General features: G+C 35.2%; 1 protein-coding gene, 1 long non-coding RNA gene, 1 other non-coding gene and 1 pseudogene across 3 annotated transcripts; 2 read left to right on the top strand and 2 right to left on the bottom strand.

Annotated features, from left to right (window-relative positions):
- The first annotated feature begins 27,929 nt into the window (after positions 1-27,929).
- Positions 27,930-42,166, top strand: LOC120177274 (annotated as a pseudogene).
- On the bottom strand, positions 28,414-28,520 carry LOC120177382. Its single transcript, XR_005521404.1, has one exon. It is a non-coding gene; the product is annotated as a small nucleolar RNA R71 (small nucleolar RNA).
- Positions 42,167-42,216: 50 nt separating the features above from the next.
- Positions 42,217-47,072, bottom strand: LOC120177160. Its single transcript, XR_005521384.1, has 3 exons — positions 47,060-47,072; positions 46,249-46,257; positions 42,217-42,332 (listed from the first exon to the last, which is right to left on the bottom strand). It is a non-coding gene; the product is annotated as an uncharacterized LOC120177160 (long non-coding RNA).
- LOC120177159 (U-box domain-containing protein 3-like) lies at positions 43,504-45,843 on the top strand. Its single transcript, XM_039183384.1, has 2 exons — positions 43,504-43,841; positions 44,716-45,843. The coding sequence occupies exons 1-2, from the start codon at positions 43,519-43,521 to the stop codon at positions 45,539-45,541; spliced, it is 1,149 nt and encodes a 382-aa protein (XP_039039315.1). The 5' UTR covers positions 43,504-43,518; the 3' UTR covers positions 45,542-45,843.
- Positions 47,073-72,089: the final 25,017 nt, after the last annotated feature.

The following is a 72,089-nucleotide window of genomic DNA, read 5'->3' on the forward strand; positions in this document are numbered from 1 at the left end:
ATTAGCAACGCGAATTTCCCAAATTCGCAACTCAGTTTCTGCAATCATAACGCGATTTCCAAATTCACAACACGGGATTTCAATTCGCAACTTGATTTCTGAATTCGTAACACAAGTTTCCTTTTCGCAACAAGATTTTCTAAATCCCAACACGAATTTTGTTTTCGCAACTCAATTTTTGAATTAGCAACACAAATTTTAATTTCGCAACAGCTTTTATTTTCGCAACAAAAATGTTTTGGGTATTTAAACTACGTAGCAGCAGCAACTCATAACCTAAATCTCTAAATTGTAACTCATTCCATCTCCATCTATCACTCTCTCCGGCGACATTCGTTCCTATATCCAACGATATCCTTCCCCATCTCTAATGTTTTTTACATAATTTTATTTCTATATAATTTTTCAATGATTTCTCTCCCAAATTATCAACTATCAACTTAATAAAGGTATGTTTTTCTCTAAGTTAGTGATGATATCTAGGTTATAGCTCGTTTGTTTAGTAAATTAATTTACAATTTGTAGAATGAAATCATCTAATGTTGATCATATTTGGATAGATTTGTGTTTGGATAGATTTGTGTTTTGGAGGGTCATAGGAGAATGTTCATGGTGTTTTACAATATATGCCTTTACTCATGAATCTTCAATTAAAAATGCCATTAAAAAAGTTAACTTATGAAACTCTAATGTTACGTGTTGCAAAGAAATTGAATTTAGAGCCCCAAAGTGGAATTAGGCTATCTTATCAGAGAAAAGGTAAAGTTTATTTGTTAAACGACAATGAAGATGTTGAACGATTCATTGCCTACATTAGTGTTTTGCAAGAAGATAATGTTACATTGTATGTTGTTGAACCTAGAAGTAGTGAAGTTGGGTCAGTAGCGGGTAGTAATCAACTAAGTTCTTCAACCCCAGTTTATGGTGCTCACAATGTACAACGTTGTTATCAACCTCAAAATGTAATGGTTCCACCACAAATTCATCACCAAGAGAATTTTGTTTTACCACATTTCCAATACCAAACACAATAACAAACACAATATCAAAACCCATAACCTTTCCCTAATCCAAATTCCAATCAACTTTCAACGCCAAATTCCGGTTTTCGTATTGACCAGTTAGACGATGATGAGCCAACAGAAAAAATGGCGAGTACTAGTCAGTATTCGAAATTTGATCTTGGTCAATACCCGGACTTTGATCTTGGTCAATACTCGGATTTTGATGATGTTTCAGAAAAAGAAATAGACCATGCGTGTAATGATTTTGATATTGGTCAATACCCAAATTTTGATGATGAAACAGCTGCTGCCGAGGAAGATGTTGTTGATGATAATGAAGAGGAAGTTACGACTCTGAATGAACATGTTGAACATCCATTCTATAATTCATATAACCCTGAAAAAGAAGAAGAAGAAGAAGAAGAAGACCCCGAAGAAAAGAAAAAGAAGAAAATACCACGGGAGTATAACTGGAATATGCCAGAATTACTACAGATACTAGAAGAAGAGTTGGTAAAGATAGCAGTTGATTATTACACAAAAGTTATTTGTATCAAGAAAGATGATTGTTTTAATACAAAGGAAGACTTGAAGATAGCTTTGTATATGAAATGTGTGGAAGATTGCTATCAACTAAAAGTTAACAAATCAAGCAAAGATCGTTTCGAAACAAGGTGTATGATTGACAAAAACTGTACGTGGCGTATGATTGCAAACAAGATAAAAGATTATGAAATGTTTCAAGTTAGGACTTTTATTGATAAGCATACATGTTCAAGAACCCAAGTTTTTCCTCACCATAAATAGGAAAACAAAAAGGTGTTTAGTGGTTTTCTGGCTGAGTTATTGTTTTTGAATGACAGAGTATATCGGGGACATGAAATTATGATGGACATGAATGTTCAGTACAAGATTAGTATCTCATATTCTCAAGCTTGGAGAGCCAAATGTTATGCCTTGGAATTGTTGAGGGGGTCCCCAGAAGCATCGTTTGCCCAACTGCCGGCTTATTGTCACAATTTAAAGCTAAAAAATCCTGGGTCGGTAACTCATATAAAAACAGATAGAGATGAACGCTTTGAGTTGTTGTTTATCGCCATTGGTGCTGCGATTAGTAAATCAATATAATTTTGTTGACTCATTTTTGTTAGTTACATTCATTTCACATTTAAATGATTATGTTTCTTGTGTATATTATTTTGTAGATTCGTTCGTTTATTACTTGCATGAACCTAGTTATTATAGTTCACGAAGCACATCTGAAAGGTTGATACCTTGGAGTAAACTTATTAGTAGTAGCCATGGATTCTAACAATGGGATACTGCCAATAGCTTACGGGGTTGGCAAATCTAAAACCTCTTATTCATGGACATGGTTTATGGGGCATCTTAAGGATTACATAGGTCCTATTAGCAATCTGATAATCATATCCGATAGGGAAAACTCAATTGACAACGCAGTTAGAAGGTGTTTCCCCGATGCTTTTCATGGACTTTGTGGTGTTCATTTGTATAGAAATCTAAATTCAAGGTCTGCTGGTATAAAAAATCACAAATGGACATACTGGAAGGCTGTAAAAGCTTATCGGGAAGTGGATTTTAATAAGCATATAAATTGTTTAAGACGTGTTTTGCCTTAATGTGCTCAAACACTAGAAGATGTCGGGTTTGAAAGATGGTCAAGAGTACATCAACTTGGAGCAAGATATGGTTTCATGACGTCTAATAGTGCATAATCAATCAACGCTCTAAGTCTTCATTCCCAAAAATACCCATTACTATGTTAATGGAGTTTTTTCGAGCCTCTATTCAATAGTGGTACTACAAGAAAAGAAACCATGCATGTATTATTTCTTTAAATTCGTAACTTATCATATTTAATATATTTTACTAAGTATTATTTATTTAAATTTACAGGAACATTGGAACATCGTGTTACACCATGGACTGAAAAAAAGATAACGAAACGTGTTGTGAAGTCAACGTCATGGAGAGTTGAACCATGTTCAAACACTTTGTTTGAAGTATTGGATAATAACTTAAATGGGCTTGTAGATCTAAATGCAAAGACATGTAGTTGTATGAAATGGCAAACATCTGGTTATCCGTGTGGCCATGTTATAAATGTTTCTCTTCATCTAAACCAAGATGATTCAAGCGCATACGCTATGGATTGCTACACTACAGAAGTATATCGACAGACTTATGCCGAGATTGTCTACCCTATTCCACATCCTTCTGAGTGGTACATACCAGATGACTTACAAACAGTTTTGCCACCAGGCATGGACAGTAGACTACCTGGCCGACCAAAAAATCACGATCGTATACCGTCTAAGGGTAAAGATAAGAGGATATCAACATGTAGTCGGTGCAAGGAAAGTGGTCATACAAGGTTGACCTGTGGATCACCAGTGCCATCACAATCATCTTTTCCTCTACCAGAATATGGATCCTCATCAAAATCAAAATCTCATATGGTGCCAAGTAAAAGGAAATCAAAATCGCAATATAAATCAAAATCCTAATCACAACTGGATTCACCTTTTGGGACTTATTAACTTAGGTGATTTTTAAATGCAAACGCTGTATTATGTGTATTTTTATGTGTGAATGCATACATTTTCAGTTAGACAAGCATTAGTAACATGAGTTTGAACATTGTTATGATATGTTCTATTGAGTTTGAACATGTATTTTATGTGTGATTTTTAAATGCAAACGTTGTATTATGTGTATTTTATGTGTGAATGCATACATTTTCAGTTAGACATGCATTAATAACTTGAGTTTGAACATTTTCAGTTGAACATGCATTAGTAACTTGAGTCAAATTCACGTTGTGATTGTTGCGATAGTCAAATTCGCTACGTGAAAGTGCTATTCACGTTGCGATTGTTGCGAAAGTCAAATTCGCGTTGCGATTGTTGAAAAAGACAAATTCGTAACGCAAAAATTACAACGCGAATTTGACTATCGCAACGCGAATTTGACTTTCGCGTTGTGAATTTTACTATCGCAATGCGAAAATCTCAATGCGAATTTGACTTTCGCGTTGCGAAAGTGTACCTTCAACAGGTTTTTTTTTGCCTTTAACATAATGCATATTGAAAATTAAACAACAAATCAATTAAACAACATTGTAAATGTGTTGCTATATATATGTAAAACATTTGTTCACAGTATATCTAAATGCTCCTAACAATAGGGAGCTTACATCCAAATACATCAATTTGTTCACGCAACTCACTTTAGTAACCTACAGAAACTTTATGGCCATGAGATTTTCTACACATCTAAAACGAACAAACAACAAATTATTGAATTCTAGGTACTTAACTAAACATTTTCAAACCAACAAAGAGTATATATGTTAACAACACTTGCTCAAACTTACCAATAACAAATGGTTGTTTATGCACACATTCAGCACGCTGATGCAGGTAGGCAACGTCTCGAATATATCGCTCTAGCCATAAAATATCGAAACCACAACCCTACTGCACCACTATCTCTATTTGTGGAAGGTAGAAACTGTTTACCTACTATCGTCAAAAGTTCCAAGAACATGCATACAAGAGGACCACAATCCCATCTGGCTCCCACCGTTTGTTATGGCACTGTCTCGTCTCTCATCATTATAACTTTGAACTTTTTTGGCTTCTTGTTTCCAGAATTAATCCAATAATCAATCACATCCAAGTATTTATCCAAATGAGCGCTCCATCCCTTACAAATAATATCTTTCAAATCAGACAATGGTTTGTAATTCAACATGCTGTCATATACTATCGTATTCAGGGATGGGAGCTGAATCTCGACGAGAAGCCAATGACGACGTTCCATAATAGGGATAAACACCTACAATCATAAATAATAATACAATTGCGCACATCAAATAAAATTTATGAACACCTTTAAAATATTCAAAAATAAATACTAACCTTATCGACCTCCCACCACCCAAGATAAATGATAGCTTTTCCATTATCCAACGCATATGAAGCGTCTCTCTGATCCTTCAAGTGAGCTACGTGAAAAGACGAAGGCATAATAGTCCATTACGTCTTTTTTATTTTTTTTCAATTTCCTTATAATCAGAAGACGTGACACCCATGCATCAATATGTTGTTTTATAAAAACAATACATATATTAGTGAATTTAATAAATTTAAAAAAATAATCAAAATGCAATATAAGAAGAATATAAGACTTACCCCCCATTCGAAATAGCCATTCTCTTCAACCCCTAATAAAACACCCCACCAAGACCGATCAAGAAACAAATGCATACTATTGTCGATTTTGCATATGTCAGTGTAACACCCTTGGCTCCGCTCATGTAGATAAAAATCAAATGCGGTCTTAGCCTAAAGGGTATTATCCATAATTGTGTCTGGTAGTGTTCTCCTCTCCTGCTGAGGAATGGTACTGGCTGGTAACTCATACGAAAGCCAAATCTTATGCATCATATCGGGCACGTGAGGGGGTTTATCAATATGTCGACATAGTATGCCATGTGAATCGGGCTCTTGAACGGTGGGAGGGATCTCTTGAATGGTGGGAGGGTCCTATTGAACGATGAGAGGGTCCTTTTGAACGGTGGGAAGGGCCTCTTGAACGATGAGATGAGCCTCTTGAACAATAGGAGGGGCCTCTTGAACGATGACAGATGAATCGGGCTTCTTCTTATGGAGTCTTGAACTATCGGGGTGAAAGGAGACGTAATGGCACGTGCACGACGTCTGATGCGTGAACTCTGTCGTGCAAGAAAAACCTGACATAAAACATCTACCTTATCGGGCCGCTAAAAATAAATTAATACATAAATCAGTAAATAAATAAATAATGCCGAAAAAAGGTTATTTGCATTTTTAGTATAGTATTAAACAAACTTACCTCATTGCGTAGAGTATGAACCTCATTCTGCAACGATGAAATAATCTCAAGTAGAGCGGCTACCTCATCACGTAAAGTAGATACCTCACCACGTAAAGCACCATTGTCATCACGTAAAACATCTACCTCACCAAGTAAAGACCGTACCTCATCACGCCATGCACCATTATCGTCACGTAAAGTACTGACCTCATCACGCAAAGCACTGACCTCATCACGTAACTCCCCTAACTCATGCCATGGAGGTGGAGAACGGGGAGATAAATGTTGTGGCATCTTTGTCGGTCACCTATCATGAGGTGATGGTGGAGAAGAGGCTCGATGATGTGATGGAATAGGTGATGGCTCTCGGTGTAGAGGTGTATAATCGGCTCGATCAGGTGATGGCTCTCGAATTGGGGGGTGCTCATTATCTGTCCCATCAAAAAATGCTTACTAGCTTGCCACCAATCAGTGGCAAGCTCAGCCTCTATGGGTGTCAGCCTCTGTAATGGATAGTTTGCCTCCTAACAATATAAAAGCTTAAACAAATTCAAACGCCAACTAGTAATAACTTGTTTATATATGGTAGTATTTGTGTTAACTTACATCATTCATCCTCGTATATGGTAGTAAATCTTCCCAATCTAGCAGCCGGATCCTCCTCCAGGTAATAGCCCTAGGAATATCATTTGATTTTTTGATTGCATATGTCTGCATGCTGGGAAAAGCCTCAAATATCCAAATCTACAAACAATATAATACACAAACATTAATTTTTTTAGAAATTGTTAAATTTAATTATAATTTTGGAAACATTATATAGAAATTCTTACCTTAAAGGCCCAAATAAAGCCTACCAAAGTGTATTTGGAACCATGGCCACGCAAAATACGACGGTCCTCAAAGGCAGACGACAACTTTTTCCAAGTAGCTTTTCATAGATATGAACCCCAGGGAAACACATTCCATATATTTAGGTCCTCTACCAATAATTTTAGTTCCTCAGAAATAGGTTGTCTGGCCTCTTTGCCTAAAACGTTGGCATTCAAAAGTAAAAAAAGGCATACTCGGACAACATCAAGGTCATCCATTCGAGTAAAACCATCTTTAAGAATTAATCTTTTCAAGTCGTCGACATGTAAACTGGGCTTTGCCTTTGCCAGCTCAGGAAAAACCCAAGATAACAATGATGGGCGGGCGATATGACTAGTGTACCGACCTACTTCATCATGTCCGAAACATAGACCAGTGATTAAGCAAAACTCCTCCAGCCCAAAACAAATATATGCCGGTGGAAAATAAAATCATATCTCTTCATCACCACGTTGTATCCTCTCGGGTAGATCGTTAGTCATGGTCTGAAGAAACAAATGGGTCAACATAACATCTCCACCTGGATGTTGTACTTTCAGCCATGGCCCGAAGCAAGTATCCTCAAATAATTTTCCTTATACAGGTGTAAGTGTCGACGCTATTGTAGTGGCTAGGCTTAATTTATTCCTTAGAGTCAATGAAGCCGAAAAAAATTTCTAACAAAAACAATAAACATACCAAGTTAGATATACCAAAAACTATAAATTATACACTATACACAAACATGATATTAAATAGTGAAAACAAAGCCAAATATGTTTCAAACTAGCACGGTATTCACCCAAGTCATTATTCTATCATAGTTTTTTGGTTGAAGTAATGCAATTCATTCAAGTTTCAATTTGCAGAAGAAGAGTAGTTTCTGATACTTAAATTTGCAACGCGAAAATGAAAATCGCAACGCGAAACTAAAATCGCGTTGCGATTTTCATTTTCGTGTTGCGAATTTAAGTTTCAAAAACTATTCTTTTGCAAATTGAAACTTCAATGAATTGCATTACTTCAACCAAAAGATAAAACAAAGACAAATACTAACTTCACAGGGTTAAAGACTAAACAGTTTAGCAGTATTGGCAGCAACCGAATGAATTTACTAAGCAATCTAAGTGAAATGGTTAATCGATATATTAAAATTACCAGTAAATTTATCAACAATTTAAATATGAAAAATCTAATAATAATACAAAATTTTCAAAATAAAAATAATTAAAAAAACTAACCCTCAGTGGTTGATTTTTCATTTGTGGCCTTGAATGGTTATGAGGGTGGCTCTGAGAGATGGAGATAGAGGTGGGTCGCCGGAGATGGGGACGGATATCGCCGTAGAGAGTGAGAGATGGAGATGGGATTGAGTTGTGATTTATGGTTTTAGGTTATGAGTTACAATTATATTGTTTACATTTGTGTTGCAAAATTAATATTGTGTTTCGAATTCGAAAATAAAATTTGCGTTGCGAAAATAAACGTGCTTTGCGAATTTGACTTCTGTGTTGCGAATTTGACTATGTGTTGTGAATTACAAATTCTGTGTTGCGAATTACAAATTCGCGTTGCGATTTACATATTCACGTTGCGAATTTGAAAAATTGCGTTGTGAAAAAGAAATTCGCATTGCGGAAAAGAAATTTGTGTTGCGAATTTTAAAACCGAGTTGCGAAATTGGAGTTCGCGTTGCAAATTTGTTGGTCATTTTCACAAATCCAAAAAAAGTTGGTTAAAATCGTATATTATAAGGCATTTTCGGTCACTGGAGTTATTTTCTCTTTATTTTTTTAGTGACTAAGTCCAGCTTTATAAACTCCCCTATCTGCTACAAATGCTCTTAAAAAAATCCAAGTTCCATATCTGCAGAGGAACGTATCTTAATGCCAACCAAGTTTTGACTCTTTTTTTCCCTCATAGCCAACCAAATACTCTAATTTATTGAACCAATGTTTCAATAATTCTCCTATATTGTTCCAGCATCTTCGTAGCTCTGATTCATTATAGAATTATATCATGAAAATTAAACCAAATAATGGGCTAACTTCTGCATTGAACTTGCTGGATCTTAATGTCTCTTGCACGCTTTATGAATTTAACATGCCTTTTATTTGGCCAACTAAACACAGCTTTCTCCATTCCATATCCTTTTATAGTATATATATATTACTTTTCATTCTGTTCTTCTACTGTGCTTCTTGAATCATCCTCCACAATCTCTATGTTCACGATATTTTTTGAGACACATCAAAGCACATTCTCAACCCTTTCAGCTCCTTCCCGGTACATGATCCCTACATTCGCTTCACATACCAACACTTCTTTGAAAAAATGATGGTCTCTTGCAGCTGGTTTGAAAACTCGATTCTTTGCAGCCTACCTTGATGCCACCTTACCTCACGATGAGGTTTTTTTCGACTTTCCTCATTGTTTCTATCCATTGAAACACTTATAACAAAGTCATCCATAAGTCTACCTGTAATAGCTTAAAATTTTGGGCTAATAGTTTCAGGTTTACCCTAGAGGCTTATGGACCCCGTGAATTTCATAATTTAATAAGTTAAGCTTAATTAGGTTAGAATTGGGCTCATTTAGCCAAAAAAAAAGACTTTTTGAATAGTAAAAAGATGAGGAATGATTAAATGTGTAATTTCACCTTTTTAAAAGAATGAAAACTTTTTATCTATTTCATCTCATTCTTCACTTAATTTCTTCATTCCTTCTCATTTTTCTTCTCTCATTTTCCTCTACAAGTTCCATAGCACAAAGGTAAGTATTGAGCCTCTTTCATAATTCAATTCCATTCATTTTCCTTCCAACAACATCATTTTAATGAATTAAAGTCTTGGGTCCTTTCTAGCTAAAGAAAAAGTGGGGGTTTTCATCCAAATCACAAATAAAAGGACTGGGACTAAGCAAGGAGTTTCATTTCAAGATTTAAACATCAAGTTAGTGTATTTCTAATCCTTTGGAGTGTCAAGGCTTTCATAACCATGAAGATTTGTTAAGATTTTTATATTTGAGCATTTTACGATTTTATACTTGATTCATGCCATAGATGATGAATTTGTTGTAAAATATGTGTTTTATGATACATTAAGACTCTAAGTAACTTTCTAAAGCTTTAATACATGATGAGAAACCAAACTAAGACATTTGAGATTATTTTTGGGTGTTTCCCAAGCTTAAATAAGACATTTATAGGTTCAAGGATCGATACTAGATTATTTGGGATAAAAATTAAGGATGTCCAAATAGGAGATTCAAACTTTTGGCGATAGTATCGATACTGCCCCTACAATATCGATACTTGTCCATGAATTGTGACTACTAAATATGATTGCGAAAATATGTGCAAGTATACACAGTCGAACAAGTAATACAGTAATGAGTGAGTATCGTATCCACAGGGATTGGACGAAATTTATAAGTTCAATCAAAGCAATTGTCTACTTTACCTAAGTATAGTTAGTGATGATATGTACAAATGAGAATGTTGTTGCAAAATGAAATGGATGTTGGTGGGAATGAAATGATGGTGTAATGTAATATGGTAGAAAATGGAGATGTCGTGGCAATGTGGCTGGAAACGTCTTGGCAAAACTAAATTGAATGTAGTGGAATCAATTGAAAATGCAAAGGAAAAATGAAATGTAAACACTGGATTTGATTAAAATAATTTAGAATCCTCACACAACAAGCTACTACGGGAATGAATAATAGGAGTCACTTCGGAAACTTAAGTCTAACTTCTCAGGATGGTCTTACTTCTATGCCTTATTTGCCTGACAAAGTTTATTAATGGTGCCCTATGTTATCTCTAGTCAAGGGACTCGACAGGTTGAGGATGCCATGGCAATACCTCTTGGTGTTAGTAGGTGCAGGGATCCTATTGGTTCAGATAACAGAATATGTCACGCTAATACCATTCAGTGTCAGCACTAGTATCTAACCTCTCAACCGAGCACTACTCCTTTTAATCGATTGAAATCCTAGCCTTATGTCTAAGGTTGGATTAGGTCTAGTTACTATTTAGAACCCCTTGCTTATGCGGATCCTCCTTAGTTTCTCTTGAACACTAAGGATGTGCTACTTAGTCATTCTCTCGAACACTAAGCGTTCTCCTAAGGAATGACTACTTTCATAGCTCCTACAACCTTAAGGCATTAAACATCATAAGCAAAACAAATAACATCATACAAAAACAACCATCCATTAAAATAAAACATAAGTATTAATAAAGAACTCCCACCAAATAAGACTATTCATGGTGGGGTTATAATATTCCAAGAAACAAGGCATGAAATTAATCCGTTCTATATAACCCAACTAAGATAAATTAAAGTAAACAGAAAATGGATGGAGGAAAAGCCTTCAACGTGCACTGTAGGTGTTTAGTGGGAATAAACCTAGGAATTTGTGTTAAAATTCCTAGGATACCCTGAGCTAGTCTCCTTCACGTGAGGGGGTGTGGAAGAGCTGGCAGTAGTCCCCTCTTGGGCAGCTTGCAACTAGGAGTATGTATCGACAGGATCAACTGACCCAGGCGACAGGTGTTCTCTCCTAGTTGACTACCAGTTGAGGGCATATGAAGACAATGATAACTGGCTCTTGAAAATATCATTTTTCATATTTTCCGCTTCCAAAATGTAGTCCGAGTTGGCATTTACATTCTTCTCAGCAGTCCCAGCATGTCATGTCAATTCTCCTCGCTTATCCTTGCTCCAAATCCTGCACATTATCAGACAAAACACCTTCCCCTAACGCAACACCATTTATAAAATAAAATGCCACAAAAAAATATATTTCTACCACATGCAACTATATACTCCTAAATGCATCTATATGATCCTATATGAGCTCTTAGACAAACAACAACTTAATTGACAAGGCCCTAAATATGTCCTTTTTACAGAGTTATCGCACCCCCAAACTTAAGTTGTTGTTTGTCCTCAAGAAATGGATGGTATTAAGCAAAATAAAAATTCCATGGCAAGTTTAGTTTCAAGCTAGTCATATGGGATAGAATTTTAGCCCTCAGCACAGTTTGGCTTCAACATGCGAGACTAATTTGAGAAATCAAGTATTGTTCCCTTGGGTAAGATCCTTTGTGTGAGTTTGTATGTATACTTGTATAAAGTCCATACTTAACAAATCTAGAAAATTTCTAAGCAAGCTCTCTTGTTTTTTCCATGACATTTACAAGTTTACTCTCACATTATTTTCTTCTTCTTTTTTCTTTTTTTAACTGCTATGAGGGGAGTCATCCATCACACATACCATCCCACACTCTAGGTGAAAGGGAGCATACCTTCCACCCCCGAGCTAGTCAGCTAGAGTCATCCCGTGACTACTTTCATTCACTCATATGACGTGGCTGCTATTTATTTAAATGTAGTTTCAGGCAATATCGTGGCATAGCGGAGTTTCCTTAACAAAGAAACTATTCCATGGTGACATTAGTCCACCATATTCTAGCTTATCCCCTTAACAAAGAAACTATTCCATCTAATTTCTCCACATCAGAACAGTGGAGCCCGTCTAACATAATCTTAACATCGTTCAACCAAAGATCCGCAATAATCGGATCTTCCTCAGCTTCACCCTTAAACTCAGGTGCTCCTAAACCTTTCAATTCTTTAGCTATATTCATTTGAGGAACTGAGGGCTCAGAGGGTTGAAAACGTGACAAAACAGCATATAACGTCCCAAAAATAACCCTCGATCTCTCACTGGTACTTCTGGAGGTGTTCGCTATTCACCATGCCTGGCCAGGGCAGGTGAATTGCTACTACTCTCAGGTCTATTACTTCTCCTTTCACTGCGAGGACTCTCACGATCATACATCTAATACATAACAATATAACTTTATTAGAAGATAATATACTCATGACTCTATCAAATAAGAAACTTTCACTTTTTATTGGCATGTACACCTTTTCAAAATACTTTTGACTTCGGTTTAAGCCTAGAATCGGCTAAACCTTAGCTCTGATACCATTAAATGTAACAACCCCAACCTGTACCCGACCTAGATATGAGTCCGAGATGTCACATTGACCAGTCAAAGCATATAGTAATTCTTTTACATAAACCTGTTTAAAACCTTAACAGACTCTATCAGAGCGTTCATATATATAATGACTTAGTTACATGCCAACATACTAAATTATAGGACAAGACATACTTTACAAAATATTTCTGATCTGAACTTTGCGTGGAGATATGCTGCTTTACGGATCCGAAGCTTGATCTTCTGACTTATCCATCCACACCTACGTGTAAGACACTTACACGCTAAGTCATAGACTTAGTGAGACATGTAAATATATAAAGTAAACTAACATATGCATGAACATCTTATGTAATACACATTATACTTATACATCTATTGAACTCATCACTAACATGTTTATCCTTACTTATTTCCTTGTCATTAATTTCATTCCATTAAATAAGCATATATTGAACATAAACATATAATATAACTTCAACACACAATACATGAATAATTACTATGATCATATCATACATAACCATATAACATCTCATATCACCATTACACATATGCACTTGTTACCATTACTATCATATGATCCTAACTTATTACTTATACATATCACATATACCATTTCATGAGAAACACACATATCATTATATCAAATTATGTTTCTTTTCAAAGCCTATGCACACTTTTGAGAACTTAAGGTATGTGAGTACATAGAGGTTGTGCACAATGCTGTCACCACAGCTCGTATAAATCCCACTAGGGGCGCGTAGAATTTGTCTCGTATGACCACTATGTCCCGAAGGACCACTGTGTCCCTAAGGACCATTATGTCCCGAAGGACCACTATGTCCCGAAGGACCATTATGTCCCGAAGGACCACTATGTCCCGAAGGACCATTATGTCCCGAAGGACCATTATGTCCCGAAAGACCACTATGTCCCGAATGACCACGTAGACCCTCGACTCTTGGCATGCCAACTATACCTATAGCTCTCGTATTATATAACATGGGCATTATTATTCATCTTTTTACATATTCACGTAGGCACATAGTTCACTTTCACATAACATATTTCCATGTAATTCACATTCACTTATCACACAGCTTTTCACTTTTTCTTGTATTCCTTTTCACATAGTTCATAGCCATGATTCTTATCTCACAACACATGTTCACATATACATGTTATCATACAACCCCTTCATTCAATTATGACATCTAATATATCTTATTATACTAACATGTATTCATATCATTCATTTCACATACATAACCTATCATATAACCTTCTAATAGAGACACATATAAGTCATATTATTTTCACATATATTTTATCATATATCTCATGATCACATGACCTATTATCATACATACATGTATTTACATAGTTCACACATAAAGATGCATTCAACAATTAGACATATGCATTTACTCATATACCATACATCTAACACCATATCACTACATGTTTATGCTTTAGTACTTATATTATATAATATCATAATTAAACTCATCGCAAGTCTTAATTCCTTACCATAACGTACACTTACTATCATGTACTCACCTGGTCTCAATGAACACTCTTAAGCTCTTGTTTTCTTTGCGTATCTTACTCTGCAGACCTATCCAAACTTTGTTTTCGATCGATGTCTACACAATCATATATTTATACTATCAGTATTCCATTGATATACTATAATCTATAATTTCTTAGACTGAAAGAAAGATTTATTTCATTTCCTATTGAAGTGCATCGGTACAATATACCATGTATCGATGCATCCCTTAACATGTGCATCGATGCACTACCCATGCATCGGTGCACCAATCACCTTCGATGTTTTCATTTTAAGGGGGTGCATCGATGCACTCCTTATGTATCGATGCACTAAGGGCATTCGATGTTTATTTATTTGAGAGTGCATCGGTACACATTGAATGTGCATCGATGCACTCAGCCCAGAAATTACATCTTGAGAACAAAAATGTCTTGTTTTGACCCCAAACTCTACTTATTAATCCCTCATTGTACCTTCAAACTTATCTATACATATATAAACCTTCTTATAACACTTTACCATCTCCCATAATCCACCATAATTCTTGAATCAAATAATTTCATTAAATTTTCCTTGTGTTCTAAATTCAATTCTATCACCTCTAACTTCTTAATTAACCCTTTGACAAGTCAAAATCATTCTTAGAACTTCAAAAATCTTTTTATAACAAAAGTTGATTTCTTAACTCTTAATATAAATGCCTTTCTAATTCTTTCTTCTTTGTGTTTTATACTTATATAAGCTTTCCTTAAGCTTATATAACCCCCAAAGACTCAAATCCAACTTAAGAATTCAAGAAATCAACCAGTAAATCAAACTTACCTTTAAAAATAGAAGCCAACGTGAAGAAGGAAGAAGAAGAGATAAGATTTCCTGATAACTCTCCCCATCCCCACGTGTTATCTTCCTAAATAAGGAAGATAAAAATATCATCCACTCCAAATTACCATAATACCCTTATAATCCTTTCATATTTACCTTTTTTTATCCGATAATGAAATATTCCTATTAAAATTCTTGAACTTTCAATTTTTCCTAAATTGATCCCCAAATTTCAAAAATTCTCATTTTAATCACTGGCCCGGATTTCGAGATGTTACACTAAACCATGTATTTTGATAAAAATAAAATATTTAATTAAAATTACCCGGTTTTTATGATGTTCTGATCACACCTTCAAATGATTGGTGATGACTCCTCATATTTCAAAATCTTTTCATAGAAGACCCCTAAATCGTACTGGTTTTTTTTTCACCTGGGAGAAAAACAGTGATGACACTAAAAAAAACTTAAAATTAAAATAGCTTTGTCATGGTTTTAATTAAATAATTTGATTATTTTGTGATTTGATTCTTATTTCTTGTTTTCTCCTTCGCATTGAGTTTATTTGTTATCAAATTTGAATTACATATTTATCAACCACCGTAGAATACATATATATCTTTAATTTCTCTTTTTGACAATATTTTTTCTCTATTTGCTATTTAGCCCATCAACTTAACATGATTTATCTGTTTCTTCAATTCTTCTATTGTGTTAAGTCCATTTTTAATCAAATTTAAACCACATGCTCTTCTTAACATCCTTGATCTCAACTACAATAAAAGAAGTAAATTAAACTAGGTTTCCTTCTCAAGTAAATTATCTTGACATCCTTACCTTGTGAAGAGTCATAAAACAACAAATTACGCTGCATTTGAGAGTTGAAAAACTAAAAAAAAAAAATTTGAGAAGAATTTCCTCAACTCATCTAAGGTTCAAACAACAATACTAAAAGTAATACTGAAAGTTCAATATATTATATTTAGACAAGTTATTCATTTCTCTTAATGATGTTAGATTATAATTTGTTTGTCCATATTAATCTCTTAATTTGTTTATTTTTGGCCCAAACAAACAAAACATTTCAACTCCCTTTGTATATTCATGCTCAACTAGCCTACTTTGAGCACGTTTAACTCACAATATGCAAAGGGTTTAGTGGTGTCTTTTATATCCAAACGAAGCTCACATATCATACTTTAAATTGAAAGTATAATATTAGAATTATGGATGCTAGAGAAGCTATTTGTAAAGGTCAAAAGTTAGCTACTCGACAATATTATACCCAAATATTTTTAGCACATAAAATTTTAATTCAAACCATCTTTATTGATTTAAATTTCACATTGTATATAGAATATTTCCAAATTCTAGCGGACCGCTCCTCCTTTTCTCTACAGGATTGTTTATTTCGTTTATTTTTTATTTTTGGTTATACACCACCATATAGTATTGATATTAATTGTCGTCGTCGAATTTTCTTTGTTCTTTATTTTTATTGTGTATTTTTATCCTTTCATTTCTATCAATTTTGTTTTTATGATAAGATTTTACCTATCCCCGTGACATATTTTTTCATCTTTTGGTATGATTTTTATTTTTATTTTCAATTGTTTGGTCATTTTTATCATTTATTTTTTTACGGTTGGATTTGACGTTGCCGCGACTAATCAACTTAGCGCTCATTTGTTATCTCACTGATATTTTTTGGTTTGAACCCTCGAATTAGATTTGGATATGTAGTTTGTGTTTTTAGATAGTTTTCTCACGATGCTTGGCTATCTACATTTGTTTGTGGTCTTTCAATAATTTAATCTCATGTTATGGTTCATTTGTCGTAGCAGTCAAATCTATTCATATATGCTTCTTGTTCAAAGTATTTTGAATGAGTTTTTCATATTTTCATTCTATGATCCGTATATGATCTTAAATGGCTATTTATTTTTGTCTTAAAGACTATAAAAGAGTATTCTAATTTCGTGTTTAATTTACTATTCTAATTATAAATCCTCATCATAAGTTTTGATTTTTTTAATAAAATTAACTGCTAAAAAATGTTCACATTTTATACAATATATTTGACCCCTTATCTGACTTATTTCAACATTGCAGGATGGAGTTTCAAAATCTTAAAACAATACATTTGAAGTTATATTGATTTCTCTATAGATTTGTTGTTTGAACTACTAACTTTAAGATGCTGAAACTATTCGGTATAACTTTGAATTAGCCAGATAATTGGTCAAATTTGTTGTATGAAGTGTGGCCTTTAATTTGATTATGACAGATAATTGGTATAACTTTGATTTCTTGTCCTTAACTTTATTTGTTTAATCAATATGGCCCTTGAAATTTTATTATAATTTGTTTGGTCGTCAAACTTTTTAATTTTTTAAATTGATTCTAATGTGATAAAATTATAATGACGTATGTTAAAGGAATGATTATTATTCCTTGAGATCCCAAGTTTGAGCACTAATGACTACAACATGGGCGATTGAGCGTTCATTGTCAAATGATTAAGAGTATTTAGAATAATTACTACTTTATAATCATTTTAGCTTAATCAAAAAAAAGTTGACATCTATTATTTTCCCTTTTTCTCACATCATCAGAAAAATCAAATAATTAATTAATTTGTCCTTGTTAAAATATTGATATTATTTTTTTACATATTTTAAATTTTTGATAATATGGGATAGATTAACTTGACTTTTTGGTTTGGATTTTGAGTTCAAATTTTTCAAAGTTTGAATGATCGGAAAAGCCTTAAAATGATTTCGTTTTGATCTTTAGTTAAATAATTTGATTATTTTACGAATTTATTTTTAAGAATATTCGGAGGATGATACTTTTTAAATAAATTGTTATGATTATAGAGTTAGTTTGTGACATTGTCTTTGTTTTATATGTTTAATTTTATTTTATTTTTTTGTAAGAAACAATACTAATATGATAAATTTTGATATTTTACAATTTGGTATTATTATAAAATATTTTGTCTGATTTTAAAAAATAGCAAATGACCTGCATATTTTTGGAACGGACATGTGAACCACCGTAACTTCCATAGCCTCCGACTCCACGACCATATGCACCCATACGGCTCCCACTAAGCCCACCGCAATAGGAACTGTAGCGGCTATAATATCCAAATAATGGGTCTCCACGATAACTAGAACGAACACCAACAAGAATACTAAAGTCCCCAACACCAGCAGCACCACAATCACCATGAGACATTTAAGGAGCAGGACAAAAACCCCCAAAACCATGCCTGTATGAACGAGACTTGATTATATGCTGGAGCAGGTACTGGATTTGAGGCTCTTCGGTTGATATTCTCAACCGACAACAAAGAAGTAAGTTAACCACTTAACCTTGGTTTCCTTCACATCCTATACCTTGAGAAGAGTCATAATAACATCAAACTCAGCTGCATTGACAGTTGAAAAACTAAATAAATCAAAAGGCGAAAGAAGTGAATGATGATAACAAATGCAGTTACTTTCATCACTGGAAGAGTTTAACGTGCCACTCCGCATTGTTTCTGTACAAAGAGTACATGCATTTCTCTAATTTATATTTATAACCACTCCAATATTGTTCCATGCCCCTTCAACTTCATTGTAGTTTTCTTCTAATTTAATATAATAAAATTATGTATTAACAATTTATTCATGATATATTAATTTTGTATATATAAATATGGGATAAGACTTGATTTAGTCCTCAAATTTGACTATTTTTTCCATATTGAATCTTGAATTTTTGACCACATTACTCCTTGAATTTGTATTTTATAACTTAAGTTACTCATTTCTCTTAATGATATTAGTTTATTTTTGGCCCAAATAAACATTTGAACTCCTTTTGTATATTCATGCTCAACTAGCCTACTTTGAGCACATATAACTCACAATATTCAAAGGGTTTAGCAGAGTCTTCTATATCCAAATGAAGCTCACATATCATACTTCAAACTTAAAGTAAAATATTAGAATTATGGGTGTTGGTTAAGTTATTTATAAAGGCCAAAAATTAGCTACTTGATAGTACTGTAAAAAGCATGCAATGATGCTCATTCATAAAGTTGGTTTTGTCCTTAAGTTGCGCATTTCATTATATTTGTCATTTCATTTCATTGTCATAGCACTGCATTTAGAGATAGATGTTGACGCAATGCGTTTTGTATTTTAAACTTAATTTCTCCTCTGTTGTACTTTAAAAGGTCAAAAGGCTTGTGACTGATGACATGCCCCTGCCTTAGTTGTAAGGAAACATAAATTGTTACCACCATGAGCAAGGATGTGGACGCAACCGTCGAATAGAGAGATGTTGTTCTAGAAGCTGTACAGTTATGTTGAGCTGACCCTTATTCTAGAAGACTGTACAGAGGATCGCGCTTTATGTATGAAGGACAGTTGTACCTGGATGAGCTTATAAAGGAGGAAGTACATACCTTAGCAGAGATTCCTCTTCTTCCTCTCAACCCCCGTCCTTTGATCCTCTCTCCAGTCATCTTTTCCATTCACCTAGAAGCCATGACCATGGTGCACTCAACTCCCCTCTAGAGCATTCTGACGACCGAGTACAACCGACGTCGACTACGAAAGTAGTGACACCACATAGAGCCAAAAAGGATTGATTCTTAGCTTCTTAATAGAAATATTATTAGCTTAGAGTTGGTTTTGTTTGAACTCTATTATTTTGATAATTTTATGTTTGTGTTTATGCGAATGGAAGTCTCCTTAAACATCTGGATCTGTTATCTATAAAGTCTTCTCTTGTTTGTGTTTAATCTGTTGAACTTGAGGGTAATAGGCACGAAAGTGTCATTGCAGTGACAACCTTAGTCGCAGTATTTCACGACGGAAGTCGCTTAATGTCATAATAGAAATTGGAGAGGACTGTAGGCGCAATAGACTAGGTGTATAGCCCGGAAGGAAATAATACTTAAGAATATTGAGTCTCAACAATAATAAACATTGTTATGTTTGATAGAGATGCATAAGCTTAATTGTGTTAATAAAATAAACATGTAGACCATTTCCGTATTATTAGTTATAAGTGGTCAAAGTAGGCTAATTGCAAGTGATTATATATAAAAAGAATTTAAAGATTAATGTAAAAAAATAATCAAATTCAGGGATTAAATCAGATTTTATCTTTATAAATACATATACAAGTTGTGTAATATATTTCAATTTAATTTGTACTATTAATACGTGTATTTAAATACGTTTATATTGTAACATTAGAAAAAAAGTTAAAATCATTTTAAATTAATAGACGCATATCTGACCTGTTTAGTCATGCAGTTAAGCCGTAAAATGAATTACGAAATTGGGTTTCCCCGAAATCTCGTGTTTGTTTCACGTAATTCGTTTTCCGTAAAATGTTTTCCCGTGTTTGTTTCACGTAATTTGTTTTCCGGAAAATATTTTCCAGTGTTTGGTTGGAGGAAAACTAGTTGGTCAACGTAAAACATTTTCCTGATCAACATAATTTACTTTGTGTTTTCTGGAAAATGACTTACAGTCTGATTTTCCGTAAGTCATTTTTCAAACTTTTCACTTCAAAGAATAAATACTCAAAATAATTTTATTTTATGAATTTAATACTAATAAAATATTTTAATATTATTTTAATCAAAATATTAATTATTAAAATATTTAAAATATATATATTAATATTTCTAATAAAATAATATTATGTTTTTTATATTATAATAAAATAATCAATTATATTATAATAATATAAGATATTATATTTTTATTTTAATAATATATAATAAATTATTTATATATTTAATAATGAATAATATTATTTATATATTTAATATTAATATAATAATCTAATAATATTTTAATAAAGATATTTAAAATATACTAATTAATATTTTTAAAATATAATATAACACTATTACTTTAATAAATAATTAGTATAATTTATAATATTTTTATTTCAATAAAATATACCAATATTAATATTTTTATTAATAAAATTATAAAAATAATATTTAATAATAAATAAATTATTTTAATATTTTAAAAATAATAATATTAAGTTTTATGATAAATAATATTATTTATTGTATTTAATATTTGTAATAAATAATTTTAAAAAAATTAATCAACTAGTGGAAAAAAGTTTAAACATCTTCTAAACATCGTAAAACGTTTTCCAGATGTTTTTCAGAAAAATGTAATTCATTTTATGGAAAAATTTTCCGGAAAACATTTTCCAGAAATGTAATTCATTTTCCATAATTCAAATTCCAGTTATTTATTTTCTAGAATTCAATTTCCAGAAAACTAATTATAGCCAAACAAGCATACCTTAAATAAGGCAATTTATATTAAAATATATTTATTATATTTAAGCAATCTACCTTATATGTATATAAATAAAGACAATGTGACACTCTTATCCCTAACTTTATTAGTTTAATCAATTGAACCCTTAAATTTTTATTGTTATTTTTATGATTCTGATACTTTTATTTTTTGTTAAATTGATCCAAATGTGACAAAACTATAATGAAGCATTTAAGCTGACATCTACTATTCTCTCTTTTTCCACATTATCAAAATAATCAAAAAACTAATTTGAATTAACCTAGATTTTTGGTTCAGATGTCGAATTAGTCAAATTTAGTGTATGGAATGTGACATTTAATTTGATTATGATAGCTCAAATTAAGATTTTATGCGTTAAGAAATCAAAATCTTAAAATGTGCTACTTGAAATTTAAAATCTAATAATATAAATATTACAATTTCGAATAACCAACTTTTGATCATCTTAAATAGTATCTCTAACATCCATAACAGCAATACTATATTTCATGTTTAAAGTATGATATACCAGCTTCCCACATCATCAAAATAATCAAAAAAACTAATTTGAATTAACCTAGATTTTTGGTTCGGATGTCGAATTAGTCAAATTTAGTGTATGGAATGTGACATTTAATTTGATTATGATAGCTCAAATTAAGATTTTATGCGTTAAGAAATCAAAATCTTAAAATGTGTACTTGAAATTTAAAATCTAATAATATAAATATTACAATTTCGAATAACCAACTTTTGATCATCGTAAATAGTATCTCTAACATCCATAACTCCAATACTATATTTCATGTTTAAAGTATGATATACCAGCTTCCCACATCATCAAAATAATCAAAAAAACTAATTTGAATTAACCTAGATTTTTGGTTCGGATGTCGAATTTGTCAAATTTAGTGTATGGAATGTGACATTTAATTTGATTATGATAGCTCAAATTAAGATTTTATGCGTTAAGAAATCAAAATCTTAAAATGTGTACTTGAAATTTAAAATCTAATAATATAAATATTACAATTTCGAATAACCAACTTTTGATCATCGTAAATAGTATCTCTAACATCCATAACTCCAATACTATATTTCATGTTTAAAGTATGATATACCATCTTCATTTGTTTATAACATAAACCTCTAGATATGTCACACTCCGGTGTTTAGTTTCAATTTTAACTATCTTATTAACTTATTTTGAGAGACCAAATAGCATAGTTTTGAACTTTGAGGATCATTTTGTAAGTTTCCATCAATCCAGGGCCTTGAGCTTGATTTTACCCACTTTTCGTTTACCTTTAAATGATAAAAAGGTGGTATATAAATAGTACCTAAACTTTCAGGGCACTTGCATTTTGGTCACCCAAATTTTAAAACTTATAATACAGTCACTGAATTTTTAGTTCAGTTTTAAAAGGTTCATGACGTTACCTCCTGTTATTTTTATCTGACGTGACATGATACCTTCTTCTTCTTCTTCTTCTTCTTCTTCTTCTTCTTCTTCTTCTTCTTCTTCTTCTTCTTCTTCTTCTCTGTTTAACATTTGCTTCATTATATCATTAAAGGTTATATTAAACTCATTTGTAATATTAGTAACTAATCTTCCTTCATATCGAGCTCGTAGTTCGGTATTATGATTTGTGTAAACATTGTTTCATTACATCATCTACATAAAACACTAACCAAATCATCTGTCATACTATGTCTGCATCTATCTTCATTGGTTAGAAGCTTTTCATTTGCCACAGTCCATAAGAATTGTTTGCATCTTTCAAACCCTTTTAATCTCCATCTTCTCTTCCAGACCTCTGCCTCATCACTTCCATTCATTTCATGATAACTGAGCATAAGCATCATATATCGGGAATACTCCTTTGTCGATCCATTTTCGGGTGCATTTATCGGGATCAGGTCACTTGTCTAGGGGTCGGATACTTGCAGTATGCAAAACAACAACTTGGTCATGATAGTTAGAAAAGTGGTTCCAATCCTCCAAGCACATGAAAAGATTTAAAAATAAAGTATACCATTATTGGATTCCCCAACTTCAACAAATCAGAAAGCCTTTCGTCCTTCTTATGTCGGTCTTTGTTCGGGTCTTATTGTTCATCAAAAGCTTTGCCAACCCAAAATCGAATATATTTTACAATAAGTGGCTTATCCAATTTTCTGGCTTTATGTCATAATGGATGATTTGTTTATTGCATTCTTCATGCAATTATGTTAGTCCCTTTTTTTTAAGAAGAAGAAGAAGAAAGGTTAACGAAAGGTAACGTGCCATGTCAAATAAAACTAACGGGAGGTAACGTTAATGACCTTTCTAAAAACGAACTAAAAGTTTGGTGACTGTATTGCAAGTTTGAAAATTTAGGTGACCAAAATGCAAGTAACCTAAAATTTTAGAGACTATTTATGTAATGAGGGTTATATGGTTTTAAACCCCTGATCTAAAAGAATGAAGCCTATTCCTCTATTACTAAGCTAGTTCACTATTTAAGTCTTAAAATATTAAAAACCTTACTTGATCAGACCTAGACCAGATTTAAATCCCCAAAAACCAATTCCCAATATAAACCAATTCCCAATATAAACAAGTGAATCCCAGAATCTCAACTTTTCTTTTAATTTTAACTCGTTGCCCTCATCCTTGTTCGATCATAGGACATCCGTGGTGTGCACCACCGCCACATTTGTCATTGTCATTGTCTCGCAACCAAACCCCGACCATTGATTCACCTTAATCGTATGTCATTTGTCGTTTAAAAGCTTCAAAGGTTTATATGAAAATAAGTCATCTTCATTGTTTCTTGATGATTTCAATCGATCCCGACATTTGTTCATCGCACGACCATCACCGATGTCATCCTCATGTTGTTTTGATCTAAACTCAATGATTCCGTCCCCTCATCATTACTTCATCATCGTGCATCTCCCATCGCCATTGATTAAGGTTATTTTTAAAAACCCACTCTCCATGGTTCTTTGTTACAAAATAACATTGGTAAGTGACTCATATTTCCCCGACAATGAATTTTGGAAAGTTTGGTCATCGTTCGACCACCGTAGCCGTCGTACATGCCCCCACGCACAGGATAACGTGTGGGCATCATCTACAACTTGGGGTAGCTTCTAGAAATTGGTCTTGGCTGCCTAAACTAGTCTAGACCATCTGAACTGAACTAGTCTAGTTCAAACCGAGCCATTGACTGAGCCGACCAAACCATTAACCATGAACTGAGCCAAGCTATGAGCCAAGATGAGCTAAGTTGAACCAAGCCAAGACATCATTGATTGTTGACCACCGTTGATCGATTATTAACCATCGTTAACCGATCGTTGATCGTCATTGACCGATCGTATACTTTTTTCAAGAACATCTACATTGACATTTTTCAATGCCTTGAGTCCATTTTTTAGGTTTGTTTCGTCAATTTAGGACCCTTCAAGTTGTTTTTCAACATTTAACCCTTCAATTCGATTTAATTCTCGAGTTTAAGTTTCATTTCTAATGTAATTTGTTTTGCTTTGTATCCAAGATATTATGGGATGTCGAGTTCAAGTTCGAGGGCGATTGAATGAAGTTTAAATGCATGATTCATGTAGTTTGGAAATTGAGGTAATAGTTTACTACCCTACACATGCTTTATGGTACATGCTATAATTGGTTAATGTATGATTGAAATGATTGGTCATATAAATTTCGATAATTATTCTTAAACTCGTACTGAATATGGTAATAGGATAGTAAATTGGTTAAGACTCAATTTAATTGATAAAGGAATTAACCTCGAAAACCTTAAATTCTTATGATTACTGTTAAAAGTATTAAGGAAAAAAATTATGAAAATACCCTTGAGGTGTAAAAAGGAACATGAATTAACTCTACTAGTGGAATTGACTTGAGAACTCACATTCAACCTAATAAACTTATTGATTCACCTATTAAATCTCTAACATGTTTACAAAAATTATAGTAATCAGTTTCTAAACTTCGAGAGGTAAAAGACTTAGAATTTTTATTTCTTGAAATAAACACCCGAAGACCAAATTATTGGAAATAATTCATATGATTAGATCGAATGAAATGAAAAAAAAATACCAATGATCTTTGAAATTACTAAAACAACCTCTAGTACTAAAATGAGTTGAATACCTTATAGCATAGAATAAATTATAACTCTCCAAAAGAGTTATTATTTAAAGCCTTTTTACTTAGGTTAAGTTTGTACTTTAGCATTCTTATAATCATATTTAGATTTATTTTAGCATATTTTACATCATTTGCATATTGGGAGTGAATTGTTGATACTTGGGATGATTTTAATGTTTTTGTTACAAATTGATATATTGATGTTGTGACATTGTTAATGTTGTAGTCATTGTTGTGCATTGATGGTGGATTGGATTATAGATATGATTCTACAGCAACTGTTGAGTCACAAGGCGGTTGGAGAAATTTTAAGAATTGATGAAGCTATAGGAGAAAAGGCTTGAATTTAAATTTAAGAAGGATTTTTTAGGAAAAGGGGAACTTTTCTAGTGGTGGAAAGTTTGACTTTGAAGGGCTGTAAATATAATATTTTTACACACTTTATTCATCATGAATAAAGTCATGTTTATTCGCTTTGCCTTAGTATTGTTGATTGGTGTTGCTTGAGTTTAATTTTTGGCTTGTTTTTAGAGATTTAAACTGGCCATTAATGCTGTAAAAGTAGGTTGCATAATGAACAACATCAGCGTTTGTGAAAGTAGCATTTAGCATAAAACAGATTTTTGCTGACTATTTTGTCATAGCATTCTTAGTATACTTATTTAAATTGATATAGAGATATAGTCTTTCTTGTGAGTGTTGGTGAGTATTTTCAAGAGAAGAATAACTTTCTAGGTTGATGCTAGACACATCAATTGTAATGCTACAAAATTGTTAATTGCATGTTGTACATTGTTTGACATCCCACAATCCTTTTCCTAATTCGATCTTTGTTTCATTTACTTGTGTTGTAATCCCATTTATTTTGTCAAGTTTTATATTACATTGTTACAACATTGCTCCCTACTGATAACTCTCCAAAAGAGTTATTTTTAGGATCTTTTCACCTAGGTTAATCTTTAACTTAAACATTATTAGGAACATATTAGAATCATTTGTACATGTTTCTACATCATTTGCATCATGAGAGTTAGTTGAGAAACTTTGTGCTTATTTTGCTTTTATTGCTGGAAATGGATATGCTAATGATGTGACATTCCTTGAAGCTGTAGATAATGATGTTATGAAGCTGCAACAACTTATGAGTCATCAAACAGTTATGAGAATCTTTTGGAATGGACAACTGGCGAGGCAACTTTTAAATGGCTGAAAATCACCTGGAATGGACATCGGGCGAGACAGTTAGTTGAGAAATATTCTCCTAACCTATAAATAGGAAGAGTCTCTGCACTATTTAATCATCCACTTTTCTCTCCGAGAATTTTCTCCACGCATCTTTATCTTCAATCAACCATGGTTGCTTAGACCCGTTGCTAGGGAGTGTTGCAGCATTTTGAGGGTAGTTTTGTCGTGTACCATCGACGATCAATAAGATAGGTAAGTACAAAGAAAATTTGGGATTTACTATTAAACTTTGGGATGTTATTTTTGTACTAAACTTTGATTTTTGATTCAATGTTCTTGTTATGATTTGTGTTTAACTCTATGTTTATGTGTTGTCGTACTTTTAAGATAATTTTATAAATGAATTTATCATCATGTTTGTCTTATTGATGATGTTTAGAAATAAATGCTATTAATAATTCATACTAGTTATGTTCAACATTGGTTTTGATTAGAAGCAATTTTGCTTGTTGAGATGTATGCTGCCAATAATCCAGCATTATTAATTGTTTAATCACTTGAATAAGCGAGGGTTGAGTCTTGTTAGTTAAATGTTATTAATATTTGATAGATACATTAATGTAAGGGTGTATGCATAATTATAGTAAGAGCGACCAATTGCCTTCTTAACCCATTTGATTCTTGACTTAATGATCTGCTTAATGTTGTAGCGCTACCTGACATTATTTCCCTGATTTGCTTAATTGTTGTTAGCTTTATGTCACCGTTACAACTACCTTTCTGGTAAACACTTTTCACTCAAAACTTTTGTAACTTGTTATACTCTTTGTGGATCGATATTTGAAGTTTTCTAACTTCCACTTTATTACTTGACACAATACATATACTTGTGTTGATGCTAAATCATCTCACATACCATCAAGTTTTTAGCGTCGTTCCCGAGGAGCAATGGTTTTTCATTAGAGTTGATTTTTTAGTTATTTACTTGTTTATTTCCTTTTGTAGGTACATGTAGTATATGTCCCATAGCAACGAACTACAACCTTTTGATCCAAAAATATAATGAACAGTTTTCTGTCATCGAAGAGATGCTATTAGAAATCAAGTAAACATGAATATTGGAAATTGTAATAATGCTTTACCACCACTACAACATGAAGATGACGATGAAATGCAGGCTGAAGCTGGAATCAATCGGCCACAATATCACAATAATGATGATCGCAACTGGCCCATTAGGGAGCATGTTGTCCCCCAGAATAGACGATTTGTATCCTGGCATCGTGAGACCAATCATTAATTCTGTAAATTTTGAGCTGAAATCAGTGATGTTTCAAAAGTTACAATTCATGGGGAAATATAGTGGTGCATTCACTGAAGATCCTAAAGTAGATCTTCGAGCATTTATGGAAGTGTGTGACTCGTTTGTTCAGCAATGAGTACTTAAAGAAGCACTGAAGCTAAAGTTATTTCCTTACTCGCTGTAAGATAAAGCTAGAGCATGGTTGAACTCACTGCCACCTGGTGCTATAGCATCCTAGAATGAGTTAGCTCAAAATATTTTGTTGCAATTCAATCCGCCTAATGTGAACGCAAAGCTTCGAAATGTCTTAACATCTTTCAAGAAATTAGAAGATGAGAATTTATACGAGGCATGAGAGCATTTCAAGGACTTACTGCGTAAATGCCCGATGCACGGTTTTCCACATTGGACGTAAATGGAAATGTTTTATAATGATTTGAACATGCAAACCTGTATGGTGGTTGATGCTTCTGCCAATGGAGCATTGTTATATAAGATGTACAATGAGGCTTATGATATTCTAGAAAGAATATCTAACAACGATTATCAGTACCCTAATACAAGGAATATGTTTGGTCGATGTAATATTGTAGTAGTGGATATTGATGATTTCAATTCCATGGCTTCCTAAATCATAGCATTGATGAATATGGTTAATTAGCTGCAAAAGCCAAGGGTATATACGAGGTAAAAACTGCATCTATTCTTTCATATGTATATTGCGGTGATGATCACAACTATAAGGAATGCCCTCAAATCCTGAATTTGTTTATTATGTAAAGAACTGCGATATGAATGACAATTCTTATGGCAACACTTTTAATGTCAATTACCACAACCATCCTAAATTATCTTGAAGAAGTTAAAATGATGCCAATCCATAATATCAACATTATAATCAACAACGGATAATGCCTCATCTTCAGTTACATCAACAAGCCGTGCAACCACTACAATGCCACAATTACCAAGGAAAACATTCCACTCAGCTACCAATCTTATCTCTCTTAAAGCCTTAATGAAGGAATACATGGCAAGTCAATCAACATCATTAAGAGCTTTAGAAAATAAAATTGGATAACTGGTGAATGCTCTGAATAGTATAAAGTAAGGGACATTAGTACAACCATACAAACAATAACGATGACCTACCTTGACGAGAAGCAACGACAACAGTGAGAAGGAAGAATGACAATGACGATAATGTTTTAAAATAAAGAAGAAAAAGAAGAATTAGCGTAGCCAACTGTTCGTGTTTAAAAACAATGTTAAGGTTATTTTCAAATTAAAATGAGTAAATTCCAAAGTTAGCCCCCCTAATTCTTAAGTGGGTTCAAAATAGGCTACAATTTTTACTTTAATTGCAAATTAGTCACCAAAATCAATTAGGGGTTGAGGGAAAAATTCTCAAATCTAGAGTTTTTAATTTTGGATAAAAACGATGTGTTACAATGTCATTAGATACAATTCTAGAACATTATTAAACCTAAAGGTTGTCTCCTTCCTAAATATTATGAAGCGCTACTTGGATTTGTTGACCATTGACACTATTGCAATACTAGAATAAAATAAATATCGCATGAATATATGTTCGTCTCTTTGATATTCGTTCAGTGAGGATTAGTGATATTGACTATTCATCTATATTATGTAGTTGATATTAAGGAATGAACATTTATGAAGCATCTTTGTCTCCTTAGTAAATATTGTATTGCCTATACTTATTTAGTTTAATTGGATTGGAAGTCTAATAAGTCGTTAGAATTCTTGAATACTACAAATCATTAGTTTACTCTTATAAGGCTAATTTACCAAAATCTCTCGTGGAATCAAATGACCAAAATGCCCCAGATGTCCTAACTAAAGGAATCACTTATGTTATATATGAATCTTAAATAATAAATAGTATTGATTTAATAGTTCTTCAATACCCTTCTAATATATATATTTGAATCTTAAATGAATTTGATTACTGGCATCCGAATGTCTATGTTAGCTATCAAACTCTTTTAATAGTGATCTTGTTTCTGGAATCACATCAATTTATAAAAGTTTCATGTTCCTCTTCCTAATAATTATCCAATTCCTCTAAAAAAAATAACAGTTGAATCCTCTAGTGTGTTTCTTACGCACATAAATATTTTCTCTAATTTTAAAAATATAACTCTATTATTTTAAATAAAAATATGATCTCTAAGTTTTATTTTCTGATACAAAAATATATATGGCTCATTATTTTTTATATTAATGTTACTATTAAATCTGATTTATATTGGGGGTACTATTTGGGATTTGATATGAAGTCTCTGTAGCTTCAACTTCAATCTATCTGATAGTTCCTTGTGGACTTAAGACAACCATTGGGTAGGCTCTTAGGCCCAATAGGCCTAGGGTAAGACCTTATGGATCCTAAGACACTCCCTTAGGTTGGCCCCTATACCCCATGGGCATATGGCAAGTCCTTATCAACCTGAGGCACCCCTAAAGTGGGCTCCTACGTTTCAGCTAGGGTAAGTCCTTATAGACTCAAGATGCTCCCTTAGGTTGACTCTTACGCCCAATAAACCTAGAGTAAGACCTTATGGATGTAGTTCTGGGGAACTATATATCGGTAATTGTTTAGAGGGTATTAATGTGATTTTAAAATCTATTTTATTGAAATAAACTACTACTATTTTTAAATTATCTATACATTTTTGTCCAGTTTTGTTGGAACACATCAGACTCCTCAACTTAATCTCTTTAACATGTCTCTTTATATGTTTCCTCTAGACTTTAAGCTTTCTGATTTTGACCTGAAGAACCCCTTAGTGAAATTTCAACTCAATAGTAGAACATGTAGATGCTAGGTTATTAAGAAAATTTTGTTCTTTATTATATATTTGTTTGTCATTTTGCATCATTTGGTAGTTCTATATTACTGAGTTTTTTCAAAGTTAATATATTATTTACCATTTCATGTTAAAAAAGAATTGATCATGTGCAATTATCGACATCAATAATAGGAGTTCCTTCGTTGTCACTTGTAGAGTACGATACAGTTGTAATTAAGGAACATGTAAGTCACATTTGTTTTTATATTGAGTCTGAAACTTATTTTGATATTTGATATTATTGAATTTTGTTTTTAATATATAAATAATTCTTGAACTTGTGTTTTTATTTTGAAATTGTTTTATAGTTTTAATTTTGTCCATTAAAATTTTGGTTTCCCTGGATTTTTAGTGTAGGTCATTCTGATGGTTCTAATATAACACATCAAATTAGATCGAGTCACTTATATTAGTATGAAGGTGTTACAAGATCCTTTTTATATTATTAGTTATAAGTGATCAAAGTAGGCTAGTCGAGAAAGAATATATATATATATAAAGAATTTACGGATTAATGTGAGTAAATTAATCAAATTTACGAATTAAATTAAATTTTATCCTTGTAGATACGGATATAAGGTATGTAATATACAATTTAATTTTTTTAATTAGTGCGCGTATTTAAACCAACTTATGTCATAATATTAAGAAAAGTGCTAACTATTTTAACCTAACAGATGTATGCCTGACACGTTTGGACACACAATTAAATAAGGTAATAAAAATTTACCTTAACTTAATAAAAATAATAAAAATTAAAATATATTTATTATATTTAAGAAATCTATCGTATATGTACAGAAATCACGTGCCTTTCACATTTATTATTTTCTTCAAATAATTATTTTTTTCTTTTTTTAATAATTTTTTTCTTTAAATCATGGAAATAAGATAATAAAATACATTTTTCTTCAATAATAATAATAATAATGAAAAATAGCGCCAATAAACTTTGTCTCGTCTCTTGATTTTGTTATTATTTAACCAACATTTTTGTGTTGAATACGTTTTTAAATTTAATTGAGCTTCAAAGTTATTCTTAGATACGTTGAGATAATATATATATATATAGTATAATTTTTTTATAAATCTACGTTGATTGAATGGATAATTAGTGAATTAATTGAATAATTAGATAAATATTAATGATGAAAAATATTGTGGAATCGAAGATAATGAGAAATTATTTAGTAAAATGAGATATAAAGATCAACAAAGTAATGAGCAAATGAAGATGATTTCGTTTCATATATTTTTTATTTTAAAATTAAAATATAAAAAAGTGGAGGAACTAAAATAAGTATTTTAATAAATCAATTTTAAATGAATTTTTCAAAAATTATTTTGAACGTCTTCTTGATAATTTTATTATAATTATTATACTTTTAATATTTTTAGTTTTATCCTAAAAATATAAAAAATTTAAAATAAAGTTACTAGTAACTACGAATAATTTTGTTAAGATCGATTTCAATTACTAATCATTTTAATAATCATTATAAAATTAATTTCATTTACTAAATTGATATGAATATTTCTTAAAGGAATTTCAACTACAATATTTTATTAATTTAACCGAGTTAATCGATGTAAACAAACCATTATATAAATAATAAATTAAAAAAGTAAATCGAAATAGATGTGGGTGGAGTCATTTTCTTACTGACATATATTGACTTGTTTGAGAATGTTTCAATAAGATGTTTACTTTTAACAGTTGTTTGATACTCAATTCTCATTGTCTTTGAGTTTTGTGCACAACAAAAAATCAAACACTTTTACCTAAAAATCACCTTAAAAAATTTATTACTTGTCAGACAACGTTTAAAAAGATTTTACGAATCTAACACATATCATAGAGGCACCACGTCAGCGAAAGATACGGATCATCATCCGTGTTTTGTTAGAAAATGTATTAGATCAGTAAAAAAATTTGAAATTGTGTCTGACATGTATTTAATTCATGTCAGGGTGATTTTTAAGTAAAAACATCAATTAAATCAGATAATAAAAATTTACCTTAACTTAATAAAAAATATAAAATAATAAAAAATAAAATATATTTATTATATTTAAGAAATCTACCGTATATGTACAGAAATAAAGATAATGTTAACTTCTTATTCCAACTTTATCAGTTTTATCAATTTAATCCAGAAATTCTTATAATAATTCTTTTAGTTTTTGGATTTTTCATTTTTTTATCAAAATGACCCAAATCTTATTTATACATGTAAAAAAGATTATAAAGAAATATATATAAATCATATATAATTAAATGAGAGTTTTAAATGAAATCCAGTAACACAATCATCATGACATTATGAATAATTAAATTCAAATTTGAATAGAAAGTTGAACAGATTTGTTAAATTTGATTTAACTAAAAAAATCAAATAAAGTTTAAATGATTAAATAATATTAGTAAACTCTGTTAATTCAATTTTTTTAATCAACTCGACTCAATCGAATATTCTTCCTACAAAAACATTCATTTGATTAAGATATAATTAACATAAAAAAAAGCGCTTAAATAAATTAAAAATATTAAATATTATCTTATAATTATTTAAATTATTAAAAAATAAAATATTTTAAATAAAAAGAAAATGTAAATTAAGTGAACGGACGAAGAGAAAAAAGTCTACACTTTGCTCCTCCTTCACTTCAGTCTTTCATTTTCCTATTGCTTCTCATTTTCGATCAATGAAAAGATACCCACAATTTTTTCCCATTTAAAGTTTTTGATTTCTTCCTTGCTTTTTCTTGAGTACCTCTCTTCAGTTTCTACTCTCCATTTCTCTCATTCTTTATACACACCAGAAAAATATACACAAAACAGTTATTACTGTTATATACTAATAATCTGAAAATATAGTTGCTACGGGAATAAAAAGGGAAAGGGAGGGAGAAAGAGCTTTGTTTGAAGAGGGAAGTGGTGAAGAAAGGAAAGGAAAACCGATTTTCCTGAGAAGATGAGCGGTGGGGGTTTAGGGTTTCATCAATTCCGAGCAGCTTGAGGAAAACGATCCAAAACATGAAAGAGATCACCGGTAATCACAGTGAAGATGAGATTTATGCAATGCTTAAAGAATGTTCCATGGATCCCAATGAAACCGCTCAGAGGCTCCTTCTTCAGGGTACTCCTTTCTCTTCATGTTCTGCTTTCAAATATCTTCCTAGCTAAGTTTTCCATTTCTTTTATAGATTTTTATTTGGATTTCTTTACTAAAATGGGGTTGATCTTATACTTTTTTGGGTTTTATTTTTTGTATCTTTTGTTGTGATTTGTGTTTCCTCGAGCTCGTCTTTAATCATAATTTCATTTTTGGTGATTTGGGTTTTGTTGCTGGGGACTGTAGTAGTATATATTTATTATTATTTTTTTAAAAACTCTTGGAGTATAATGGTTTGCACTGTTTATGGTATTATTACATTTTGATTTGATATGTTGTATGTACCTGTAAATGCATGGTCTGGTTTTTTTTTTATTTCTTTTTATCTTTGCAAATTGCTGGTGCTCAGATTTCTTTTGCGTATTTTTCATTTTTTAGAGGGTTAGGGATTTAATTTATCTCTATGGTCTTTACTTAGCTATAGAAACGAGGTTTTGATTTAGTTGCCTCCTAAATGGTCTTGTCTTCTGCAAATTTTATTCTTTTGAAGCTCATTGTTTTGTTTTCCCGCTTTATGTCATTAGTTAGACACAATCTGTTAGTACTTTTATGAAGCTATCATTTTCTGTTCTTAGCCAATGTTACTCTCTTGTTTATGCCTATGTTACTGCTTTTTTGCTGGTAATATTACCATTTTACTTGGTACCGTCTTTTGTAAACATTGTATTTTGCTTATCAGGGTTTTATTCCAAATAGATAACATATTTTATATTGCCCTTCGGATCCTTTTCGTGAAGTCAAAAGAAAACGCGACGGGAAAAAAGAGGTAAGAGACTCTCCACTGCAAATTGCACAAGAATTTACACTCTTTTTGAATTGCAGTAAGTTCTGCACTTTTCTGTTTTGGCAATGTTAACCTTCTTATTGTTAAGAATTAAGATATTGGCTTGGAAAAGTTGTGGTAGTAAGCAAATCATAAATTGAGTAGGTGATGGAGAGAAGTATACAACTCCTATCAATTATTGTTTTACCCATGGCATCTGGCAAGTTTCTTTTTTCTATAAGGTATGTCTCAAGGTTGGAGAGTTTGGAGGTGAAGTGGTTAGGAGTGTATGGGAAGTAAGGTGAGAGGGTGAAGGAATACAAAATGTAATAAGGAAGCAGGGTCCATATTTTGAAGAAAGTTGATCTGCCATAGTGTTTACATGCTTCTTTTTTATTTTTTTATTTTTTTGGGGTGGGGAGTGGGGGGCTGAGACCACATAGAAGTAGTTTGTCAAAAATGCTTTTTATTTCACCTGTATGGTACAGTAAGAAAGCTTTCCCCCTGTTTTGTTTGGTTCAGACTCTGTTTAATCATTGCCATTCATATGATTTTATTATTCATTGTTGCAGAGTTTGAACAACAAAGAGTCCGCAGAGTCCCGGTGGAGGTCTGGTTCACAGGGAAGGGGGAGTAGGGGTGGCCGGGGAAATTTCCCTCGTTATGCAGCACATGGTAAACAGCAATTTGGAACAAAAATTTATTTAACATTATCCAATTCTTGTATAATAGTGTTAGGCTTCTGAAATAATGAGTTGATTGTGCTGCACACTTGTGTTTGTTTCAGCTATTTGACTAATTTAGTATAGGTCAATGAACAAGTCCCCTATTTCGTTTTAAACATGTTTTTCCCCTTTCCCTTGCAATTTTGTTGAGTTTTGTGTCAGACGTGTTTTTTTCTTTTCCCTTGTAATATTATTTTAAATAAGTCCCCTAGTTTCGTTTTAAACATGTTTTTTCCCCTTTCCCTTGCAATTTTGTTGAGTTTTGTCAGATGTGTTTTTTTCTTTTCCCTTTCCTCTTTCAGTTTGATAAATAAAATTTCTGTGACCCGTGTGCTTGATTTTATAAATTTTGAATTATTGTAAACAATTATCTTCATGCAATTTTTGCCTGTTTATCCTATCAGAAACTGGGGTTTCCAAGAGTTTTGGTCCTGGGAGAGATAATGGAACAAATCTAGTTGCAGAGAAAGGCAGTGGTCAATCTTCATCAACCTCACTGGAGACAAAAACTAAAGAATCAACTTTGGTAGCCAGGTGGCTAGAATTTGGAGATCTGCCATCTTATATGATTTTCTTTTTATGCTTAATATTGTCTATTGACTAAAATATGGCTTCAGTTAAATGCAGTTTGTTACATTTTCATTGTTATGTCTTATAGCCCTATGCCTGTCATCGCCGATGGTCCTACTGGCGTAGTGGCTGAAACCCCTTCTGCACCTGCAAGAAATGCTGCCAATCGACCTTCGGAAAAATCATCTGTTGTGAGCTCTGACGGGAGTGCACCATCCCCTGCTGGTGCAATAAACAAACCCACCATTGTCTTTGAAAGTGGGGACATGAGTGGGCCACCTGCAGCAAGTCTTAGTGTCTGCTCTATGTCAACTACTCCAGCATCTTCCTTGACAATCTGCATCTCGTCCTCAGACCCTGTACTAGTTCCATCTAGTGATTCTCGGCCCTCTGACAGTTTGGGCACAATCAAACATGAAGTGGGAGGTGGCCGGGCTTCTGCAGAACCAAATGCAGTTGCCCCTACTGAAGTTAATTTTCTTATACCGATCAATCTGATTAGTTCTTTCTATTACTTATGGCAGCTACTGAGCTAAGTAGCACTTCCATGCAAGGAAAGATGTCAAGCAAGTCTTCTGGAGTAGTGACAAATCTGCTGAGTGAGTCTGCCCAACCTTTACCTGCTGCAACCCATGGTTCCTCTTTGAGTCAGCCTTCATCCAATTATGGTAGCCGCTCACAAGCAATTGGCCCTCAGAAAGGTATTTTGAATGCATATTGTCTTGATCAATGCTGTTTTGTAACTTTTTTATATATTGGTAATTGCGGATGAAACTTGGATGGCATTTTACTGGTTTTATGGCTTAATTGTGTAAATCCAGAGAAACATTGTGGATTTTGTGCTATAAAATTATAATCCTTCTGAAACACCAAAAAAAGCAGATTTTTGACTTTTTGCTAGACTGTAAATGGATGCTTATGTTGTCTCGATTTAGCCTAGATATCAAGATATGTGCGTTATTTCTTAGAGATGGGATTTATGTAGATTCACTTAGACCAGGAAAGTTTAGTTGAATGTTCTCTCTTGTTTGATTGACTAATGATGTTCAGAGTTCAGACTCACAATGTTACTCCTTATAATCATTGGAATCTATAACTATTTTTGGTAAATGGATATCAGTCACCTTTTCCTCTGAGCAAAACAGAATTCAGTAGCATGTTTGTTGCAAAGTTTGAATGAAAAATTATCATTATAATTGAGAAGGATGGGTCAATTGCCCTTATGTAAATAGAAGAATCCCCTTAAATAACAGTGTAATTGTGAGAAACAGCAGGGAAAGCTTTTAAAACTTAAGATACCTTTAGCACAAATTTACTTGGTTTTTCATTCTTTTCATATTACTTACTGATGAGTGATGACTTGATAACTGTAAATGAAAATGTTTGCTTTTTACAAATGTTTGGACTACTTTATGTTCTTATCCGAAGCTAGTTGACGCTTGATTAATATATGCAAAGTATTAATTCCTATATTTCATCAACAGTTGGTTCAAATAATGAGTGGAAACCAAAGTCAATCAGCTCTAATGTTGGGCGGGGTTCGGGAACAGCTGGTGCATCTGATGTTCCTACTAGTTCAGTTGAAGCCAATGCTCATTGGCAGCCTGTTTCAAGAGTTCTTGACTCTGAAGAAGCAACTTCAAAATTGCAGAAGAAGCTAGAGGAGTTGCATCTCCCTCAACGCCGACATGTTATAATTCCAAACCATATCCATGTCCCAGAATCTGAAAGAACCAAGCTGAATTTTGGAAGTTTTGATGCTAGTTTTGGAGTAACATGGAGCAGTGTTGGTTGTCAGGAGAGTGCTAAGAGTCCTACACCTTTGTCTGAGGCTTCTAAAGATCTTGATGAAACTTCCGAAGAGCAGGCTTCAAGGTTTGTTAACTTTTTGACTTCTAAGCAATTTTGACTCCTTTTCCTATGGAATAAGCAATGATAACCTTTCTAGGGATAGCAATCTTGCTATTATTTGGTTTGTTTTTGTATGTTGGGCTCGTGATAGTTTATTGTATGTTACCTTTTCTAGCAATCAAAATGCATTGGCAATTGCTGAGGAAGGAGATTACTCTGATCATCCGCAATCACCTGCACATGCTCCTGAAAATTTGCCTGGTGATGGTGTTGTCTCTAGTTCCATTCCAGAGTATAATGAAAACAAGCAGGAGAATGCATTTCTCTCTGGAAGCCATCAATACACTGTGGTCCATACACCTCCTAACTACAATTTTGGACTTGTCCCTCCTATTTTAGCACCAGTTGAAAATCCTGAATGTCAAACACATGAAGTTTCTCGCCTTTCAAGCTTTGTTGTGAGCATCCCCCTAAATAAATGCTGCTCTACTATTGTCTTTGTATTATTCAAGCTTGAGTTTCTTTTAGCATGATTTTTTTATGTAAAAAGTAGTAGAAAGTTTCATATGTTAACTAGTTTATGTTAAATTCTCGGTTTGAGTTTTGTTTTTGGTCATATTGCTGATTTCTATAATATTGTTTCTATAAAGACAATTTCGCTTGTGCTACTTGTAGCCTCTGATACTTCTTTCTTGTTTTATTAATGCTTTGATATGTAGGTTCAACAGCCATTTGATCCAGCAGCTTATTATGCCCAGTTCTACCGTTCAAGTGCTGATAATGATGGCCGTCTTTCTCCCTTTCCCTCGGCTGGAATCGCCACAAAATACAATGGGAATGTTGCAGTACTCCCACAGACTTCTCAGTCTCCACAAAAGGTTTGCAGAAATTAAGAACCTTGCATAATTTTACATAGAAAAAGTGTAGTTTAATGGAGAAATATTTACTTTCTGAACAAATCCTGCAATCTGTTGTTAGTTGAATGAGCATATTGTTTTTCCTTGTCTAATCGACTAATTTGTTTGAGGTAATATGCCAAAGTTCCATTGGACTTTGATCTACTGTCTAGAATTTTTAGTTGCTGAAATATAGTTGCCCAGATTTCGAACATTCTAGATAGATGATTCTCTGTCCTACTTGGCGACTTCTAAGTATCACTTATTGGTGTTTTTTGTTAAGGTAGATGGTTTCGCTATAGCAACAATCAAACCTCCTTCCTTCGTTGTTCCTTCATGTTACTCTCATAACATGGAGGGATTGAAGGAGGATTTTAATGGGGCCTTTCTATCAAAAACAATCAAACCTCCTAAATTTTTGTTTTTTGGAGCCCCTTTGGGTGAGCTGAGAAGTTGGACTTGGTGAAACTTTTAGTGGCATCAATACATGATTGTCAGACAAGGCAGTTGATTACTTTTATACTTCATCTTTCTGTACAATATTACATACTAATACTGAATTTAAATATGCTGTTACCACTGGACGCATCCAAATTCTAGACGCATGCATATGGAATGTGTATTAATTCAATGTTCTCGGAACTTGTAGCTTATTTGCATCTGTTGCACTTGGCAGGGTGGAAACACTTTGGTACTGACAACAGCAAGTCCAACTCCAGTAGTAACTCAAGCTGCCTGGCCGGTGCAAAGTTCTATACCTGTGACTCAGCAACCAGTCCCTGTCTATAGTTCAGCAGCTGGGGTGCATTTACCAAATTATCCTCCAAACTACATTCAATATGCCCCCTTTTACTCTCCTATATATTATCCTTCTCCTGCAATCCATCAATTTATAAACGACGGTGCTTTTCCTCTACAACCTCAAGCTGGAACTGTTTATCCTTCTGCACCAGCAGCGCCTACCACAGGAGTCAAATTTTCGCTTCCTCAATTTAAACCTGGAAATAATACATCGAATTCTGCACCTATTGGAATTCCAAGTGGTTATGGGCCATATGGGTCTACAGCTGGTTATAATCCCAGTTCTGCTGCGACAACTTGAAACTCAACCACAAATGAGTATATTGGTGCATCGCAGTTCAAGGAAAGCAGTGTGTACATCATGGGGCAGCAGGTTAGCAACACGTTCCCATTTTTGGCTTTCCTTTTAATTTCTTGAAGAAATTATGAAACAAAAATTTTGTAATGGGTTGTAGGTTCATGTCCGAGTTTGTTCTGGGTTTATTTTTCTATGCATCTTTGGACACAAGTTTTTTTTTTATTAGAGTATAGTGCTAACTACCGATATATTTTGGACTACATTTATGAAACAAGACAATAATGGAAGAACAATCTTTTTTGGTTCCCATCTCAATTGCTTATGTCTGTGTCTAGATTAAAGTAGTTCTTTGCAGCTGGGAATTGTCTTCGGTGTTTGAAATTGAATTTTGCATTCATCCTCGGATGATTTTTCTTGCCTTTTCCATCTCTTTACGTTACTGTTTTGAGAAGTCTGCAAATGTCAATTCTTGTTTTTCTGTTTGTTCAAGTTTAGGGGGCAGTTTGGGGTGGTTGGTAAGTGTGCTTTTTTTTTTTATAGGAATAGTAGGCCTCATTAAAAACCTCCCTCTTAGTTGACTCTTCAAAAGAGTAACTAGCGGAAGGAGGAAAAGAGTGCCTCAATTTAATATATAGAGAACTAGTACATTAAAATACACCAATACACTTAGGGCAGCAGATTAAACAAAAACCATTAAAGCTCCCTAGAAAAATACCCTTACAATCAACCGATCCCCTCCTTAGCTAATTTATCAGCCTCCCAATTACAGCCCCTAGGAATCAATCTAATAATAACCGCCCTCTCTAATACTAAGGACACAATATCCAAAACAAGGGAACTGAAGAAAGTAGCAGCAGAATTAGGCAACAAAATCCAGTCTACTGCAGATTTGCAGTCACTCTCTAAAATCAGTCTTCCCTTCACAGCCCAATCTGATGATAGAAAAATGTCAATGCCTTTCTTAATAGCTTTCAACTCAGCCAAAGGAGGAGGGCCAGGACCAACACTAACAGAGAAAGTCAACAAAGTGAAGCTGTTACAGTCTCTCAAAATACCTCCAATTCCACCAGCCATCCCATCATACTTAACAGCCCCATCAACATTAAATCTGTTAAAATCTGCTGGGGGAGGATGCCAGCTATGTACCAAACTTCTGTGAACATTCAGATAAAGAAACCTGTCTGCAAGAGAGGGGTCCCCTACTAACAAATCAACTTGTATTTGGACATGGGGAAATTTAGCTAGAAACCATTTAGCCAACCTAATTCTTATTAAGAAGATTGTTTTTGGTAAGTGTGCTTCTTAATCAAGATAAATTCTTATCCTTTTTGGACCAAAGACTATGCCTTGTTGATGCTTTAAATTCATGCTAATTTGATGCGTAAAATGGTGATCACATTCTCATCAGTTGATTTAATTCTGTTGTGTTTCTAAATAATGTACTTATCTGCACCTGTCTTCCTTAAGCATTCTCTGTTCTGATTTGGATAAACACAGGTCTGGGAAGAATGTCATTTGACCTTATCATTCTTGACAAGTTTATTAGGTGTCTTTTATGTTTAACAAAAAAGAAATTCTTTTCCCTCTATGATAATTTTTTCACATATTTGCTTTGCTGCAGAGTGAAGGTTCTACTGTATGGATTGCTCCCCCTGGTGAAGACATATCCAGTCTGACAGCTACTTCATTCTATAACCTTCCCCCTCAGAGTCAGAATGTAACGTTTGCTCCAACACAGGTTGGTCCTTGCTCCTTTGCTGGTATCTATCATCCTCAAGTAGCAGCAGCAGGTGTTCATCCTCTTCTACAACAGGCTCAGACTATGGCCGGAGCTGTTGACATGGGCGGACCTGCTGCCAATGTTTATCAGCAGCCTCAACATGCACAGATGAACTGGCCCAGTAACTACTGAAACAAGGATAGATATGTTCCTTTTTTACCTTTTTGTAAATCAACCAAACAAAACAATTCATTGTCTCCAATCTTGTGCTATTTTTGGGAACTCCAACAGGTCTGAATAGAGAGGAGCATTGAGAAGATACACCATTAGCCAGAGTTAAGATTTTAATTCTGTTCAAGGAGGCAAAAAAAATGCCAATGGTATCTTCTGTTTGCTCAGGTTGAGGGCATAAAAGATTCGGTTTCACCTTTAACTGATTTTGACGGTTTAAAGTTAGTGAAGGTAGGCATGTGCAGGTCTGTCTCTTGCTATATGGTGTTTACCCAATTTTCCTTTTTCATAGTTTAAAGCTTTTTCCCTTCATATTTTCCTTTTCAAGTTCTTCAACTCTTAGCATTTACTATTAAGGGTGAGAAACTTTTCCTTTTATTTAAGGTTTAGGGGGTTCTGGATGATAAACTTCTTGTCTTACCTGTAAAGTTGATTTTTATAGCAAGAAAAGGATGTACTGAACTGAAGTGTTGTAACTGGTATAAGAAAAGCCCAACAAATTTTCAATTGTTTCATTCCAGTTGAGGCTTTTGACTTAAATTGTGTCCTAAATGCACTCTTAAGTGAAAGTGTGGTTGTCTGATTTCTTGGCTTGCACAATTAGTGAAGGTGTATTTTTTGGTAGGTCTCTCTTTAGCTTCATTGTAAAGCACTGGTACTTGTTGATTTACAAAAATACAGCCAACAAATTCAATGTAATATGATGGTGCAAACCAGATCCTTGTGTTACTTGTAAGTTTGTAATTGATGTTGGAGATATTTTCCTCGTTGTATTTAAAGGTGTTGTAACAAACCATTTCAAAAAAACTAGCAGGCTTTGGAGACTGAGATTAGAACTAGAACCTTGAGACATCAAATATATGATTTACATATGGGGGTCTTCAATCTTTAAAATATACATGTACTCTCTTACAAACATAAACTTTAATTAAAAATAAGGCTTTGGGTTCAAAAAAGTCTTTGAATGTGGCTCTTTTTTTCACAAAAAAATAGCTGGAAGCTGGAAGCTGGAAATACCACAATTGATTGTAGAGCTCTATGCTAAGTGAATGATAGATGCTCTAAATATAAACATGGTTGATGATCAACACGTCTTCTGATTGTGAAACGTTCTTTAAAGAGAGTTGAATCAAGAAAGTGAAAGGAAATAAGTGAATCATATAATGAATCTAACTCAAAACTAACATGATAATCTAAATCATTTTAGATAAACTTTCAGCTACTCTTCTTTCCCTAGTGTATACGAATGCCAAGGGAATAGACATTTTGTGATTATAGTTTTATTTATGTTACTTTCCCTAACTATACCAATATATATAACCTTATACACCATTATTAATTCCAAAATTAAAATAATAAATCAAGTAAAATCCAATGATAACTTTAGGTATCTATTTTACTCGTGAAATAAACCAGCAAAAATATTAAATAATCTTTAATTCATAACTATATATATGCTCATGTTTTTTTTTGAAAGAACCCCTAAAGGAAAGATGGGTCACGACGCAGAGGAGACACCGCCAGCAACCCCAACGACCGCGGCCGGCAAAGACCAAGAAGAAGAGACTTGGAACCTCCAGAAACAAGCCCTTATACACGAGCTTTCTCAGAAGCTCATAACCGGAGATCTACAGGCCAAGATTGAAGCTGCTCGAGACATTAGAAAACTCGTTAGAAAATCTTCTGTTAAGACACGTTCGAAATTTGCTGCTGCTGGGGTTATCCAGCCACTTGTTTCAATGCTCTCCTCTCCTAATCTTGATGCCCGTGAAGTATCTCTTCTCGCTCTCCTCAACCTTGCTGTTCGAAATGAAAGGTCGTTAAATCTGTGGATTTATTCTAAACTTCCGTTTTTTAAAGCTTATTGGTTGATTTCTTGTTGTTTTCATCGTTTTTTGGTTGATTGGAAAATTTTACTGGAGGGAAAAATGGGTTATCATTATTGATAAGTTATACAGGGTTGCCTTTTTAAGTTCTTTGAGTAAATTATCAAGTCAATTAACTCATTTAGTTTCTATAAATTTGAGAGTATTTCGCTATGGGATCATTTTTTTAGTTTTATTAGTAGCTTCGTTGATTTCTGTGGGATTTTATTGCTTCTCTATTTGGTCCTTGTCCATTGAAAATAATTGATTGAGGGGGCTGATTCAAGTGGTGTCTTTTAGCTCTCTGTATTTTTTAGATTGTTTGGTTCCAATATAAAAATGGATTTTTTTGGATGAGAATCTACGGAAAAGGTTGCTTCTTGATGCAAATTTCAACCTTTGCTTTTAGATGCATAAATTTAGCATAAATATGTGCTTAGGGTTCTATCCGAAGCCAGAATTTTGTATTCCAGCTAACATAGTTTGCAAAAGCTCGATTTTATGTCGGACTGTGATTCGAGTTCAGGCAATGCAATTTCCCTTTCCTTTGCCCATGTTGATGACTCTACCCAGTTCTAGAATTTGAAATTATGTGATTCTTGGTTCTCGATGACAATAAATGTCACTTATGTCACATAAGTTATGTTGATACAAATTTCCAGAATTTTTTTATTTGTATCATTTTCCTTGTGTAGTTGGGAAATTGTGTACTTTTTTACTAGTTGCTGCTGTCCTCTTATAACATGGGTTCATTGAATCGTTAGCGTCGAATTATGATTATGCAGTGAGTTTATATGTTTTTCACTTTTCATTTTATGTTATCAGAAACAAGGTCAATATAGTGACAGCAGGGGCTGTCCCTCCTCTTGTGGAGCTTCTCAAACTTCAAAATAGTGGTTTGAGAGAGTTAGCGACGGCTGCAATATTAACACTCTCAGCTGCTGCACCTAACAAGCCCACGATTGCAGCCTCTGGCGCTGCACCTTTTCTGGTTCAAATCCTTGGTTCGGGAAGTGTTCAAGGAAAAGTTGATGCCGTCACTGCCTTGCACAACCTATCAACCTGCAAAGAGAATTCCATTCCAATTCTCGATGCTAAAGCAGTTTCCCCACTTATCAATCTCCTCAAAGAATGCAAGAAATATTCGAAATTTGCTGAAAAAGCAACGGCCCTACTTGAAATCCTCTCTAAATCTGAAGAAGGTCGGGTTGCAATGACTGATTCAGATGGTGGGATATTAACCTTGGTTGAGACTGTGGAGGATGGCTCTCACGTAAGCACACAACATGCTGTCGGTGCTTTGCTTTCGTTGTGCCAAAGCTGCCGAGAAAAATACAGGGAACTTATTCTTAATGAAGGTGCAATCCCGGGGCTTTTACGACTGACTGTAGAGGGCACCAGCATAGCTCAAGAAAGAGCCCGCACTCTCTTGGATTTGCTTAGAGACACTCCGAAAGAAAAAAAATTGGCTTCCTCGGTTCTGGAGAAAATTGTTTATGATATCGCTGTCCGTGTAGATGGAGCTGATAAAGCTGCTGAAACTGCTAAGAGATTACTGGAAGACATGGTTCAAAGGAGTATGGAACTCAGCATGAACAGCATCCAACAGAGGGCTGCATCTTGCACACCTGCTAACATTCCATCGGCATGAGGTATGATTTCTACACTGGAAGCAAGTAGACCAGTTGAACTTTGCATCCATTCGAGATCACCATCCAAGAGAATACGAATCGATAGATTAAAATATATCATGGATTAGGTTTCATTAGGAGTTTTTAACTTTCTGAGGTGCTATTTACTACCTCTACTGTTTCTTTTATATCTCGACCCTGATACCTTTGTGTATATATATATATATACATATGTGTGTATATGTATATATATATATAATCTCTGTGATAATACATGTATATTTCCACTGATGAAATCAAAGCAGAGGCATGTCTACCATTTTCGTTGTCACCTTACTGTAGCTTTACGAACTTAACTATTGAGGCAATCGATTGCTTATCAATGTTAACTGAGATAATAGTATGTTTCCATTGGCGAAAGAAAGTGATACCTCCATTACTGTTGGGGACGATGCTCACAGTGTGAGATGAGATGAGAGACGGCAACATCAAATTCGGTATGTTGGTTGATGATTAGTTGAGACATGGGATGTTGAGGACATTTGCCACCAAATGTTGTTTTGAAGTTTTGTTCCTTTCAGGGGGGACATGGCTCGGATTATTGTATCCGTCACCGATGTGAATCAGAGACACCAGAAAATCTTGGGTCCTCGCTTTTCCCTGTTCATAAGACTTTATGATTGATGTTTGGGGCTGAGCGTTGAAACAAAAGGCAACGCATTGGAACTTTAGAAAGCTGCATGGAAAAGCAGCTTCCACGTCTAATCCGGTCATGGCAGAGAATTAATGAGAAAAAAATTTCAAGGTAGAAAATGAGTAATGCAGACTGTTGATCTATACACGCCTTTAAAAACAGTTGCTTTCTTTTTTAGAAAATAAACACAGTACCCCTCCGCTAGGCATCTTCGGATGTGAAAACTCTCGCATTATACAGTTTTGCAATACCTAGTTCCGACATTGTATTGAAAGAATCAGTCATGTTAACAACTCCAAGTAGCCAACCCCCGCACCCAGGTCAAAGAACATTGATGAGAGCCAGCCGTGCCTAGGTCAAGAAGCATCGATGAGATCCAAACCCATACCCAGACCAAGAAATGTTGACGAGATTCGACTCTGGTTGGTTGATATTTTTGCATAACTTCATGGAGAAGAAGGGCCTCCACCATTGGTTCGACATCCAAGATCTGGGACGAACACCATCCCAAAAGCTCATACGTATGATAAATGTTATTACATTTACTTGTAAGAATTAGTTAGGAATATCCTATATTATATCTATGTAAAAACATTATCTTAGCTATATGTAACATATATATATATATATAATATTTAATATGTAATATTTTTTAGTTAATGCGGTTAACCAATTTTAAACCGAACTTTGAAGAAAAATTTAACCGTTAACTGATCTAACATCTAATTAACTGGCCAATTAACCACGTTAAATTTCAGTTCGGTCAGTTGATTCAATTAAAATCGAACAATAAACATTCCCTACCTGATCCGGTTGAGTACATTACAGTTATAGTTTTCACTACTAATACATTTAGTGGCCGCCAACCAGACTGAAGAATCAGAGAGTATTACAAGCAACAAATGAAGCATCCTCAGTATTCAACATTGGAATTGAAGAGCAACATACTACTCTCCTGGCTAATGCATTCTTAAATTAGAATGAATTGAGTTGGTTTTCATTATTTATTGATTACTCTAAAGCTTTGATATAAACTACTTAGGTATAAAAATTTATTCCTCAGCAAATGATAAAGTAAAACTTTATCTAGCTTTTCTAACTCATAAATCACTCAACGTTGCTGTCAAGAATGATGTTCTCAATATCAAAATTGGCATGCCAAGTAATATGAAAGAAAAATGTAGTACGAGTTAGCCTGGTTTTACTTTGTATTTGTATGGGGTACTAACAGCGAGAAGGGCATGGAAATCAATTTGATACTACTAAACCATCACTTCCTCTTGTAAACTCTTCGTTCGTCTGACCCTTTCTCTTCGAATATAAGACCCTGGGGGAAGAATCCGTGTCTTATTAGCTTGTTCGATCCTGCTCTGTTATTTCGTATTAACCTTGGCCCTCTTAACTGGAACAAGCGTCCGTTTCTTGCCAGATTTGAAAGTTTCAGCTTCTGCTGTACGTAGCATCGAAATAGCAACTTGATGTTGATTTTTGTCTGCTTTCTCGTCTGTAAATGGTTTCAATTCAAATGCTCCCCTGGTGAAATTTCGTGCAACCTAGGTTTTAAAATTTTGGTGGTCAGTAAAATAAGTCACAAATAATAGTCTGTAGTTCCATGCAATATCAGCATACAGAAATTACTTGGGTTCAGCCAATTTTTTGCAAAAACACAAATGATTTCAGTGGACAAGGATGTCAAGGTAGAAGGTAGATAACATGCTCAACTGATGCATGATGCTGTACTAGATATATTACAGCCTAAAATAGACTTTGACAACGTACATGCAAATTGAGGGATGATGAGACGATGAACACGCATGTTAGTAGTCAAATACTGCTAATCACCAATCATACAACAGTTGAATGTTCGAAAAAGGAACCGTGTTATCGATATGCTAACTTATGGTAAAAATGCAGAAATGAGAGAAGTCAATGAACATGGTGCACCAAGAAGCCACACTTTCAGAGAATTGCTCAAGATGGCAAGTCTGGTCCTTTTCCCAGAAGTTAAGTAATTACACATGTGTTGGTTAACCCTCAGGACAAATCTAGGCCAAGATTTTGGATTTTCAGGGTTTGCCTTCTGTTTCATCACCGCCTGATGCCAAAAAAGAGAAAGGTATAAACAGATTATTTTATTGCCATTCACATCAGAGGGAAACAAGGTCCTTTAAAATCAAAAGTAGGATAAACTTTATCTAACTCTTATCCATTCTGTTGCAAAGTGAACTATGCTCTGAATATATATATATATATATATATATATATATATAACTTACAAGTAATCTGCAAATTTGTTGTTCAATTTTTGAAAAGGAGGTCTCCAAAGCTTCAACTCTCCCTGTACCATGACAGCAAGTGCAGGGTTCACTAATCATAAATGTCACGCTTGGCCGAACCTGTTCAAAGATTATATCATTTAAAAGTTAATAAAAAATAAATCAGTTGGAATTGAAGATTAAATATTGTCATTTGAAAATAAGGCTTTATCTTAAGTTAGAAATTATGATAAATTAAGGAGCAGGTATATATATTAATACCGTCCATTGAAACCCTGGGAAAGTTCCCTGAAAATTAGAAGCAAAATTTAAGGAACTAGCATACCCTCTTACTTGTTATTTCCATGAGCCCATGTTTCGATAATTCAGAGACTTTCACCATTGATCGATCTCTCTCAACTGCTTTCTTTACTTTTTCATATACTAGTCTCTTATTTGCTGAAATTTAGAGAGCCACGTAAATATCAGTGACACATTTCCTTACTCCAAAGAAGTTAGAACAAGACAACCTTGTTTTACCACTTCAAGCAAGAAGTAACATTCACAAGGTTTACTTGAGCAGGCTACTAATGAGTTGGATAGGAAAAAGGGGAGAGAGCGAGAGAGAGAATGCAAGTTTGTAATGCTACATAGCATCTTCAAGTTTTTACTAGAGTAGCTAACAAAATCAAACGGGTAGAAACAAAGGATAAGAACTGTAACATACTTGACTGTAACTCCCTTGCAATCTGAAAAGTAGTATTTATTGTTAAAAAAAACTATCAAATCCTTTAATGCAATGGTCACATGGGTGGATAATTTATTGAAAACAACATACAAAAAGAACAAGAGACCGCGATGAAGATTAATTATGTACAGAATACAAGCACTTCATAAAAGATGCACCCGTTTCCTATCCTCCTACTACCGCTTCCCTCTTACACTAAAGGTGAAGCTTCTTAATCTGAACGTTAGGTATCATTATTGACTTTATATCAAGGGAAACAATTATTGGTATACATAAATTCAAATTTTTTACATCCTAATAGATATGTTAAGTAGAATGATTGTGTTCATATCAGTTGAATTGATTATTGCCATACAAAAAAGGGGGTTTTAGTGTAGCCATCAGCAGCTATTATGAGAAAATGTGATTATCCGTCCATATACTATGAAAAAAATCAATAGTCGGAGTATAATGAAACTGAGGAACAGTGCCTGATTATATTTCAGAAGAAAGTAAAAAGAAGAAAAAAAAATTAGGATCCACGATATAATGGCATACTTCCCCTCTCAGATAGACACACTTATGATTGTGGGTTGGATGTGCATACAAAGGGGGGGGGGAATAATTACGGTAAAATGTTCTCAACATACTTGTTTCGCAGCAGCAAGATTGACATCCAGAGTGGCTATTTCGTGTGATGCCCCACGACCAAACATCCCATGTCCTCCATTTACATCAATTGAAACTAAGGCCTCTGTTTGTTCAATCACCAAGGAACCTCCATTTGGGAGTGGAACCCTGTCAGCAAGAATTGTATGTGACATCAGATAGAAAACATAGAAGGTATACGACATTTCCCAGTAACACACAGGCAACCTTGCATAATCATCGTGTATTTGTGGGGAAAAAATATCGGTTATCAATTTAGCTTCTCTTATAGGAATGAATTAGGGCTATCAAACTTATTTGTTTAACTTTTTAAGATCATTTCCTTAATTGTAGCTTGATGTATGTTTTGGTATAAGTGGAATATTTAAGTTCAAGAAAAGGACAAAAACGAAGCATAGATGCCTGAAAAACTCTGAAGCCAATTAAGGGAACAGATAATTTGACTCAGTTTTTGTCTCAGCGGCCCATTTCAAGTAGTGGTATTAAAGACGGCTAAATCTCTCTTTCAAACCCAAAAGATTGTATGGAAGCTGACTCCTCAACCTCTTGTTATGGTGCTGTTACTGACAGTTGAAGTCATCACTAATTAATTCCAAAACTTGATTCTTATAATTCTAACCCAGGAAGCAAGATCAGCTGATTATAAGGAGTCAAATCTATCAGATCACGGTATAAGAATTTACAAAGGTCGCAGTCCCAGCCTCACAGCTACATTTTACCTAAAATACTAAGAGCATTTGCATATAAAAGTTATCCTCACCTTTTGCTGAGGATACTGTTGATCTCTTCCTCAATGTTGAATGCATCAAAAAGAGGAATCCTTTTTTCATATAACTCTACTCGATCACAAAGATCAGGAGCTATATCCTGAAGATAGTTGGTAACCTTACACCAAAAAGAAAGCTGATACCTCTCTATTTCATAACAAACAAACTAATAAAGAAAAAGTGAGATGTATGAATAGAAATGAAAAAGTAAAATTGAAATATCAGGTAAAAAGATATGACCCACTTTTTTCTTTGTAAAAGAAAAAAAACCAACTTTACAGTAGTTAAAATTTCATTAATAAGAAAACTAAAATAAAAATGAGGTTAGACCATGAATGGAAATTAAAAAAATGCATGCTGAAAGTGATGCATTCATTGCCTCAGTCCCAATAATGCAATACCTCATGATATGTTCTTGGCGAGTCAACTACCATTTTGTTAACCTGAAGATACATGAAAAAAAAGGTGATAGTAAGAAGATACTGAAACACAATAGAAAACTAAAATAAAAATGAGGTTAGACCATGAATGGAAATTAGATACATGAAAAAAAAGGTGATAGTAAGAAGATACTGAAACACAATCAGAAGCTCCTGATGTACAAAAACATTGGAAAGGTATAAGTGAATGGAAGAATGGGAACAAGATAAATGACAGACACCTACATTATCATTAAAGTAGTCCTGAACAACCGAGTGTGTTTGACCCATTGCTCTATGCAGCAAAACAGGTGTTGCCCCTTCTACGCCTTCATCTGCAGCAAGAGCTGCAGATTTAGCATGTTCGACTATACTTTTCCAAGTTGAAAGCAACCCTTCTAAGTCTTTCTGCAGCTCCTCCAAAGTACGTCCAGTAGCAACAGTCCTTACAGTTAGACCAAAGCCCTGAGGCTGCAATGTTTTTGCTACGACTTTCAGACGCGTACGCTCAACACCAGTGATCTTTTTTGAGACTCCAATTTTGTCACAACTGGTGAGTAATACCTGCGATCCAGGAAAAACTTCAGAAAAATAAGCAACTTTATGATCAATGATTTACAGAGAGAACAGGGAGGGAACTAAAGTAGGAGAAACAAGAGAAAATACCCAGAATCTGCTTCTTAATTTTGGATAAGCAGTCAGTGTGGGACTTTTTGTACCCAATCCTTCTTTCACAACTTGAACAATTATTTTGGTGCCTTTTCGTACATGGTGCCACTTGTTTTCATCAGCATCCTCTCCATCTTGGGAATGTGACGCAGAGCAGCTATTAGATATTTCTAAAGAAGAGGCACCAAGAAGATTTCCTTCTTCTAGGTGGTGCTCTCCATCTAATAAATCTTCAAAATCAGCATCCACTTCACCATAATCAACTACACTACCATTCACGCTCGCTTTAAGAACTCCTAAAACATCAAAATCCTCGCCAACATCATTTTCTTTTTTGGATAATTTGATTTTATTACCCAAAGAAAGAGCAAATACCAATACAACTGCAGAAAGCAAATAAAAAATAAACAACACCCTACAAGCAACCTAAGCAAAACAACTCAAGAAGGACAACTAAAGAGAAACAAACAGCAAGTAGTAAATAGCAAACAGCAAACAGCAAATTGAAAAGGAAAACAACCCGCAAACAACCACCACAAAGGGACCTCTCGCATGTCTACAGGCAATAGACCAACAGATCAGAAGCAAACATCAAGCTAGACGATGTTCCAGTCAAGGCAAAGTTGAGAATTAACCCTATCAGCTTTGTTAACGCTACAATCATGCAACTTAACACTGACTGTCCGTTTGATAACCTAAAAGACCTCATCAATCGCCCGAAAGCAACCTCTAAAGTGTCTGAGATTACGTTCTTCCCAGACAAAGTACAGAAGACTAGTCCAAGCTAACTTCAGAACGCAGACCAGCAAGGATTTCCCCTTAAGATTGCTGGCAGCCCATACCAAGGTATCATCCCAACACAGCACCCTATAGGAAATTCTGCAAGTCTGCAGAATTTTACTCCAGAGACCAACAACAAAAATGCAATCATTAAATAGATGATCCCTGCTTTTCACACCATCACTACAAAGCTCACAACACCCATATGGATAAGCCTATCCTTAGTTGGCAAGCGATTCAAAAAAACCATCCAAGCAACAATAGACATTCTAGGGATATGAAGAGGAAACCAAAGTAAGTGTTCCCAAATGACCTTCTCTCTCTTGTCCCTCAACTTCTCCCACACCCAATAACCTTTAACCAAATTCCATTCAACTACACTGTCAAATAAGCTAGTAGCCTCTATTCTAAGCTTAAACAGCTTCCTTAAGATCCAGCTGAACTGAGGCTTATAACCAGCCACCCAAAAAGAAGCCCCCTTCAGGGCATATTCATTAACCCAGGCCACCCAGAGGGACACATCATTTGCAAGGATATTTCTGATCAGCAAAAAACAGCAAACCTTGTTCCAGCAGCCCAGACTTTTAAGGCCCAAACCACCTTCAGACTTCAGTAAACAGACTTGCTTCCAGCTAACTCTAGCCCCCTTGGCAGGAGTATCATCCCCCTTCCAGAATAACCGCATACAAAGTTGCTCAACCTGCCTAATGACATCACTAGGCAATACCAACTGCCTGCACCAGTAATTGGAAATACTGAATAAAACAGATTGGATAAGCTGCATTCTGCCACCATAACTCAGCCTCAGCTTGGACCACAAAGACAACTTACTTCTAATCTTATCAACCAAAGGAAGACAGTCTTTAACAATAAGTTTCCTGGTAACTAATGGCACACCGAGGTACCTAACAGGGAACTTACCCAAATTAAATCCAGTAATAGCCTGCACTCTTCTCAAAACATCCTCATGTACACCACAAGAGAACAACTCCGTTTTTCCAGCATTTAACTGCAGCCCAGACAACTCATAAAAGGCCTCAAGAACACTAACAACACCCAAAATAGAAGTCTCAGTCCCATGAAAAAAAATTAACAAGTCATCAGCAAAGCTGAGGTGGGTGAGAAGAACACGCTTACATTTAGGGTGAAACCGGATAAGCCCATCCTTGGCAGCAATATTTAACAAGTGGGACAACACATTCATAATAAGAACAAAGAGATAAGGGGACAGTGGGTCACCATGTCTAATTCCCATCCTCCCTTTAAAAAAAACCCACTAAACTACCATTAAATGCCACAGAATATCTAGCACCAGTGACACATGCAGAAATCCAATCCCTAAACTTTTCAGGAAGCCCCAAGGAAGCAAGAACATTCATCAAGAAGTCCCAAGAAACAGAATCAAAAAGCCTTTCTTAAATCAACTTTAAGGGTGCACCTAGGGGAAAGTGATCTGCGGGAGTATCCCCTAACAATCTCTTGAGCTAAGAGTGTGTTATCGACTATACTACGCCATTTAATGAAAGCATATTGATTTGGCAAAATCATGTCAGGGAAGTAACTAGCTAACCGTTTAACAATGATACCAGTGATGGTTTTATAGATAACCGAGCAACAAGATATGGGACGAAAGTCTTTAGCCATACCAGAATTAGGAGTCTTAGGCACCAAGGCAATTGTTGTAGCGTTGAAAGCAGATAGCAGAGTTCCAGACTGGAAAAAATCCCTAATAACAGCCAGAAAATCATCCTGTACAATATCCCAAGCCATCTTAAAAAAATGAGCCGTATAACCATCTGGCCCAGGGCTCTTTTCGTTACCTTGCCTGAACAAAGAATTTTTAATTTCTTCATTAGAGACCTCCTCAACTAATGAAGCAGCAGCAGCACAAGGAAGCTCATACCCCAACAGACTTTTGAGAAGATCAACACCACAGCTTTTAACCCCAGCATCTTCAAAACCAAGCAAGTCAGTGTAAAATCTCAACATCTCAGCAGACATTGCATCAAAAGAATCCAACCGAGAACCATCCTCAGCATAGAGTAATCTAATCGTGTTTCTCTTTCTTTTCCTCATTACAGTAGAGTGAAAAAATTTTGTATTTCTGTCACCCTCTTTCAACCAATGGACTTTGGCTTTTTGCTTATAGAAAGAAGCTTCAGCCACCTCAAGCTTATGAAGTTCATTAAAAAATAATCTTCTCCTCTACAAAATGACAACCAGCTTGTGAAAGATTTGCAAGTTGCATCTTCTCAAGCTGGGCTCTTTTGGCCTTTACCCTGCTTGAAATGTCATCAAAATGACTTCTGTTGAACTCCCTAAGTCTTAACTTGAGCCTTTTCAGCTTCGCAAAAAGGCAAAACATAGGAGAGCCAGACACTTCTAGCTGCCAAGACTCTTTAACAACACTCTTGAAATCACCATGATTAGCCCAACAATTGAAAAACTTGAAAGGTTTGGGCCTGTCAGCCTGGTTGTCCTTGAAAAAAAGAAATCACAGCAGGGCAATGATCAGAAACCCCCTGAGCTATAAACTCAACAAAAGAACTTGGGAAATCTTCAAGCCACCGGGAGTTAATAAGAACTCGATCCAATTTACGTGCCAAGAAATTCTCTTCTTGTTTATTAGACCATGTGAAAAGAGGACCCACATAGGAGTGGTCAAAGAGCCCCAAGGAAGACAAACAGCTCCTACAAGCCTCCATTTCAGCAGTGTAATAAGGCCCAAGCCTCTCAAAGTCTGAGCTTTCTTCAGCATTAATGAAGGTATTGAAGTCACCTCCTATTAGCCAGGAGGACTCCCCCACCAAGCTCTCCACCTCTTCCAGCTGCCTCCAGAGGAACAGTCTGTCAGAACCACTGTTACTGCCATAGACTGCAGTTATAACACATCTATGGCCACCAATATCACCAACAAAAGATAAAGACTGATCAAAAACTTTCAAGACTGAGAAAGAAAGATATTTCCTCCAAAAAATCCACAGTCTACCGTTGTCAGAACACTCGTGATTTGTGAAACAATTCCAATCCAAGGAATAACAATAAACCAACTTGCACACATTAACAGTCCTCACTCGAGTTTCCATAAGACAGATAATATCTACATTGAGTTTACCCAATCTAGCAAAAACTTGCTTTTGTTTCAGGGGATTATTGAAGCCCCTAATATTCCAGAAACATATAATCATTGAGCTGGATTAGCCTCCCTCCCAACAGCTCCAACAACAGTACCCACTGACTTATCAACAAGGTCATTCTTCATCTCATTTAAGAGGGCAGCAACACCCATGGAAGCCACGCGGGGCTTCCTACCTCCTTCTAAACCAGCATCAGCCATCAAAACCTCAAAACGATTAGAAGAGCTAGCCAATTGCTTTTTAGCTTTATTCTTGGTCTTCTTTTTCTGAGAGGAAGCTTGCAAAGGAGGGAAATCCACAGCAGCAGGCTTAGCAGACCCCTCACTAGCAACCTTAGCTTCATTAATCAAGTCCACAACCAACTCATCCACCTGAGAATTTACCCAATTTTCCAGCTACTTACCAACAGGTTGACCAGATTCCTGCAAAACCTCAATTCCACCAACAACGGGCATTTCAGAACACTTGTCCGCCCCACAACTCTCCAACCTTTCACCAGTAGGTTCATTAGCTACTTTTAATGCCTCTGTACTATCAACAACAGGGATTCCAGGACAATTAACATCCCCTTTCTTCCTCCAGACCTGAATCACAGCAGGTTGGGGCATATGCTCATGACAAGCCTTCTCACTATGCCCATAAACATTACATCTCAGACAGCAAGGGGGTAACCAGGGGACTACAACCCTAATCGACACAGCAAAACCATCCTGCAACACAACATCTACAAATTTTGGGATCGTATCATTCACTCCAATTTCAATGCAAACTTTTGCATACTCCAATCTAGTCCTGGACGTAGTCACAGAGTCCATAGACAAAGGCACACCCAACGCACTGGCAATATAGCTTAATCCAGTACGTGAGTAAAGCTCCAAAGGAATGTTGTAAAGTTGAACCCATACAGGAATACGAGAAAGATCAAACTCTAAACGCTTCATACTAGGTTCCCACTTCCTCAAGATTAAAGTCTTATTCTGAACATGCCATGTCTCATTATCCAGAACCCAGTCACGAGTAAATTCAGAGCAAAATGAGAAAACAAACAAATTCCTACCTGCAAAACTGACCTGTACACCTGAACCCGCAAGACCCACATTCCACAAAATTTCCGCAATACGCTTCACAGAGGCTAACGGAGGAGCTGGCCCAAGAAATTTCCCTACAAGAGACAATTTCCACTCCGAGATACCCGCCTCAAGGACCTCCGAAGGCGGCTGAACCGAAGGAATCAGAGACCATTGTCGAACAATTTGGGGGAAAAACTCCAAGGTCTGCTCAGCGGTGCTCCCAAAGAGCTTCCTCCAATCCATCAAACCAACATTCATCCTAAACAAAGAGCCATAGAAATGCCAAGATGAGAAAAACCGATCAGAAATCAAGAGAAAACCGTCAAGAACGCACCGGAGAACTCAGATTTCGTTAGCCCTGCTAACGTGCACCCAGAGAAAACCGTAAACGTGCAATATTACTTTTAATCAAAATCATATTCTGCCGCATCTTCAATGAAAACAACATCTTCGGAGGAACGTTCAGTTTCATTTGCAGCTGAAGGCTCACCAGGATCTCCAGAAACTAAATCTTTGGCTCGGTTTTTTTTTGTACGACGAAATGGAGGGAATATGAACGGTTCCCTGTTGTGCTTTATGTCCATAAGAGAGTGTCTTGAGCTTCCAATATTTACAAATGCACCACCCATATGGGGAACAAGTTTCGTAACTACACCTATATATACACTATCACACTGTACATGGATTTTAACTGGTTCAAGTAACAACTCAACCAATTTACCATCTTCCAGAACAGCAATCCTTTGCATGGTACATACTGAAGAATTAATCAGTATAACAGTAGATACAGAGTCCTTGGAAATTACACGACTGCTTTCTTCGGACAAAAGTTCTTCAGTGATTTGGTCATGCTGATTATTTGCTTCCACCCTGATTTTCTCATCTTTGACACTGTTGGCCTCCATAACATCATCAAAACTGGGAAAAAAAAAGGTGAATGGAAAAACCAAGGCTCCTCAACTGGCTGGTCTCTTTCACAAGTAGAAGAATATGATCCCCCCACTGCATCACTAATTGCAACCATATCACTTGGTTCTATTTCATCCTTGACTATAAGGTCATTCAAGAATTGCTTTGACTTGCTTAGATCACTTTCATGATGTTCCATAATCTCATCTTCATCTGTCAAAGCACCGGAAGCATTTGAGTGTTCAGAAACATTTTAAAGAAGTAATTTGCATATAAAATGTCCCGAAAATAGGGATATTACCTTCGAATGGAAAGAATGAAGGTTTTATTGGAATATTGGTTTCCTCAATCCATGAATCCCAAGAATGCGGTGGGAAGGTTTCAGAGTTAGACTTCATCCATGAATCTCTCACCTCAATTTGTCTTTCTTGCTTCTTAGGTGGAGGATCTGACAAAGAAAACTGTGGCCCGGGTCTCCAAGTGATATCAGATAAAGGCTGCATTTCTTCTTTTATGAAATAGTTATACTTGAAATTTACACCACAAGCTATCTGCCAAATATTTAAGTTTAATTAGTAGTCATATTGCAGTGAACATAAGTTACACAAATGACCAGGTTCACTTAAAAGAAAGGCACTATAAATCAAATTTCCTTTGTAAACAATATAGAGAAAAAATCTAAAGCAAAATTATTATTTTTTATTATTTGTCAAGCTAAATTTCATTATTCCCAAGAAGAGAAAAAAATAAAAGAGGTCCACAAGACCTTAGACTAACTCGATAGCACAGAGCTTTTTTGCTCATGGACATTCTCCAAAATTCTATCTTGTTTAAGTGATCTAAGAAGGAATTTCTTGTCCCAAAAATACTTCTATCCAAAAGATACAAGAAGGGCAAGGATGACATTTTGGATAGAGGGCCACATATTTCACAAGTTATGACAGATGATACAAACCGTAGATATCGAATTATTTACTACACTATTGACATTGTTTTACATTTTGAAGTAAACCATTTGTGTCGCTAATCATAGTTGGATCATCAAACCTTGACTTCAGCCCTCCATATGTTTTCACGTTCAGTAGGAGACATCAGGATTGCCATATCTGGTTTCCAGCAACCTAAGGCAACAGATTCCCCACTAAGGTAGAGAAGTTGACCTTCTGCCAGATCTGCTTCCATAGTCCAAACTACTTCACATAGTTCTTCAAAAGTGGCAGTCGGCTTGCTTGAGAAAAATTAGTCCAGTTGATCATTCTGAACAGCAGGAAAGTTTTTCCTAAAAGGGTCATGCTATATGTGGATAACTAATAGATGGAGAGGGGAAAAGAAATCAGATACCGAATAGATGGGATATGTCCTTTTTGATTAATTATAATGATACATTTGCGATAACTTTTATATATATTTCCAGGAACAACGATAAAAACTCTAGATTTATCTCAGTCCCATTATTGTCAGTCATCTGATAGACCAAGATTACAAACCCTGCAACTAGAAACATGTCATGTACAAATCTAACAGCAAAAGGTTCTTTCTGTCAGATTAGTTAAATCCACCAACATAATAAAGGCAGCTAATGTTTGAAGTCGATAGAAAATAGCAACATAGGACTGTCACTTACCTCTCTTTGCAAACATGACTGGGGACCTTTTCAAAAGATTATGATTGCCAGCACAAAGATTAAATCTAAACACATTTCCAAGGGGAGTATGGTAGTAAGGAAACCTGCTTCAAAGTATAAGCAATAGTTAATCTGGAAATAGAGAGGATAGAGCAGAAGCACAGGTGATTAGAATTTTAAAAAGAAAAACACATTTAAATCTAGCGGCATTCATGGTTTTCAACCATGTCCAAATTGTTTTCCGCAACTTCCTTAAACAATATACATATATTTTCACATTTTGCATACAGAACAATTAGATTTCCTAGTTAACGTAACAGACTCTAGAAATTAAAGAAGTATAATACCAAAAAATGAACAAACAAGATTGCACGGCTCGAATACATTAGGTGATGTTTTCTCTCATTAGAGCACCACCAGTATCACATAATACAACTTTGTAGGCTTTGGATTTACATATGGCATATTTGTAAGAATGTGGTTGGCACTAACATGTTGATACTGATACCCAAAAGAGTTATCCAAATTATATATCTAAAAAAAAGCATCCACAACCAAGGGATGCTCAAGCACCAATTAATGCATATCAGCTACTTCTACTGTTAAATAAAACTATCTAATTAATTATGTGCTCAAACACTAATGAAAAACTAAAGAAAACCAAAAGAAGCATAGCAAATTAAACAAAAGCTCCCACCTTTCAAAGCTATAGAAAAAACCCATACATCCTTATCCTCAAAGAAAGGCAAAAAGTAACATTGGGAAAAAAAAGAAAACCCAGTTGAAGGAAAGCTGTACGTACGGTGATAGGAACTTAAAGGAACGAGTAGAGAAGAGGGAGCTCGTGAAGAGAAAATAGAGCACGTCCGGGGCCGAACTTCTAATACATCCATGAAAGTGGAGTGTTGAAGCTCAGTGAAGTGAAGCATGGCAGAAGCTCCAAAGTGGGTAAATTTGAGAAGATAATAGGGGCAGTTTGACGCTAGACAGAATAGTGATTATCCTGCAAGCGCTCCAACAGATGATTCACAAGAGAAAATTCGCCTAAAAAAATCAGAGAAAAAAAAGTCTCTAGGGTTTAATAAAATATTATAAATTCCAACCATCCAAAATCAGTCCACAAGCCGGACTGTTATAGCCAAAAATCGTCTTTATTCGAATTTTGCCAAAAATAGCAAAATCCCGAAAATCACTCTAAATTGAAATTTGAAATAAAATAAGCAATCTCCAAAAAATCCGGCCTAAATCGAATTTAAATTGACTTCCTAATTGATAATCGAAATATTACCATAAATAGTAAAAAAATATCTAAATCTAGTGATTCGGAGGGAACAACGGAAGAATTTGAGGTTGAAAAAAAGGCCACATGGAGCGTAGTGGAGAGCGTGCGCGTCGAAAAGAGCTTTCTGGATTGGGGTCTTATGCACGATTCTGAAACCTGTAGCCAAAGTTATGGCCAAAAGACTGAAACATACTCAAAACGACCCCAATGAGGAACATATCACAATCAATTCCAGCCTTTGCGCTGATCTGCCAATTCATGGTATCTCAGCGCCATCAAGGTGCAATCTGACAGCTCAGCATCATCTGTCTCGGATCCCCTTGCATCAGTCACCCCGGGTTGGAAAGAACTCGTCCTCGAGTTCAGAGTAGTGTCATCAGAATCCACAAAACAATGACTCAGGTGTTTCACATTAAAGACATCAGAAGTCTTCAAGTGGCTGGGAAGGCGCAACCTGTAAGCATTATCATTGATCTTCTGCACGACCTCACAAGGTCCAATCTTCCGATCCTTAAGCTTATTATACTCACCAACAGGAAAATGATCACGAGTTAATACAACCCAAACAAAATCACCAACATCAAAAATTACCTGACGACGATGATTGTCGACCCGAGTCTTGTACTTGGTATTGCTCTCATGAATGGTTTGTTTCACCTGCTCATGGATACCCCGAAGATACTTTGCCATCTCATCTGCTTTAGGACTGAAATAACCTATACGTGGAATAGGGGCTAAGTCCAGCACCCCGGATGGGTTTTGACCATAGACAATCTCAAATGGGCTTAAACCTGTGGTTGTGTTTTTTGATCTGTTGTAGGCAAATTCTGCCTGAGGCAATGCCAAATCCCACTGCTTCGGCTTCGTTCCTGCCAAACACCTCAAGAGGTTTCCAAAACTTCGGTTCACCACCTCAGTCTGGCCATCTGTCTGGGGGTGGTAGGCGCTACTGAAATTCAACTGTGTTCCCAGTTTCCCCCAAAGACTCTTCCAGAAATGACTGATGAACTTAGTATCACGATCTGAAGTGATGGATCGAGAAACACCATGTAAATGCACAATCTCCTTGAAATAGAGATGGGCAATCCGGTCAGCATCCATAGTCTTTCTGCAAGCTACAAAATGAGCCATCTTGGAAAACCTGTCAACCACAACAAAGATAGAATCCGAGGCCCTTTGGGTGCGGGGTAAGCCTAGTACAAAATCCATGCTGACATCGAACCAAGGAGCTTCAGGAACAGGTAAGGGAGTGTACAAGCCCGCATTGGTGAGAACTCCCTTAGACCGCTGGCACACATAACAACGGTCCACATAATGGGCCACATCACTAGTCAACTTGGGCCAATAAAAGTCAGAAGAGATAAGGGCCAAGGTCTTATCTCGGCCAAAGTGTCCCTCATTATGGAGTTCACTTATAATTTGCTGCCTCAATGAACAATCTGGAATGCACAACTGTAATCCACGAAACAGATACCCATTATGCAAAACAAAATCATGACGGTGACCCTCAGTTACCTCCTGAAATATCCTTCCAAAGGAAGGATCAGCTGCATACATATCTGTGAACGTCTCAAAGCCTGCAACTTTAGTACTCATAGTGGTGAGAAGTAAGGTACGACGGCTCAGGGCATATGCGACGCGGTTCAAACTCCCTGCTTGGTGCCTCAGCGTAAAAGTGAATTCTTGCAAGTATGCCACCCACTTGGCATGACGTCTACTCAACTTGTGTTGTCCATTGATGTACTTCAAGGCCTCATGATCAGTAAACAGAATAAACTCCTTCTGTACTAGGTAGTGACGCCAATGCTTCAGGGACTGAACTATGGCATAGAACTCCAGATCATAAGTGGAATAATTTTTCTTTGATCCCGATAGTTTTTCACTAAAAAAAGCAACCGAATGACCTGCCTGACTCAAAACACCACCAATGCCAACGCCAGATGCATCACAATTTACCTCAAACACTTTGTCAAAATCTGGAAGTGCCAAAACTGGAGCCTCAGTCATCTTCTGCTTGACCAGTTGAAAACTGGCCTCTGCCTCCTCGGACCACTGGAAATCACGCCCCTTGAGGCACTCTGTGATAGGGGCGATCAGAGTACTGAAATTTCTAATGAATCGGCGGTAAAAAGAGGCCAAGCCATTGAAACTTCGGATGTCATATAAGGTCTTTGGTCTGGGCCACTCCAAGACTGCATCTACCTTTGACTGATCTGCATGAACACCATCAGTAGACACAACAAAACCAAGAAAAGTCACAGAAGTAGTGAAGAAAGAACACTTCTTTTGATTGACAAACAAGCACTCCGTTTTCAGTATCTCAAAAACAGCACGGAGGTGATCGAAGTGTGAAGTCCATGTCGGACTATAAACGAGGATATCATCGAAGTAAACTACAACAAATTTCCCCATAAAGGCCGCAAGACCTGATGCATAAATCTCATGAACGTACTGGGCGCATTGGATAGCCCGAAAGGCATGACCATCCACTCATACAACCCTTGTGGCGTTTTAAATACCGTCTTCCACTCATCTCTAGGTCTTAACTGTAATTCTGTTGATAGCTCGGCTGTCAACACACATACGCCAAGAACCATCTTTCTTTGGCACTAGCAGAGCAGGGACTGCACATGGGCTCATACTCTCTCGGATATAGCCCTTCTCAAACAACTCTTCTACCTGTCGCTGCAACTCATCAGCCTCCTTGGGACTGAGGCGATATGTTGGTCGATTTGGAAAACTTGACCCAGGAACAAGGTCAATTTGATGCTGAATATCCCTCATAGGTGGTAGCCCAGGAGGAAGATCCTCTGGCATCAAGTTAGAGAATTCTGCTAGCAGCCGCTGCACTTCTACTGGTAAATCTGCATCAACTTCTACTGCATTATTCTCGCAAGGTAGTAAGGCATAGACCACGTCACCATGCTCAATCTCATCTAAAAACCTGGACATAGAAAGCAGAGTAGTATTATGGGTTACTGGGGTAGGAGTGAGTCCTTCCCGCCGGGGTGCCAACACAATCTTTTTTCCCTTGATGCTAAGGGAATATGTATTCTTCTTCCCATCATGAATGACACTGCCTTTATTTAGCCATGACAGCTTGTATGGCTTAGGATGGCGGTCCGTCTTCAACTGCAATTTCTGGGCAACCTCCTCGGACACTACATTCTCACAACTGCCGCTGTCAATGATCATTTTGCAGACTTTATCTGCAACTGTGTAGGTCGTGTGGAAAATATTGGTTCTCAACCAATCGTCCTCTAAATCGCCCTTGGGAGTAAGTAGACTCTTGCGAACGACCAGAGTCTCATGACCATCTCCATACAGCACATCATCAGTCTCATCATTGTCATACACGGGTTCGCCAATCTCCTCAGTCTCGTCTTCCGCGTTTTCCTCAATCAACAATTTTTTTCCCTTTTGACTAGCAGGCTTCCTGCAATCAGTCGCTCTATGCCCTTGTTCACCACAACGAAAACATCTAATAGTAGGGTTAGAATTACCCTGCGGTGGCTGTTGAGCATGACGGGAATCCTGAGGATGAACTGGTCGACTGTTGTGATCGTTCCGGATCACTGGTCTCCTGTTTTGCTATTTTTCAACAGCAAGTGCACGCTGGTAAGCTTCCGAAACACTCCACAGTGAATGAAGGCTGAGAACATCTTGTAAGGGCTGGCGTAAACCCCCCAAATACCGCGCCACCATTTGCTCCTCCGTCTCAGATAAATCGTTCCGGGCGACCAATTGGTAAAACTCCTCCGTGTAATCATCGACTGATCGTGCGCCCTGCCTTAACGCATGAAGTCACTAAAACAAGGTTTACGTGTAGCCAAAGGGAAGGAAGTGACCCTTCATCTTCTTCTTCATCTTCTCCCAATCAATGATCTTGGCCTTGCCCTGTCTTTCTCGTGAACGTCGCAACTGTTCCCACCACGCAGATGCTCTGCCCTTGAGTTTGATGGCGATCAGTTTCACTTTCACACGATCGGGGACTTCTTTATATTCAAAAATACGTTCTACTTTATTAATCCAATCCACGAATCCCTCGGCCTGTAACGTACCAAAAAACTCAGGGAGATCGACCCAAAAACCGAGGTCTCCATGACGCTCTTCCCGACCACGGTGTTCCCGGAATAGAGCACGATTATGATATGGGTTTTTGAAAGCGGAATTGGTATCGTGATCAGAGGCCTCACGATCCACGAAATCCTGTGCCGCCAGGCGCTGGGTTAATTCTGCGACTTGCCTCTGTAAATCCGTAATCATCACATCTTGAACGTTGCGATCACGGCGTTGGGCTTCCTCATTCGGAACCTACTCATGACGACCACGACCACGACCTCCAGCCATTGAAATTGGTGAAATTTCCTAGGAAGATGTTGAAGCTCTGATACCAACTGACGCCAGACAGAATAGTGATTATCCTGCAAGCGCTCCAACAGATGATTCACAAGAGAAAATTCACCCAAAAAAACCAGAGAAAAAAAAGTCTCTAGGGTTTAATAAAATATTATAAATTCCAACCATCCAAAATCAATCCACAAGCCGGACTGTTATAGCCAAAAATCGTCTTTATTCGAATATTGCCAAAAATAGCAAAATCTCGAAAATCACTCTAAATTGAAATTTGAAATAAAATAAGCAATCTCCAAAAAATCCGGCCTAAATCGGATTTAAATTGACTTCCTAATTGATAATCAAAATATTACCATAAATAGTAAAAAATATCTAAATCTAGTGATCGGAGGGGAAAACGGAAGAATTTGAGGTTGAAAAAAGGCCACATGGCTCAATGTGGAGAGCGTGCGCGTCGAAAAGAGCTTTCCGAATTAGGGTCTTATGCGCGATTCTGACACCTGTAGCCAAAGTTATGGCCAAAAGACTGAAACATACTCAAAACGACCCCAATGAGAAACATGTCACAATCAATTCTAGCCGATCTGCCAATTCATGGTATCTCAGCGCCATCAAGGTGCAATCTGACAGCTCAGCATCATCTGTCTCGGATCCCCCTGCATCACAGTTTCGCCATTCGAGGGATCGTTCACTGTTTGAAGCTTGAGAAGCATTGGGTTGGACACTGGAGTTTGGAGGATAAATGATTTTTCCTATTTCACAGGACATTACCATATTTGAGTAGGGGCAAATCCAATCCGATCCAAAAAATAATCGAAAATCGATTTAAAAAATTGATAACCGAAAAAAATTGAAATCGATTTAGTGTGTTTAGTTTTTTTAAAAAAAACTTGATCGGTTCGGTTCAATTTCGGTTTGAAAATCCAGAACCGATCCAAACCGAACTGATAATCTCTTACAACGTTGTTTTGAATGTGCTGGCAGTGCTGTTGTTTTGGAACCTGTTGGAGTCTATTGTATTTTTTTCTTTATCTAAACTGTGATTTATTGCAATATAGATGCTTGTGGCTTGGGTTGTTGTTCTTGAATGCTTTGAATTTGAACAATTGCACAACTTAGTAGTTTCTATGAAGTTATAACTAGAACAATTTCAGGACTTATTGACTTAATTTGATTGCACTTTATATTGTGCAAATTCTGATTTTTAGAATGTGATTTCTCTGTCTTTATAGGGTGCCCTCATTTTTTTTCTTTAGCTTCACAAGCTTGTATTTGTTAAATTCTAATTTTTAGAATGTGATTTTTCTGGTTTTTTTATGAAAAGAATTCAAGAATTATTTTGAAAAAATTAGAATCCAAAAACCGCACAAATCCAAACCGAATCAAACTGCACTTAATTGGATCGGATCGGATCGAATTTTTTTAGAAACATCCAAACCGATCCAAACCGCAAACATTTATACTTTCGGATCAAATGAATTTTTAGCCAAAAACCGATCCAAACCGACCGCGAACACCCCTATATACGAGGGATTCTTAGAATGGTACTCGTCTGTCACGTGTGTAATTTTCGCACGTGATACCGAATAATTTTAATTTTTTATATTAATTTTATGCTTAATTATAAAATAAGTGCTCAAATTATATTTTTTTCTAAATACGTGTTTAATTTTTTTTATTTATCCAAGTGTATAATGTTATAAAAGTTATCATTTTAGGCACTCAAGCTGTAAAAGTCGTTAAAAAGTTATGTTAAGTGACACGTGTCATGTTTTGGTAATTTTGAAAATTTTATTTTTTAAAAAAATTAAAAAATTATTATATTTATTTTTTTAAAAATCCTATTTTCCTAAAATTAAAAAACCACAAAACCCTAAAAAACTCAAATCCCTAACCCTAAGCCCAACCTCCCTTATCGGCCACAACCGTCGATGTCGCCCTTATCATCTCCATTGTCGACTGTCGTATCCCCTTACTATCGTGTGTGTCGTTGAATCTCCTGGGTGTCACAAATTTAGGGATTTGAGTTCGCTGTAGACATATTTTGGGTGTCATAATTTTATCGTTTCCTTCGTCGGAGACGTGACATTGTCGTAGGGTGAAGGTTCTGGTGGAGGTTCAATCAAAGTCAAATGATGACTATCGATGTGGGTTTAGGGATTTAAATTAGAGTTTTCAAAGTTTTGAGGTTTTCTAAAGTTTTTCAAAATTTTTGGGTTTTTTATAAAATATATAATTTTAATTTTTTTATTTTAAATAAAACTTTTAAAATACCATAACATGACACATATCACTTAATGGTGGAATTTAAAGATCATTACAGTCCGAACACATAAAGTGATAATGTTTGTAACATTAGGCACTCGAACAAAAATTTAAACACCTATATGAAAAAATGATATATTTTAGACACTTATTTTTTAATTATACCTTAATTTTATGGGAAAAAATTATACTAATATAAATCACTAGTTTTATTTTTTTTAAATAAAAATAAAATGAAAGTTTATCATTATAAGCATAAACTAAACACATAATAAGTATGCCATTTTTTTATAACCATAACACAAGAAACTAGTCACTTAAAATAAAATAAAAAGGTCATGCAAAGAAAATATTAAAAATTCATCTAAAAACTCGAACAAAAATAGATAAAAATAAATTTGATTTCATCGAAAAATGAACCACAACAGAATATTAAATTACTGAAAGACCACTGAAAATCGTAAATCAAAGTCGATCATTGTAAGAAAACTATCTTCAAACATAAATCAGTAACCGTAGTTACTTTCACGACAATTTATGTTATACAAATTTGTCCACTTGAGATTTTAGTAAACCCGTTAAGACGACATGATAAATCCCAAAACAAATTTGTTTACTATCTCGTTTTCTCATAATTCCGAATTATCTCGGATCATGAAAGGTAGAAGAAGAGAATCTTTCTTAAGATTATTAACCGAAGTAACAATCTAAGACGAAATTGAAACCTGAGAAAAAGTAAAAAAAATCAAATTCTTTATAGATAAAATAGAATTAAAAAGGAAATAAAAATGATCTTTTATATTTGATCTTATGATCAGAATCAATTGAGACATGTCGCATCTTTTGGTCGTCTGTCTCCCAGGATACAACAACTTAATAATCAACTACAGTAACATAACAATAGAGATTATAAACTTTCGTTGCCTTCAACTATCACCAGAAAAACTAAGGGAGAAAATAAATATTTTTTGAGAATAAGAGAATATTTTCAAGAGAAGAAAACTTCTTAAATTCCGATATCTAAAAAAATGAGAGGATTATTCAGTATTTATAGGAGAATTTCGAGAGAGTTTTACTCCATCTAAATATCTTTTAATATCTAAATTTAAACAAATAATAATATCTTTTAAATTTAAAATATTAAACCTGAAAGATTTACTCCAACCATATATCTTTTAATATCTAAATTTAAACAAATAATAATATCTTTTAAATTTAAAATATTAAACATATATACACTTCTTTTATTATTCAAATTAAATAAATATTATTTAATTTTTAATATTTAAAAATACTCTGAATTTAATATTTACATCAATGTAATTCACCCTTTTTTCCAACAATTTTTTTCCTTCATGAAGCAGTTAGACCCTTGCTTGTCTCCACTGGTTTGAACCGCATCTCGACGAGGAAGGTGTTGAGAAATAAACGAAAATGAGTATTTCCCTATACCTAGATTAGTGAGAATGAGAAATAAAAGCGGAAAATAATACCCAAAATTAATAACGGAGTTCAGCCAATTTTGCCTACGTCTCCGGACAGCTGCAATCTTTTACTAAAGAGAGAAAATTTACAGGTGTTTACAAAACACTCACTACCCACAAGAGAACTTTCTAAACTCTTTAGTATTGGGAGAAAGAAATGATTTTGGGATGATTTTGAAGCTAAATGGGTTAGGGTATTTATAGTTGAAGCTTAAGGACTAATCTTGTAAATACTTTAAAGTATGCAGGGACTAAAATGTAATTAACTCTATTATATAAAAAATAAAAAATTAGGGCACTGAATTGTTGAAAAACATTAGCCCCCCTGCCCCCTTTGTTTGACTTTACAATCTCCCACTTGAAGATTGATTTTAATCTGTTTTCACATCTCGATTAATGTAGTAGCATTTCTGGTCTTGTTACTCTAGCATGCCAACTGAAGCTGAACACAACTTCAGTTGGTCCGTAGTCACCGTCTTTGTTAACATGTCTGCCAGATTTTGAGCTCCACTAATCTTTTTAAGTTTCAAAATCACATCTTCCAGAAGAGACCAGATAAAATGATATCGCAATTGTATGTGCTTCGTCCTGGAATGAAAAGATGAATTCTTCGCTAGATGGATGGCACTTTGACTGTCGCAATACAAGACATTGTTTTCTTGTTTCTTGCCTAACTCTTCCAAGAAACTTTGGAGCCAGACCATATCCTTGCTGGCTTCCGTAACAGCGACATATTATGCTTCAGTTGTGGAGATAGCAACTATCTTCTGTAGTTGAGAAACCCAACTCTCTGCAGTACCTCCTAGAGTATAGACATACCATGTAGTGCTCCTTCTGATGTCAACATTTCCGGCTAAGTCAGCATCTACATAGCCTGTCAGTATCGTATCTCCACCTTTGAAACAAAGTGCTTTGTTTGTAGTACCCCACAGATATCTGAGGATCCATTTAACTGCTTCCCAGTATACCTTGCCCGGATTATTCATGTACCTACTAACAGTTCCCACTGCATGAGCAATATTTGGTCTGGTATAAACCATGTCATACATTAGACTTCCAATTGCTGAGGCATACGACATCTTCACTATGTGTGCACGTTCTTCCTCTGTCTTTGGTGACTGTTCTTTGGAGAGTCTAAAATGAACACCTAAAGGTGTACTTATTGGTTTAGAATCTTGCATGTTGAACCTGGAGAGTACTTTGTTGATGTACTCAGCCTGTGATAACATCAAAGTCCCCGACTTTGTATCTCTCTTAATCCTCATCCCAAGAATCTGCTTTGCAGCGCCCAGATCTTTCATTGCAAACTGCTTCGACAATTTTTTCTTTAAGTTTATAATCTCTTGTATGTCTGAACCTGCAACAAGCATGTCATCAACGTACAACAATAAAATAATGAAGCTGTTGTTGAACTTTTTGATGTAGCAATAATGATTTACTTGACATCTAGTAAAACCATTGCTACCCATGAAACTATCAAACTTTTTGTACCACTGTCTAGGAGCTTGTTTTAAACCATACAAGCTCTTCTTCAACCTGCATACCAAGTTTTTCTTATCTGCCTTTATGAAGCCTTCTGGTTGCCTCATATAGATTTCTTCCTCCAAATCACCATGAAGGAAAGTTATTTTTACATCTAACTGCTCAAGATGTAGATTCTCTACAGCTACAATTTTCAACATCAGTCTGATTGTAGATAGTTTCACGACTGGAGAGAAAATTTCATTGTTTTCAATACCTTCTTTTTGCTAAAAATCTTTGACAACCAATCTTGCTTTGTAGCGTTTGCTCCCATCGTGCTCTTCTTTGATCCTGTAAATCCACTTGTTATGGAGCGCTTTCTTGCCTGATAGTAATTCAGCTAATTCTCACTTCTGATTTGACATAAGCGAGTCCATCTCATCTTTCATGGAAGACTCCCACTTGATTGAATCCTCCACCTGCATTGCTTCATCATAACACTCTGGTTCATCACTGTTAGTCAGCAACAAGTAGTGCAAAGAAGGCGAATAACGCTGGGTTGGTTTAGGAATTCTGGAGGAGCGTCTCAGTTCTGGTGTGTCTGGTTCTTCTTGAACTGCTTCAGGACTGATCTGACATCATTTCCAGAAATCTCCTCAAACGCATCAAATTCCTTTATTTCAGCTTCGGTATTGGAGCTACTTAATTCTATGGTTGACCTGTCTTTGTACATCACATTCTCTTTGAAAATGATATCTCTGCTTCTAATGATCTTTTGATTTTCGTAGTCCCAAAACCGATAATCGAACTCATCACCACCATAACCAACAAAGACACATTTGTTGGACTTGGTATCAAGTTTATTTCTTTCAGCAAAATCTATGTGTACATAAGAAATACAACCAAACACTCTTAAGTGTGAAAAGTTTATTTGTTTCTTGCTCCAAACTTCCTCTGGTATTCCACCATCCAAGGGAACTGAGGGCCCATGGTTGATCAGGTAAGTTGCAGTGTTAATAGCTTCAACCCATAGCAATTTGGGCAATCCTACATGTATCCTCATGCTTCTGGTACGTTCATTCAGAGTTCTGTTCATGCACTATGCTATGCCATTCTGCTGCGGTGTCATGGGAACTGTTGTCTCCATCTTGATCCCATTGTTTGCGCAAAATTCTTTGAATCTACTATTTTTTTTACTCTCTTCCACTATCAGACCTCAACCGCTTGACTTTAAAACCAACCTCATTTTCCACCATGGCCTTCTATTTTCAGAAACTTCCGATTTCTTCTTCAGAAAATAAACTCACACCTTCCTTGTAGAATCATCAATGAATATGACATAATATAGTGAGCCTGCAAGAGATGAAACTGGAGATAATCCCCATACATCAATATGAACCAACTCTAGCTTTTCTTCTTTGGGTGTCTTACCAATCTTTGCAAAAGTGACTTTCTTTTGTTTGCCAAAGATGTAATCCTCGCATAGTCCGACATCTACACTCTTTAGATCCGACATCTTCCCTTTTAACAAAAGTGTCTTCATCCATTTCTCACTCATATAGATAAGCCTTTGGTGCCATATGTTTGATTTTCCATCAGCATCTGCTACTATAATGATATTCTCTAAATTTGAGGTTACATAGAAAGTACCAGTCTTCTTACCACGAGCAATGACGAGTGCTCCTTTGGTAATCTTCCATTCACAGCCTGAAAAGGTTGTATTATATCATTCTCTATCAAGCTGTCCTACAGAAATCAAATTTCTTTTGAGGCCAGGAATATGTTTCACTCCGGTCATCTTCCAGGTGGTCTGGTTTGGCAACTTTAATCGGATGTCTCTTTTTCCGACGATCTTCAAGGTTTCATCATCAGCTAGATGAACCTTCCCAAAATCACCACTGACATAGTTCTCCATGATTTCTTGGCATGGGGTGGAGTGGAAAGATGCCCCTAAATCCATGATCCATGATTCAATCGGACTGTTGACGCTTAGAATCATG

The sequence above is a fragment of the Hibiscus syriacus genome, unplaced genomic scaffold, assembly GCF_006381635.1.
Source record: "Hibiscus syriacus cultivar Baekdansim isolate YM2019G1 unplaced genomic scaffold, ASM638163v2 tig00112285_pilon, whole genome shotgun sequence".
NCBI lineage: Eukaryota > Viridiplantae > Streptophyta > Magnoliopsida > Malvales > Malvaceae > Hibiscus > Hibiscus syriacus.

Coding starts and splice junctions, on each gene's coding strand:
- LOC120177159 (XM_039183384.1), top strand. CDS start 43,519: ATGGGTCACGACGCAGAGGAGACACCGCCAGCAACCCCAACGACCGCG. Junction 43,842..44,715: donor CTTGCTGTTCGAAATGAAAG/GTCGTTAAATCT, acceptor TTATGTTATCAG/AAACAAGGTCAATATAGTGA.